We start from the raw sequence: 72,089 nt of genomic DNA on the forward strand, positions 1-72,089 counted from the left end.
TATTTTCTTAATAAAGACAAATATTTCTTTTAACACAATAGATAATCAAGCCTTCAAAAGAATATTCAATTATGCAAATAAAAATAAGTTATGGTGTAAAATTTTTTAACCAAATAATAATTATTTGGTAGAATTAATTGTTTATAAATATTTAAATTATGTTATATCTTTTAATATAAAAAAATTTCAAAATCGAAGTTTTTAAGATATGTCTCTTAATCTAAAATAATGTGTTAAATACTTTATTTAAGACTATTACGTTTAGAAATACGAAGATTAATGATAAAATATTCATATTTTAAGAAATGCAGTTAAAATCATTGGTTTCTTATAGTTAAATTTGCATCAACAGTTCTTTTTAAAAGGAAATCAAAAAAATCCTACAATTTATAGTACATTATATCTGCCCTTGGTTGGCCTATTTTAAATACTAAAAATAAAATGTTAAAATATATTCATACAATAGAGTTTATATTAAGTAGTAGGGTCATTCCATATCAAATCAATCACTTTACAACCCGACCATTTTAGATTTTGCTGAAATTTAGTATATAAGTTTATGAAGTGTTGTAATTGACGGATCCAAAATATTAGCCCCTTAACTCTACTAGAACTGGAGATATAAGGTCTTAAAGTAGCTCTGCGAGGTCATTTTTCGAAAAAATGATTTTTTAAAATGGGGATAACTTTAATATTAAATGTAGTATATTTATCTATCATGGCTCATTTTATAGCCCTAAGTAAACTCATCCACATATTTTAAATGGAATTAATTTAAATTGCGGTCAAAAATTTGTAATTAATTTTTTTTAAATGTTAGTATAAATTTTTTTTTCCAATTTTCAGATATTTTGTAAAGAGTATCAAGAACTGTTCTAAAAATTTTCAAAGTGGTAAAAAAAAATTAAGTAGAAAAAATTCAAAAATAAAAAAACCCGCAAGATGGCGTTAATAATTTTATAGAGTTAATGTGTCATAAGTAAGATTTCGTATATATTTCACTGTTTTATTTTCACTTGTTATTTTATTATCATTTTTCTCTATTGGGTTTCGCGATAAAGCATCTGCAATTATATTACTTGCGCCATTCTTATACATTATTTCATAATCATATACTGATAATTTATAAGCCCAACGTAACAATCTTTGGTTTGTTAAAGCGTTTAAATCTCTAAGTCAATCTTCCAAATCGCATTTTAGCACAAATCTGTTTTGTCAGTCAAAATTTACTAAAAATAAAATGTTAAAATATATTCATAAACACAATAGTGTTTATATTAAGTAGTACTCGTAATCTGTTTTGTCAGTCAATATTTTGCGTTGATAAAAATATTCCCGACTCCTTAGGACTATCCATATTATTATTTTGGATAAAAATATTCCTACCCCTCTCAAGCCCTACATTAGCCTACAGAGTCGAGAAGGAACGCTAAAATATATTATATACTTTCCAAGTCAAATAAAACTAAAAATTTTGTGCCGCGTCTGAACCCCAGGTCTGGACCAAACACCTTTTATTTGTGTTATATTTGAATGTTTATATATATTTTAAAAGGTTACGCTATTTGAATTATATATTTCTTACATTTTATATTATCTTATGGAGGTCAATGTAATTGCATATTAGTAACAGTTAAATGACATAATTATAAAAGACTATATATAGGAAACAATTTTATAATAAAGAATCTATTGTTTTGACTATAAAAAATGGCGACGAAATAGAAAAAAAAATCTAAGTCGCGCGGTTTTGGTCAGGTTTAATAATATATAGAATTATAAAAAAATTTTCTGTTTATAAAAAAAAAAATTATATTTAGAAATTATGGATAAAATTATTCTCCAGGACTTTAAAAGGAGGATTGTTCTATTGAGGATTACTTGATTATATCAAATATATACTAATGTGAAAAATATTCCTCAAACTGACGCCACTTTAAAAAAATTATTTATAGCATATGGAGGAATAAACATTATAACTGATATCAAAAAATTACTCTATCCTAGGAATATAGAGGAGGTAGGATGGATTGACATATATAAAATAGCAAAACAACTATATAAATATGAAAGAACTATTTTGACATCAAGAATTGATTTCATTAGATTAAGTCGTGGGGCTACTGAATCCGTAATGAGCTATTTAAAAAATTTAAAGGTAGCCCGAAGATGCGAATTTGAAGACAATGTAGAACTGAGAATTCGAGATCAATTAATCGCCGGACTAAAGATGTCACAACTGGATAAAGAACTACGATTAAGATATCCGGATACTAAGACGAAGACCAACCGTTAAGCTTAAACAAAGTGGTAGAATTGGCTTTAGCGATGGAACGAGCCGACTTAGAAATAAATAATACTGCTAAAATGGTATATAAAATCAAAGAGCCGAATAAACATGATAATGATAATCAGATAAATCAACATGATAAAAATAATCGGCAGTATAAGTATAATAATAATGATAAACGGCACTATCAAAATGATAATAAAGCATATGTAAAAAGACAACTAGTGCCCGGGTATAATAACTACCATACAAATAATAATAGTAATTGGAGAAAACCATGCTATTTCTGTAATCGGTTTCATGCTATTAGAAATTGTCCCGCCTACGGAAAATTGTGAAGCAAATGTAGGAAACCAAACCACTTCGCCGTATGTTGTAAAACTAAAGAAAAGATTTACGGAACAAATTACAATAATAAAGAAGACGATTCGGATGTCTCAATAAGAAAAATATACAAATATGGGCAACATCCAACAATTGAGGTATTAATAAACAACCAAAAAATTAAAATGGAATATGATACTGGCTCGGCAGTAACCATTATTAATGAAATAATATGGAATAAAATCGGAAAGCCAAAACTTAGAAGGGCTAAAGCACCAACTACATATGGAAATAATAGTTATGGGTGAAGCTGATGTAAAAGTACAATTGAATAATAACATAAAATGGCTTCCATTATTAGTCACACAAACAAATGATGCAGCTCTATTTGGATTTCCATGGATTATCGAATTTGACTTAGCGTTACCAAAAAATGTAAAAATCAATATGATCAACAATAGATATAAATACAATGATAATGGGAAAGTAAATATTGACAAACTATATAAGGAATTTGCTACGGTGTTTGATAATAAATTAGGATTAATAAAAAATGTCGAACCAGTAAAACTACAATTGGAAGAAAATACAAAACCAATTGCACTGCCAGCTAGAAGAGTACCGTTGCCTTTAAAAGTAGAAAAAATGAACCGAAACGTTTGGAAGAAAATAATATAATCAAGAAAATAGATCCATCAACAACAAGAGTAACCTGGAGTACTCCAATGGTAGTGGTACGTAAAACTTCAGGCGAACTACGATTATGTGGAGATTTTAAAATAATGTTAAATAAATTTCTACATATTTACAAATGAGTATTGACGATGAATCGCAAGAATTATTAACAATGGTAACACCAAATGGATACTACCGCTATTTACGATTACCTTTTGGTATAGCTACAGCACCAATAATATTTCAACGATATATGGACGATTTACTGGCTGATTGTAAAGATACAGCAGTTTATTTAGATGATGTTATAATCACAGGAAAAAATGATACTGAACATATCGAGAATATAAAACAAGTCCTTAAATAATTACAAAATGCGGGATTTAAAGTCAAAACAAGCAAAATAAATTTTATGAAGGAAAAAGTATCACATTTAGGATACATAATAGATGAAAATAGAATACACCCAGATAAAAGTAAATAATAGCAATAAAAAAATATCTAACTCCAAAATATAGACATGAAAATCATTTTTAGGTATATTAAACTCTCATACACGGTTCATATCAAACTTACATTATCGCCGAATTCCAACTAATAAAAATGTTAAGTGGAATTGGACTAAAAAAGAGGATACATTATTTGAAATAGCAAAAGGAATTGTAAGAGAACACAATACTATACAATTTTATAAACCGGAACTTGACTTAATACTAGAAACAGATGCATCAAACCAAGGATTTAAAGCTGTACTCTTGCAAAAATATGATAATGGTAACGAATACCCAATAGCTTACACCTCGAGAACTTTACAAGATGCTCAAAAGAATTATTCAACAATCGACTAGAAGCCAAAGCCATAGTAAACGGCGTAGAAAAATTTCATAACTATTTGTATGGACGAAAATTTAAAATTCGAACGGACCATAAACCTTTAATAAAAATATATGGGGATAACAGAGATTTAAACGCTTTAACAAACCAAAGATTGTTACGTTGGGCTTATAAATTATCAGTATATGATTATGAAATAATGTATAAGAATGGCGCAAGTAATATAATTGCAGATGCTTTATCGCGAAACCCAATAGAGAAAAATGATAATAAAATAACAAGTGAAAATAAAACAGTGAAATATATACGAAATCTTACTTATGACACATTAACTCTATCAGGAAAAGAACTTAGAGATGAAACTGCTAAAGATCCAATTTTAAGAAGAGTAAAAATATTATTAAATGGTACAAATATACAAAATCAAGCACCAGAATTACAAGCTTTTAGAACAAGAATAGATGAAATAGAAAATGATGACGGTATCCTATTTTGGAATGGTCGCTTAATAATTTCATATTCACTACAAAAACGAGTTTTACAGATATTACATACAGGTCATCCCGGTATTACATCGATGAAATCCATTACGAGACATTATATATGGTGGAAAAAATTAGATAAAGATGTCGAAAAATTAGTCAACCGCTGTACTGGGTGTCAAAAACATCGCAGAGATATACCAGAAGTTGCCGTATACTTATGGAATCCGCCAGCACAACCCTGGGAAAGGGTACATTTAGATTTTGCCGGACCACTAGACGGATTTTATTGGCTGGTAGGAATCGAGGCATATTCAAAATGGATAGAGATCGATAGAATCAAAGATACCACAAGAGATTAGAAAAATGGCTTACACGATATGGTGTTCCACGTCAAATTGTCACTGAACACATAAAAACTACACCATACCATCCGAGAAGTAACGGATTAGTTGAAAGATGCATACAAACTATAAAAATCGGTATTTTGCTAATAGAGAACAAACAAATGATGGGGAAAAATGCCTTAATGAAGTATTAGTTACATATAGAAATTCCGAACATTCCTCAACGGGCCGAATACCTGCCAAACTATTTATGGGGAGAAGACTAAATACTTTATTAGACTGGGTGAAACCATCAATTACTGAAAAATTAGAAACCTCTGTAGTAAAACACGATCAGTTAAACAAAGGCATACATAGAGATTTTGGAGAAAACGAATTAGTTTGGATAAAAAATCCACTTGAAAGGATAGCATGAAGGAAAAATAATAAATCAACAAGCAAAATTCTCGTATAACATAGAAGAAAAAGATAAAATAGTATGAAAACACGCAGATCAACTACGAATAAGGGAAGAACCAGACGAAACCAAATCAATAATACCAATTGAACCAAGTCAAAAAGGAAGGCAACGAAAGCCAACAAAAAGATTAATAGATGAACTTGAACTTGGTAATAAAAAGATTGATAGATGATCTTAACTTGGTGGGAAAGAAGATATGTTATATTTGAATGTTTATATATATTTTAAAAGGTTACGCTATTTGAATTATATATTTCTTATATTTTATATTATCTTATGGAGGTCAATGTAATTGCATATTAGTGGTAGTTAAATGACATAATTATAAAAGACTATATATAGGAAACAATTTTATAATAAAGAGTCTATTGTTTTGACCATAAAAATTTGATACCTATATTATTATTTTGGTTAAAATATTCCTGCCCCTACTAAGCCCTACCCTACATTGTCTAATGATTAGACTGCAGAGTCGAGAGGGAACGATAAATCTTATATATCTTAAAATTTCCTAGGTTCAAAAAAAAGAACCCCGGGTCTGGACCCCGGGTTCGTGCTCAGAGCGGGCCTGAACACATAATTAAGTAGTAATTTTACGACCAAGCAAATTAACAACACTAAGCTAGCATCGTGAGGCTTAGTGTTAATTACCATTTGTTCCATCCTTCCTCTCCTCTGTTAACATGGCGGGGAGTCTACTTTTCCTTGTGATTTTTCAGCAATTCATTTAAATCAATTCCCTCATTACCTAATTTTTAAGGGTAATTCAACATACGTTAAAATTTGTAACAACGTTTTATATGGTATACGCCTAAATTCCTTAAGCGGTAAAGGTGAAAATGCTATATTGTAAGCCTCCTTAGACAATGATATTATTATGAGCTCTCTTGAAATATTTCCACTTAGCCAATAAACCATTTTCATTAAATTAGTGAAAACAAATCATTATTCAATTTTTTGAAATATTAATAATCAATCACCTTGATCCTTAATATTATATTTTATATGTATATAACGCAAGAGTCTTCCATTCTAAAATCGTTTGTATGCCTACTATAATATGGAGACTTCTTCGATTAAATAGTATTCCTATAGTTGAAAATCCTCTTTTCAAAAAAAAACCGGCTAATTAAAATTTTTTAGACAAAATAACATTCCTTAAACTTCAAGATTTCAAAAAAGGCTAAATCTTTCTGCAATCTATATACGAAATCTCGAGGCTTAGGTAATATTTTCGTTACTTTAGCTATTTTTTAAAAATGGGACTAAATAATTCAAGTCATCTCTCGTTAGGATAGTGATAAAAAGTTTGGGAACATTATAAAAGATTTGAAATTTGAACATTTCCATATTATAACTTGGGAAGTTAATTTTTTATTATTATTTATATAGGCTTAAAATATTTTTATTTTTAAAACCTTGGCATTTCAAATATTATCTCACTATATTATATTTCATGAAAACAATAAATATTACATTTAAGATGGCGTCGGCCTTGATTTTTTAAAAAGAAAAAATGATTTTTTGTATATAAATGTAAAAAAAAACAATATTTATATATAAAATCTCGTAAAAAAATTAAATAAAACGAATTACATTTTCTTTAAACGAATAGGTTAAATGGATATAAGGTATGGGTTGTTTTAAAGAAAGGAGCGCGCCATAACAATTTAAAGAAAGGAGCGCGCCATAACAATGAAGGATTGTTATTGGTCGGGAAGAATTAATTCACAATATGAATTCGGGCAACTAATTGCATTTGATAAAACATATTTACAAATAATCATTCTGATTGGTCATAAAACATTATATATTTCTTCAAATTTTTTTATTTGATAATGAAAAATATAAATATTAAAATAAATAAAATTTTTAAAAAAAATAAGGTATGAAAATAAACATGTAAGATTCGATTATATGTGATTGAATGAATGTTATGCAAAAGATTTATATAAAATTTATATCAATCAAAATCAAAGTTATAACAAATTGCAATAAAACAAAATTCATTATTATTTTACTTATCATTTATTTTCTACAAAAAAACAAATATAATAGTGTTTTTTTTTAAATTTTAAGTTTGATTTTATTTTTAATTCGAAAAATTTAGGGCCGCCCTTTTCTTTTGTCATACATTATATTTAAAAGGTGTATATAATAAAAAAATTGCGAATTTCACATTAAAAAAAACAATTATAAATGTATACTTGTTGATAATAATTATGGTTGGTAGTTAAATCTTAGAGGCAGTAAATAATTCTTCTCTTAGAGAGAAAAAAAAAGGTGTGTTAGCGTGAAAAAATAAAATCTCAACTTTGGTTTAGAAATTACTATAATAATCATTATCTTCTCCTTAGCAATTATAACAAATGATTTTTTTTTAAAAAGGAGTGGGAAAAAACATAATAATGTCATTATTCCCCGCAGAAAAAAAAGAGAAGGCGATTTTAAACATGTCAAAATTCAAGTAGATTTAAAATATAATATAAAAGGGTGATATCTTTTCGGTATATAAAAAAATCGAAATAATGAATGCGATAAATTAAAAAAAAATATATATTGTATTGTAGCAAATTTTTAATCGGAATAAGATTTGACGAACTTTTTTTTAATATAACTTTTGCAGGATAGCGGAGTGGATAGCTTTTTATCGTTAACCAAAATTTTTCGAATTCCATTGCTGCCATCTAACGAATGTTAAAATTATAATTATGGTGAATTCCATGACAAATCAACATGAGTCCCAACCTCCTCAGATTTTTGCTAGAAGTTTGCATATATTATAACTAAGAAAAAGAAAAAAAACTTCAGCCTCCAACGCCAGTGTCTGAAATACGTGCCTCTGATTAAAAAAAAATAGGGCATTTTGGGCAAAATGCATTGTATTATTCTTATTACAATGTTGTGCAGATTTTGCTGGAAAACTTTTAAAAATTTTTTGCAAGTTAAATAATTTTATTAAATAAATTAAAAAGTATGGATATGTTTTCCATCAAATCTGCACAAGACTGTATAATTAAATGATGATAGATTATTTTAATGTTGAATAGAAGAATAGCAAATATAATATAATAAAAAAAATTTAATCTGTTATTTTAACTATTCATAAGTCATTATTTTTCTGGATTCCGAAGCCTTTGTTTAGAACAAAGGTGCACAGCCCTAAATTAATATTAGTCTTCCAGTGAAATTTGAATAAATTATATTGTTGATGTAAAATACTGGTTTTAATCTGAAATTTTAATTTAATCAATATTTTAAGATAAACTAAAAATTGTTTATAAACTGTATGAATTAATCTTTATATATATATATATTAAGAAATAAAACCTTTATATCATAAACAATATTAAAATGATTTTTTAAAAGAGTTTCTTAAATCAAAGAGTAATTTCTGTAATAGTTATAAAATTATTTTTAATTAAATTTTGCAACTAATTAAAACTTATATGAAAAATGAATCACGGACAGAAATGTCCTGAACAAAGACACTCCACAATACCCACGGACAAAAAGGGACATTATGTGGACTTGAAAGAAGTGTTTATAATTATATTATAATATTTTCTTAGCTAATATTAAAATCACAAACCTGACGAGGTCAAAATTTTAAGCCCAGACGGGAATTACATTTTATTTCCAAACCAGGCCTATATTCATTTATTTTGACCCAGCTCGGGCATAGTATTTTTAAAGTTTCCTTAATCTTTATTTAAAATAATTTTATCTGAAGATAAAATAAATGTTATAGATAAATAATTTGATATAATTTAAATTTATTTTTTTAAAAATGAGTCGAAATAATTGAGTCCCTGACCCGGGCTCGTAATCTTTTATCCCATACCTTGATTTTTTAATTTTTCTTTACTATTTACAGCTCGATCTGGGCTAGGTCAGGTTTTGGACCTGCACGCATAGAAGGTGATAGGCTAAGCTTGGCCAAATTTTCTATAGGACTATCGGACTAATTAGCCAGAGTCATAACCTTTTTAAATGGATATTAGGTGTTTTCAAAACGGCCCAGATACAGAGAGTAACAATGATACAATATTATTCTTGATATTTTACAATGAAAACGATATAATTATATTTAGGGGTGCACAGATAACACTCTTTTTGAATGTCGATCCGATACTGATTTTTTATACATATTTAATATCCTTTAATTTTTTTCAAATGTACCCATCCCATCTACCTTTTTCTATAGTGTACCATCTCTAGTTATAAGGTCTCGTTTATAGTAAGCGCGCTTTGCTCAAGGAACGCGATACCCATATCTGGGTATTTTTCAAAAGCAATCAAAATAACATAGGGGAGAGTGTAGCCAGGGAATCAGGAATTAGAAAAGACCATGAAATTTCACCTATTATTAACTTGCTTTAAAATATCTAGCGATAAGCGTTTATTATAAACGAGGGCTAAGTCATTTAAAATAGTGTTGTGTAGATTTGATGTAAAACATTTACCTTCAATTTTTACAATTTAAATAATTTTCTGTAATTGTTTTCTCTGTAATGGTTCTCTTCTCTGTATATTTTTATTATATTTTAATATATATATTTAAATTATATATGCTCCATATTATATAAAATAAATTTTGCATTAAAAAAAATTTTAATTAAAAATGCGTTAAAATATATCAAAATGTGCCTTAAAAATATCTAAAAACAACCGATGCCACATTTTTGTATCTAGATACTTTAACAATTCTTAAATTTTAATTGTGTTTTGACAAAAAATTTTATTTTCAAGTATACAAAAAGAATAATAGCATTAAATATTCATGTAGAATTATTTTGTTGTATAAAATAACATGTGTTTTGAAAACACCTTCTTTCACTGTAAAGTCTTTGAATAAAATTTTTTGTTTATTTTGAAGAGATACATATTATTAATTTATAATCTCGCTTAAAAAAAAATTAATTTTAAACAAAAGTATTTATAAATTTTATGTAGGAATTATGCATGAGTGAATAGCAGATTCCGAGCCCGATTTTTATTGATTAAAAACATTTCTTTTTTTTTTAAAAAAAATATTTAAAAAATAATATTTTGCAGAGCTAAAATCAGCATTTCGAATAGACAAATCCAAACGAACCGTTATAGCTTTCCGACCCGTAACCACCCTATAAGAAAATTTAGAAAAAGAAATGAATATTTTAAAATATTTATTTAATTATCCCTTTTTAGGTGTGGGAAAATTTTTGTTATAGTAAAATATTATATTTTTATCTATATAAATATAATATAATTTAAAATTTTCAAAAAAATTTTTAAGTGGTATATGGATATCACCTCCCCCAGCCATATCAAGAGGCATAGGAATTTTTTAAAAAAAAGGGGAAAATTGACATTAATTGCACCTCCATCTTATTAAATGGGTTTAAACATCAAAATTAAAAATTTTATAGCTTTTTAAATATAAAATCTTATATTTTTTTTTAATTTTAACATTAGTAAATTTAAAAATAATAAGTCATATATTATTTGATTAACTCCTGTTTCAAATATAAATATCAGAGACCTGCAGGCCCGACCTTAAGCCCGGGCAAACGGGCTGGGTTTTTTTTGAATCGATTTTCTCTCTTACCTTTTAGTCTGGTTAGTCGGAGCTATATAGCCCCTAAACAGCCAGCTGTTTATAATAAGTCGAACCAGTACAAACCCTTAGTCATTTTAAATCTTAATTATCACAAAATAAATTCTCAAATAGCTTAATAACATTATGTATTCCTGAAGTACATTAAATAATTATACAATAAATGCACAATATGTTCAACTTGTGCTATGAATGAAACACATGCAATTTTAATTTTAAATAATAATATTTTTATACCTATATAAGAAAATTATTCTTAGGCATTGAGAATGATTGATTTAAAAAATAAAAGGAAAACAATTACAGAAGTAATTCTTTTAAACTTATCTTAAGAATTTATTCTTAAATTTTCTTCATACTTCCCAATAATATAAGATAAATTAAATTATTCTAGGTAAATAAATATAAGAAAAGTTGAAAAAAATATAAAATTTAAGTTTAAAAATACCAATTTAATCATATTTGGGAAGCATCAAGTACATTTTATTCAATCAATATTCTCTGTATATTTTAAAAAATGCTCGTTATACAGTGAAAGAGGGTATTATTCAAAACGTACCTTTTTCTTGTAATTAATAATTAAAAAATAATAATTTTATTTGTTAAGTGGTACATTTTTTAAAATTAATATATAAAAAAATTTACTATCAAATTTTGGGTTAGTTAAAAATGGTTAACAAAAAAATTTTGTTAGTTTTTAAAAATTAAAGGCGCCTTTAATAAGTTCCATGTTGACAAATCCTTTTTATGGTTAATTAGTTGTAACGGGCTCATATGCAGCTGCCCCCCCCCCCGAAGCAAAAAAATTCAGGGGACAATTTACAATTTTATGAATATTAATTTAAATTTTATAACAATCATTCCTATCTCTTATTGCATATATATTCCAATTTACATTTATTTATCATATTCACAACATAAATAAATACTACACTATAAATTTATTCTACGAATTAATATCGAGTTCAAATTTTCCTTGGCGTTATATTTATCTAGATTTTTAAATTTTCAATCAAATAATTTGAAGCTTTATAATATAAAACTATAGTAAGATATTTTTTTAAAAAATGACATCGATTTAATCGAGACTGAGAATAGCTGAAAGCATTATATTGGTCAACCTCGTCTCACAGCGGGAGAAGCCCATTGTTCCAATATTAATATAGGGAAAGTAGAAGAATACTATATAACCCTATAGATACTTTTATAACTCAAATGAATACAAAGCTCTTGATTAATCAGACAGCACTCCAAATCTGCAAATATTACTTCAGAATCTTATTTCAAATCATCATCCCTACTAACCCCCCCCCCCCCCCCATAGCAAAATCCTGTGTATGAGCCTGAGTTGTTCTATCAATATATGCAATATAAACACTATCTATATTAACCCTAAAATTATCATAATTTTCTTTTGTGTAACTTTTTAAGATTTATATTTTATATTTTATCATATTTACCTTCTAAAAATGATTGGTTTAAATTTGAAATCCCTGTTTCCCAACCTCATAGGATTCTCCATCCTATGCTTATCATTCTAATTTAGAAATTCCATTAATATTAAACATTATTATAATAAAAAATCAATTGATTGCACCGAATAACATAAATAATTATGATTATTATTTGTTGGAGAAATGATTGAGGATGATCGATATTTTAAATCTCATAGGTAAAAAATAATTCTATTTGGAATTAATGGGAATGATTGATCATTAGAGCTATTAGTGTATATTAAATTCTTACATTAAACATAATTTACTAAAAATATGGATTTTTTTAAAAATAATTTAATTTTTGATAACTTGCAAAAAGAAAATTAAACAAATAGGATATTAAAATATGTAAACAATATTTTTTTACATTTTTATCCCCGTTTAAATTCGAAAAATCATTAAAAAATGTTATGTTGGTGGTTACCAGACAAACCCGAGTATGATAACTCCTTCCGATAACTAAATAACTTATGTGTCTGTTGTTATACGTGCCCATCTGTACCACTTGTAACTCGATTAAACTATAGCATTTCCCAGAAAAAAAGAAAGAAAGACCTTTAATAAATATTACTTTTGGGACGACCTAGATACCATCCCATCACCCTAACTACAAAATAAAAATCAGGCAAAAGGCTCATATTTTTTTAAAAAAGCTTATAATTTAGATCTTTCTTCATAAAAAATTATTTCGGGCTAAACATTTATGGGCCAGGTCAAAAAACCCTTTCAAGATTTTTTTTAATCCAATATAAATGCCAAACAACTATTTATAAAATTAAACATTACCTCGTAAAAAGGGATGATAGTAGGTGTCCAGATCACGAGATTCGGTATTGCGGCGTAAAGTCCTGTGCTTGGTTGCTATGTTGTTGCCATCAACGATCAATCTCTTGAGTGCGTAATAGATGGCGAAATTGTTTTCCCCCTTTGGCCCAGGCCTTTGAAAACGACGATCGCAAAAGCGAGGGGATTTATCCTCGGGCGCATCGCTGTCGTCATCGCCCCGAATCACGCGACAACCGCATTTGACGGAGCGATGCCGGGCCAACTTACGAGCAGTTTTAGAGAATAATTTAGCATTATTTTTAGCGTGTATGCATTTCTAGGTTGAATAGTTATCAAAAAATGTTACAGTAAAATTTCTTTCAAGTGTAAATTTAGTATTAAAATATTTTTTATAAATCGCAAATTATGAGAATAATATCTATCTATATGTGGAAAAGGCGGTAATTTTTTTGTACTGTAAAAGTAGATTCATTTATATTTGACTTAGGATTATACTCATAAATAGCCGTTTACTTTATGCCATGTCCAAAATTTTTCAGTTTAAAAATTCGAAGATTTCAAATTCTATTTAAATCGTATAAATTTTTGAAATTTTCTAGAATCATGTTTTTATTTTTATATTTAAAATAGCTTATTAATTTATTTTCATTTAAAGTTTCGAAGGCTTGCAAATTTAATTTTCTGATTTTTTGGACACAACATTAATCGATCGTGTTGTGTAAGGTAATATTTTCTTTATTAAATTCAATTCTTGGGGTCAATATAATTGTAAATACAAGCGTATCCGAAATAGCCATTTCCTTGCTATGGCTTCACAAATCTCTCTCATAACATCACATATCGATTTTTTTAAATATAAAATAAATTCACGATAAAATATCTGAATATTTGCTCTTGCAAGCGTACCCGTACTTGTAAATATTTTTGATGTGTATGTTATGTTATTGTTATGTATGATTGTTCGACCTTCAAAAATAGCTAAACCGAATAATGATATTATTCGTATCATTACTCCAATAACTTTTTATTATTCGTATAAGTCCGAACCGAATATAACAACCGCTATTAGATTCGAAAATGAAAATTTTAAATTATTAAAGACGAGCAATGCATTAAGCAATGTAAATCAGGTATTTTTATTATATCAATTTATAAATTTTTTTCATGCATATTGTTCAAAATTTGTGTTTCGTTTGGAGAGGAGGGGATAGTTCAAAGGTCAGTGTCGCCCTGGTTGACCCAGAAGGAAAAAAGATTTTTGAAGGTTTTGAAAATGTTTTTAACCCTGTGTCTAAAACATCAAATTAAAATTTTTAAACTTTCAAAATTTTATGGAAAAACATGGGAAACATTTTTTTAATGAAAAAAAATAAAAGTATGGCCAAAACATTTTTTAAAAAATTTCATAACTTTGACGTCTATCTTCTTTAAATTTGTGGATATTTAAAAGTTGTGGACACAACCTAAAGCTAGATCCATGTCAAATCGATCAAAAAACACGATTTTCGAGATAAACCCTTTTTTTAACGAAATTTTGCGCGAAAATTTAGCTATTATATTCATAAAGATTTCAGGGGGTAGAAACATAAAAAAAATGGCCTTTTTATGAGTGTCGGTTTTCATTTAATTAATTAAAAGATTAATAACTCTAAGCCTCTGAAAAATTTAGTATCAAAATAAAGCATTTTTAGCCCATTTTTTGTCAGGAACAATATTTATGACCCTCATACAGAAATTCGATTATAATAAAACAAATATTACTATCATCATACAATATGAATACAAAAAAATCAGAGACGAGTTTTTTGACACCATAAACCGCTAAAAGTTAGAAAGAAAAGAACACATATATTTTATTCTCTTTCCCTAAATATAGATGGGGAATGGCTTAGTTATAGCCGCTCTTGGCTAAGCTGTAGCTAATAAAATTCACTCATTTTTAAAAAAAATTATTCGCCAGAGCTATTTAAAATAGATACCGCCATTCTAGTTATTTTTGTTGGCTAAGATCTTAATGGTTATGATAATTTTTTTTAAATATTAAAATGATCTAAAAGGTTCCTATACATCATTATCAATGCCTGGTAGGTGGAGAGGCTTTAGGGTATGGGACATGCCTTGGACTGTGCTGATCTCTAACCTAAAAACATTGTATAGGTTCTTTTTGATAAATTCCTTTCTAATACAAATCAATAAAAATATTAATGCAATATTTTAAGTAATAGATATATGCACAGCGCAAAATGGGATGGCTCGGGCAAAATATTTAGCAGAATTTTAAATATAAACTTAAAAAGCTTTAAATATATTTTCGCATAATGGTGAGATAGCCTTTATAAAATCTTAACACGCCAATTAAAGCCAAAATGTATAAATTACATTGCCTAATCATTGGATTTTAAAAAAAAAATTTTTATAATCCATCTGGTAAACATTTTGATATCAATTTAACTTAATTTTTTAAACTTTTTGCAGTTTATTTTGTACCCGACTTAAAGAAAATTTAAGCCTAGCTTGAGAGCTGTGCAGGTCTCCACTTAAATACAGTATAAATAAAATTTTGCACCACAAACCAAAGCTCCGTCTAAAGATAAAGCGTATTGAAAATTCTAATTACGCCATCTACAGTATATAAAATATTGTTCGTTTTTTAAAATAATATTTATCGATTATCTCTAAAAAAATTGTATTATAGAATGGTAATAGTAATGTTTGTTAAATTTTTATTAAATATGAGGTTTCTAAATATTGTTCTGGATAGATGTCCTTAAAACTTTTTAAATACATTTTAATTTTTTAATGCCCATCCTTTTTTTTTATTTAAAATTATTTTTCCAGATTAAAAACTATATTTATTTCCATTCCCCCTTCCCTCCTTTTTTCCAAAAATCAGATGATTATTTTATTACTATGAAAATTATGATATTAGCCTCTTGTAAAAATATTAAATAGGGATTTTTTTTCTTTAAAAGATTAAAAGATATACATTCTTAAATTTAAATTTAATAAGAAAGAAAGATGATGCGCTAACATGTTTTCTACTTCCGGTGGAAAATTTGAAGTGGTAGAACGGTAAATATTATTTTATTTTAATCATATTTATTTACAGATTCTATGAACATTATATCTCAATATTGATAGTAATTATAACTTACACTAAAGAAATTAAGCTTAAAATCAGCCATCACCCACCTTTAAAGTAATTAAATTATACTGTAGTTCTCGGGTATAGGCTTTTTCTTTGTCCCACTCCTTTTAAATTAAAGCCTATAGAGGTTTAAGCAACATTTTTCGAAATGTTGTGCCTACAAGTACGTGCGGCTTGCCCACAAACGTGTGGAAAGCTCCTCATATTTTTACTTTTATACCCAAATTAAATTGTTCCAATTAGATGGAAATGAGGAAAACCTAGCGTAGCTCTGTTGTGTATTCAACGTAGGGCGATGCGCTATATATCACGTATCACGTAAATATTAATAAAATTTATTTAATATGTATTTTGTTAATATATATTATATCGCCCCAAAGTTCAAACCTGAACAAATATTCGTTTCGGTTCAGATCTATAAATATTATTAACCTATTTGGCTTATTTTAAAAAACGGCCAACTCAATACTTTAGCCAGATAAATATTACCAAAACCTCGAGATTTCAATAGAATGCCCAAACTTTTGTGCCATCTATGACCACAATCTTAAGGCTTGCGTAAAAGCTTTCTGAATAAAATATAGCCGTTTTTAAAAATTGACTCAAATCGAGCAATACTACCTATTAATATATAATTATTTAACCTCGGTAGGATTTTTTAAAAAATATTATATTTATTTTTAATATTAAGTTTTAAATATAAGGTCCGTGTTTGATTTTGTAGACTCTGATTTAAATCTTTTTTCCGACTCTCAGACTTTTCTATATGAAAGTCCTAATAATGATTTTGATGAGGTAATTTTATTAAAAAGCTATTATATTGATTAAATATACTTTATTGAAATGCTATTAATTTTATTACTTTTTAATGTCTAGACGCAAATTCGGTTTAGTCCCACCAGGGAATTAGAAGATAAAACAACTTTTCGATTAGATAGTCCTTCAATTATTAAATCCAAAATCCAACTTTACAGATACGCCAAAAAAACTAAAATGCAAACGTTGCGATGTACACTATAAGGTTAGTACTGCAACAAGTATAATAGGTTTCAATAATAGATATTACTATATTTTTAATTATAGTCAATTTTAAAAACCATATGAGAAAACTGCATCCCAACGTATTAGAAAGTGAAAATCAATGGTATCAGAAACCTTGTATGGTGCAAGAAAACTGACAAATATTGAAAATACCCATTTGAATAAACTAATTCTTAGATATTTTATAAAAAATAGCATTGCGTTTCATATATTCGATAGTGAATCCTTTGGAGATATATTTAATATGTTAACAATAACATTAAGATTTGGTGTCGACAGACATCTTAACACTTATCTTATATTTATAATTAGGCTAAAAAACTTATTATCTTAAACTTAACCACCGATATCTGGATGGGGTTAAATTCATTATCTTACCTCGCAATAACTTTTCATTACCTAGATAATAAATGTGCTATTAGTTTTTTATTAGACCTGAGCGAATTCGATCACCCACATTCTAGTGAGGATCTTAGTGAAATGTTAGGCTCTCTTAAAGAATTTGAAATAGAAGTTAAAATATAAACCGCAGCCCATGATAACGCCCCTAACATAATATTAGAGGCCGAATTTATGAAAGAACAATTTATTACAAAATATAATAAAAAAATTTAAAGCAATAGTGCTTAGCACATATAATTAATTTGATTGTGAGGGAAGTTCTGGATTCATTTCAATCAAAATTAGAAAAAATTGATAAACATATAAAAAAAGGTACATAGAAGCCCTAAACTTATGCAAAAATACATGCTTATAACTTGAATTCCAATAGACGTCGCAACAAGATGGAATAATAAATATTTAATGATATCCACTATTAACAAAGTAATATTAATTTATTGATTTCATAATTTGTTTTTTATTTCTAGAATAGAGGCCATAAGCATATTATATAAAAAAAATGTTTGGTTGAATTTGTTATACACAACGAAGATTTAAAATTCTTAAAGGAACTAGAGGCGATCTTACATCTCTTTTACAAGATCATTTGTAGATTAGCTCGGAATCTCTTACAACTATATAGGATTAGCTGTATATTGTACTTTGAAAGTATTTCCAAAACTTTAGGTGTAAGTGTACCATTAAGCGACTAGCGAGTTATATGTTGGACAAATTTAAAATATATGCAGATTTAAAATTTTTATTCTGCTTTTTATATTAATTTTAATAATTAATTTGAATTCATAAATTTATATATTATATTACACAAATCACATGAATAAATTCTCAAACTATGTATGTAGTTTCTTGGAACCCAGTATCAAAAAAAAATATATACCCTCTAATGTTAATCTATCGACATATTATGACCAATTAAAATCATTATAAAATAAATAAAATAATACTATATGTTGTAGATGGCCGACTTAGAAATAAATAATACTACTAAAATAGTTTACAAAATCAAATAGATGATCAAACATAATGATAATAATAAACGATTATATCAAAATGATAATAATAATCGGCAGTATAATGATAATCAGCAATATCAAAATAATAATAAAACATACCTAAAAAGAGAACCAGTGCAAGGTTATAATAACTACCACACAAATAATAATAATACAAAAAAACTAATCGTTTTCATGCTATTCGGAATTGTCCACAGCATACGGAAAAAAATAAATGTAAGAAATTAAACCACTTTGCCGTGTGTTGTAAAACTAAAGGAAGTGTTTATAACGACGATTCCGATTTCTCAATAAGAAATGTCTACAAATATGGACAGCACCCAACAATTACAGTATTAATAAACAACCACGAAATTAAAATGGAATATGATACAGGTTCAGTAGTAACCATCATTAATGCAACAATATGGAAAGGGAGGAATTTGTTGGTGTGTCAGATGATTTGTGTTGTAATAAAGGATTCTTTTGTTTATATAATTTTGATTGTAATTTATTTCAAAAGCAGAAGACTATAGGAAATAAAAAGAATTATGATAATAAAGCACATTTTTTAACACTATTGATAAGACAGGAATATTTGGTTTGGAAGAAAATCAATCTCAACCTATATCAGTCTCTATTTTAAATGAATTAAGGCTGTTTCATAGTGGAGACGGATCTGTTTTTGACGTCAAAACATCTGATTTGAAGGCTTTCTAGAAGGATTTCATAGTGAATTTTTTTAACCTTTCGACTTAAAACAAATTAGGCATTATTTTATTTTTTTATAATGAACAAATATTCATTAGTCAAATTATATATTTTATATGATATATTATTCAAGAAAGATAAAAATAATGTTAATTCAAAAAGAAGAAAGAAGGGAGCATATTTTACTTTGCTCCCAAAATTACTTCAAAATGATGTTAAGTTTTATAATTATATGCGTATGAAAAAAGTGAGTATATTTTTATATATAGTATTTTCATAATTAGAATATAAATAATAGGAAACGTTTTATTACATCTTGAATCTCATAAAATTCAAAATTACCAAAAAAAAAACTAATTTTATTAAAACTCTAATTACCCCAGATGAAAAGTTGATGATAACTCTGAGGTAAATATTCATAGTTTTTTATAATTCTTTTATATCTTATTATATATATAAATTTGTTGAAATTAGCTTATCATACATATATTTAAATAAATTTAAATTTTATAAATAATATTGAAATCTAACCCTTTTTTATACTAATATAAGTTGAAACACTTATTAATTATTATTTTTATCAGACACATTTTATCTTATTGCCAATTTTTATGCTAAATTCTTACTGCATTTATTCTAGATATCTTGCAACTGGAGACTCATATGTCTCAATGTCTTATAATAATAAATTAGGAATATCTACAATTAAACAAATAATTGGGGAAACAATGATAGCCTTATGGGATATTTTCAACCCATTCATATGAAGGTCCCTACATTGGAGATGAGAAAGTTGCTAAAGGCTTTGAGGAAATGTGGAACTTCCCAAACTGTATAGGTGATAATTTTATTTAACTCAAACCAAAGATAATATTTTTTAATTTTATTATTTCTTACTATATTAAAATTTTAATATTTTATTAGGGGCCATTGATGGCAAACACTGCAAGACAAAGAGGCCACCACATTCTGGAACCCAATTTTATAATTACAAGCATGAATTCTCATTGATTTTTCAAGCTTTTGTTGATCATATGGGCAAATTTATGGTTATAGATGTTGGAAGTTATGGGAGTCAAAGTGATGGTGGTGCTTTTGCCAACTCACTTCTATCTCAAAGAATTGAAAGAGGTAAACTCCCGATTCCACCTCCGAAGCTGTTGCCAAATTCTAATATATTGGTTCCACATGTTATTTTAGGGGATGGGGCATATTCTCTTAAAAGATATTTGATGAAACCTTATATTAGAAATAATGATGATAATAATAAAATATTTAACTACCGCCTATCGCGGGCAAGGCGAGTAGTTGAATGTAGTTTTGGGGTTTTAACCTCTAAATGGAGGATTTTATTAAATGATAGTCTACCTCTATTTGAAAACATCATTAAAGCATGTTGTATTTTGCACAACATAATTTTAATTAAAGAAAATATAAATGTAACAAATTATGATCCTATTGGTTCAAATCATCCTATATGGAACCAACAGAGTATTAAAAATACTACTGATCAAAATAAAAATATAAGAAATTTATTTTGTACTTATTTTAATAATATTGATATTTTGCCTTGGCAATATAATATTTTATATTAATATTTATTTATTCAAAAATTTGTTATAAAATTTATATGTATTAAATTCCTCTATACTTTATTGGTATATATTTTCATTTAATAAAAATATATTATTAGTCATCCAAGAACTTGTTCATAAAATCAATATTTGGTACCAATTAACCATGTTTTTGATTAAAAAATTCTTAAAAAAAAATTTATACATATAAATAAATATTGTCTGCTATTGTATTCAAATTAAATACTTGGTGAATGGGTAATAAGATTTATTAGAGATTGATACTTAGGTCTGTATTAATATATTTTTTGTAATGTGACATTTTTTAAAAAGTAGCTTGTATAAGAAAGAAAAGGATCCTAAGTGTAAATATCTTATCTACTCTGCCTGTACAAATATATAATTTGACACCCATAATTAAATTATTTAACTAATATACATAAAAATCTTAGAAAACTAATTTTTGTAATTATTTATTTATTTTTATCTAACTCAAGACATAAATAATATAGTAAAAAATTTATTCAATATTCAATAAAATTATTGAAACACATATTTAGAAATATATAATTTATAATAATAAAAAATAAATATATTATTTTTTTAATTGGCTTTTAAATAAATATATCATTTGCAAAATATTCATTTTCACTTTATCTATCTGATCATTTGGTATCAATGATAATTCTTCATCTATTAATTTTGTGAAGGCTGATACCTCCTTCTTATTTTCTTCAATATTAATTATTTTTTCAAAAAGGATATCTTTAAAAAATTTTTCCTTTTTTTATTTAAAGTTATATCTATATTTTCATCTATCTCTTGATTGCCATCTAATGTAGTGTCACATAGAGGAATTGAATTTGTAGATAAATTGGATATTTGATTTCTTGGTGTTAAACTTCGGTTTAAAAATGATAATACTTAATAAAAAGGCTATAAGGATTTGTATGGTGATCCTGCAGAACCACTAGGACTCTCCAATGAATTTTTGCATTCTTTATTATAATAATAATCTCGTAAATTATTCCATTTAATTTTGAGATCATCATCTAAAAATATATAATAGAGGTAAAATTTTTAGCACAATTAATGAAAATGCTAAATTTTATTAAAAAATTAAGTTGATTATCATTGTAAAAACCAAATTTAAGAAAAAATATTAAGCATCTATATGAGATATTAAATTATTTTTTACCAAGGTCTAGAAAATAGAAGAAGAGACAAATGGAATTGTAAATAAAATGCTATTATAATTAATTCAAAAAATTCTATATGACTTTTCTCATTTATTAAAATTAATAATTAGAATTAATATCAATACATTATATTATATAAGGTATAACTGTTAGCTTATAATGAAAGTGCTAAATTTAATCTAAAAATTAAGTTGCTCTATAAATGATTATTTGATTATCATTGTAAAAACCAAATTTTAGAAAAAATATTAAGCATCTAAATGAGATAATATAAATTAAATTATTTTTAGCAAGGTCAAGAAAATAGAAGAGACAAATGGAATTGTAAATAAAATGCTTTTATAATTAACTCCAAAATTTTTTTATGAATATTCTCACTTATTTAAATTAAAAATTAGAATTACACTTATTTAAATTAAAAATTAGAATAATTTCGATTATTATAAATAAGACTAAGAGCACTAGAAATATACTTTTTTCACCAAGCTGCAAGCCAAGATCACTCCAAAATTGGGCTTTCTTTTTTGAATCCTTATAATCATTCTCCATTTTATCATAAATATATTTACAATCTCTTACACTTTCTATGAAATTTATTGTATTAATTTTCATTTTTAGATATTATATGACGTTTTGAACGTTCTTTAAATATTAAAGCCGGATACGTTTTGAAGACGGAACGTATCGGAACGGACGCACTATGAAAATTTATATCATTTTTAATGAGTTTGACTTTAGACGGAACGGATATAAAAACGGATCTGTCTCCACTATGAATGCAGCCTTACCTTTTATAATATAATGTATTGATATTAATTCCAATTATTAATTTAAATAAATGAGAAAAGTCATATAGAATTTTTTGAATTAATTATAATAGCATTTTATTTACAATTCCATTTGTCTCTTCTTCTATTTTCTAGACCTTGGTAAAAATAATTTAATTTATATTATCTCATATAGATGTTTAATATTTTTTCTTAAATTTGTTTTTTACAATGATAATCAACTTAATTTTTTAATTAAATTTAGCATTTTCATTAATTGTGCTAAAAATTTTACCTCTATTATATATTTTTAGATGATGATCTCAAAACTAAATGGAATAATCTACGAGATTATTATAATAAAGAATACAAAAAATCATTGGAGTCCTAGTGGTTCTGCAGGACCACCATACAAATCCTTATGGCCTTTTTATAAAGCATTATCATTTTTAAACCGAAGTTTAACACCAAGAAATCAAATATCCAATTTATCTACAAATTCAATTCCTCTATGTGACATTACATTAGATGACAATCAAGAGATAGATGAAAATATAGATATAACTTTAAATAAAAAAAAGAAAATTTTTTTTAAAGAAATCCTTTTTGAAAAAATAATTAATATTGAAGAAAATTAGAAGGAGGTATCAGCCTTCACAAAATTAATAGATGAAGAATTATCATCGATACCAAATGATCAGATGGATAAAGTGAAAATGAATATTTTGCAAATGATATATTTAAAAGCCAATTAAAAAAATAATATATTAATTTTTATTATTATAAATTATATATTTCTAAATATGTGTTTCAATAATTTTATTGAATATTGAATAAATTTTTTACTATATTATTTATGTCTTGAGTTAGATAAAAATAAATAAATAATTAATTTTCAAAAATTAGTGTTCTAAGATTTTTATGTATATTAGTTAAATAATTTAATTATGGGAGCCAAATTATATATCTGTACAGGCAGAGTAGATAAGATATTTACACTTAGGATCCTTTTCTTTCTTATACAAGCTACTTTTTAAAAAATGTCACATTACAAAAAATATATTAATATAGACCTAAGTATCAATCTCTAATAAATCTTATTACCCATTCACCAAGTATTTAATTTGAATACAATAGCAGACAATATTTATTTATATGTATAAATTTTTTTTAAGAATTTTTTAATCAAAAACATGGTTAATTGGTACCAAATATTGATTTTATGAACAAGTTCTTGGATGACTAATAATATATTTTTTAAATGAAAATATATACCAATAAAGTATAGAGGAATTTAATACATATAAATTTTATAACAAATTTTTGAATAAATAAATATTAATATAAAATATTATATTGCCAAGGCAAAATATCAATATTATTAAAATAAGTACAAAATAAATTTCTTATATTTTTATTTTGATCAGTAGTATTTTTAATACTCTGTTGGTTCCATATAGGATGATTTGAACCAACAGGATCATAATTTGTTACATTTATATTTTCTTTAATTAAAATTATGTTGTGCAAAATACAACATGCTTTAATGATGTTTTCAAATACATGTAAGAGGTTAAAACCGCAACTACATTCAACTACTCGCCTTGCCCGGGATAGGCGGTAGTTAAATATTTTATTATTATCATCATTATTTCTAATATAAGGTTTCATCAAATATCCTTTAAGAGAATATGCCCCATCCCCTAAAATAACATGTGGAACCAATATATTAGAATTTGGCAACAGCTTCGGAGGTGGAATCGGGAGTTCACCTCTTTCAATTCTTTGAGATAGAAGTGAGTTGGCAAAAACACCACCATCACTTTGACTCCCATAACTTCCAACATCTATAACCATAAATTTGCCCATATGATCAACAAAAGCTTGAAGAATCAATGAGAATTCATGCTTATAATTATAAAATTGGGTTCCAGAATGTGGTGGCCTCTTTGTCTTGCAGTGTTTGCCATCAATGGCCCCTAAAATATTAAAATTTTAATATAGTAAGAAATAATAAAATTAAAAAATATTATCTTTGGTTTGAGTTAAATAAAATTATCACCTATACAGTTTGGGAAGTTCCACATTTCCTCAAAGCCTTTAGCAACTTTCTTAAACATCTCCAATGTAGGGACCTTCATATGAATGGGTTGAAAATATCCCATAAGGCTATCATTGTTTCCCCAATTATATGTTTAATTGTAGATATTCCTAATTTATTATTATAAGACATTGAGACATATGAGTCCCCAGTTGCAAGATATCTAGAATAAATGCAGTAAGAATTTAGCATAAAAATTGGCAATAAGATAAAATGTATCTGATAAAAATAATAATTAATAAGTGTTTCAACTTATATTAGTATAAATAAGGGTTATATTTCAATATTATTTATAAAATTTAAATTTATTTAAATATATATGATAAGCTAATTTCAACAAATTTATATATATAATAGGATATAAAAGAATTATACAAAAACTATGAATATTTACCTCAGAGTTATCATCAACTTTTCATCTGGGGTAATTAGAGTTTAAATAAAATTAGTTTTTTTTTGGTAATTTTGAATTTTATGAGATTCAAGATGTAATAAAACGTTTCCTATTATTTATATTCTAATTATGAAAATACTATATATAAAAATATACTCACTTTTTTCATACACATATAATTATAAAACTTAACATCATTTTGAAGTAATTTTGGGAGCAAAGTAAAATATGCTCCTTCCTTTCTTCTTTTTGAATTAACATTATTTTTATCTTTCTTGAATAATATATCATATAAAATATATAATTTGACTAATGAATATTTGTTCATTATAAAAAAATAAAATAAGGTCTAATTTGTTTTAAGTCGAAACGTTAAAAAAATTCACTATGAAAGCCTTCTAGAAAGCCGTCAAATCAGATGTTTTGAAGTCAAAAACGGATCCGTCTCCACTATGAATGCAGCCTTATTCGTTTTTATAGAATATTCATTATCGTTATTATATCATGCAATTTTATATTAGGCTTATAATGTTTAAAGAAAAATAAAATAACTCCAAATTTAGTAAATTTAATATATAAAGCTAATTCTCTTTACTTTATGTTAACTTTAAAAATAACCCTATAAATAGTAGTTTTGTGTTGTGAATTTTAATTTAAAATATTTTTTTTATTATAGTACTGTGTGACTTTTCCCCGTTATATTTTCTAATAAAAATGAACTAAAGATTTTCCAGGATTTTAAGAGGTATTATTATAGTATTCTTCAAATAAAACCAATTTTGGCAAATAGATGATATGGGCAATATTGTTAAACTGCTCGATTTAGGCCGATTTTTAAGAACGGCTAACTCAATATTCTATTCACATAATTATTACACAATCCTTAAGATTGTGTTCATAGATGGCACTAAAATTTGGACATTTTATTAACGAAATCTCAGGTTTAGGTAATATTTTTCTGGCTAAAATATTAAGTTGGCCGTTTTTTAAAATTGCTCAAATCGAGCCGTTTAACCCTTCACTACAAAGGTTTATCTTATGGTTTTTATAATATTGGTAATAAAAAACCTGAAGATATTTTGACCTGGTTTTTATAGTAGTTTAATATTTTGTTATAAGGAATATATCTACCAAATTTAAAGATAATTGATTTGATATTTTTTTGAGAGAGGGCAAGCGGGGGGGGGGGGGGTTAAAAAAATTTTCAAACTATGGGCGGGCGGGCGGGTTTAGAAATTTAAACAATGGGCGGAGGGTTAACGAAATTTAAAATTTTTGTTCAAAAACAAACTAAAGAAAAATCATAATTAATTAAATGATCAATAACAATATTTCTTTTTTTATTGTACCAATCGTTTTTTTAAGTGAAGAACACTTTACTAGTTTTTCGACATCTTTATCTAATTTTTCCCACCATATATAATGTCTCGTAATGGATTTCATTGTTGCAATACCCGGATGTCCCGTATGCAATATATGCAAAACTCTTTTTTGAAGTGAGTACGGAATGATTAATCTGCCATTCCAAAATAAAATACCGTCATCATTTTCTATTTCATCTATTCCTGTTCTAATAGCTTGAAATTCTGATGCTTGATTTTGTATATTTGTACCATTTCTTTTCTTGATAGAGTTCATAAGTAATTTCTTATATATTTCACTGTTTTATTTTCACTTGTTATTCTACATTTTTCTCTATTGGGTTTCGCGATAAAGCATCTGCAATTATATTATTAGAGCCATTCTTGTACATTATATTATAATCATATGCAGATAATTTATAAGCCCAACGTAATAATCATTGGTTTGTTAATGAGCTTAAATCTCTTACTATATATCTTTATTAAAGGTTTATGATCTGTTCAAGTTTTAAATTTTCGTCCATACAAATAGTTATGAGATTTTTCTACGCCGTTTATTATTGCTTTTGCTTCTTTGTCTATTGTAGAATAATTCTTTTCAGCGTCATGTAAAGTTCTTGAGGTGTGAGCTAGGAAATTCGTTACCATTATCATATTTTTGCATGAATACAGCTCCAAATCCTTGGTTAGATGCATCTGTTTCTAATATTAACTCGAGGTCTGGTTTATAAAAATGTATAGTAATTTGTTCTGTTACTATTTCGGATAGCATGAAACAATTACGATTACGAAGCACGGTATTTTATTTTGGAATGGCAGATTAATCTTCGTAATCGCTTCAAAAAAGAGTTTTACATATATTACATACAGGACATCCGGATCTCACTTGAGAAAGAGATAATACTTCAGAAGAATATCCTACTTTGGTGGAAACGACAAGAGATTTACCAAAGCTATCAAGATTAGCAAGAAAAATATTGGCAATTCCTGCAACTAGTGCTTCTTCTGAATGAGGATTTAGCATTGCTGGAAGGTTTTTAGAACAAAGAAGAACGTGTTTGAATCCAGAAAATGTCGATTCATTATTTTTTTTGCATTATAATTACATATAATATCAATTTTATATTTATTTCATAAATATTCTATTTGATCAAATAAATTGTTCATAATTTAAATTGAATATTTTTTTTATGCTTAAATTAATTTCCTAAATAATAAACTTTTTGTAGAGGTGTAATGCTCAAATATTTTTATTAGATGCTTAAAAAATTGAAAGAATGGCCATTATTAAATTTGATAAATGGACTTGGGTTAAAATTTTTTATAAATAATGGGCGGGCGGGTAAGGAATTTTAGACAAATGGGCGGGTTAAATTTGTTTTAAAACGTTGGGTGGCCGGACTTTTGGTCCAAAAACCCGCCCAATGCAGACCTCTATCCCGTACCACCGTTGTACTTACGAAATTTTTTTTATTAATTAATATATTATTGTATACAACAAACTAATATATAAAATTGAAAAAAAAAATGTTATTTTTAAATTTTCCATTGTTATATTGTGACCCAAAATTTCAAAATTTTATACTATTTTTTCTTTTTTGTGGAGCAAAATACTATAAAACAAGCATATTAAAAATTTAATTTAATATCATCAAGTTCTGGAAGTATTTTCTATTTGATATTTATAACATTTTATATAGGTGAAGTAGATTGTGAGTCAAGTAATGATTATTTATATGACAGCGATCACAATTCGGAAACAGAGGAGGATAATATAGATAGTGATGAGTGTGAAGATAACTATTAATATTGTTACAGTAAAATCTGCTAGCCTTTAATAAGTTATATAAAAATATTAAGGTAAGGATGGCAAAACCAAATGGTATAAGGAATACCTCCCTCAAAAAAGATCAAGATCCCATAATTTCTTGAAAAAGCAAAATCACCACTAGAAAGTTTTAAATTTTTATCTCAGCTATTATTACAGATTTTTAATATACACAAATCAAAAGATTGAGGCCCTTCAAAAAGATTGTCTATTTATCATACTAAGATGGACGATAGTGAATTTAATGCCCTGATTTGGTTTGATAATAAAAGCTGGTGTTTATAATTCCAATCATCAAAATATAAGAGATTTATGAAATAAAGATGAATTTGGTGCAAATATACTTAGATATACAATGAATATAAATAGATTCAAATTTCTATTGAAAGTTCTAAGATTAGATTATATGAATATGGTGAAAGCAAATGATAAAGCCACACATATTAGAGAAATTTTTAATATTTGTAATGATAATTGCAATAATTTTTACACTGTTGGACAATATGCTATGAAACGCTTCCTGCATTTAAAGGCAAATGTTCATTCAGCCAATATATGCCAAATAAACCATTGAAATATGGTCTTAAAATCTAGGCTCTAGTGGATTCTAGGACTCTTTACACATTAAAAACGGAATTATATACCAGCAATCAGCCAGAAGGACCTTACAAATTGTCAAATAAGCCATTTGATATAGTTGAAAGACTTATTCAACCAATTTCAAGGACTAATAGAAATATTAAAACACAATTGGTTTACAAGCTATGAATTAGCCAATCATATAAATACAAATTCCTTAACCATAGTAGAAACTTAAAAAAAGCGGCTAGCTGCTTTCATTTTTCATAAAAAAATAAATTCAAGTTTATTTGCATTTATAGAAAATACACCTGTAGTTTCATACATATCAAAAAAGTATAAGAATGTAGTGTCTACACAACATTATGATAACAAAATTGATGCATTAACTGGTGAGTTGAAAAACCAGAAATTATAACGTTTTATAATTTAACAAAAACTGGAGTTGATATAGTTGATCAACTTTGCTTCATATATTTTATATCCAGAAAATCCAATAGATGACCATTGACTACTTTTTATACTATGGTAAATATATCAAACTGATAAATTATAAAGCTAATATATAAAAAGATACAAATTTATAAAATTATTAGAAATGGAACTCTCCATATATGATCAGCAGATAAGGGAAACCTCGTATATGTAGATTATTACGTAACAACATTGGGGATGTTCTCAATATAACTGAAAAACATATTCCATCAAATAAAAAGGTAAGATGTCATGATTGTCCAAGAGTGAAGGATAAAGAAACATCATTTATTTTTAAATTGTTCAAAATTCATTTGGAAAGATCATGCACATATTTTGTCGTGAATATTATTATAAAAATTTACATATTTTTTGATGATTAATATTTTTTTTGATACTTAATATTTTTTTTATAAAATTATGTAATTATCATTTCAACATTGATTTTATAATATAATAAAATTTGCATTTTCTAAATTTTTTTGGTGATAATACTAAAATTAAAAGGTCTCAAAAAAAAAAAATTTATTTCAGCAACTTTAGGAAAATTTGCTTAACTTTTTTTAGAAGTAACTATTAATCTAAGATTTTTTATTTATTATCTCCAATAATTTTTTAATATATATTCAAAATTTTAGATTTCAAATTGTAATATGTTCAGAAATGGCTATTTTTAAATATCCGACACCTTTAAACCAATTAAAATTTGGCGTCAAATAGACTCCACCTTTGAGTTAAGGGAGTTTTTTTCCACCTTTGTAGTGAAGGGTTAACAACACTAATAGGTTAATAATATTTATAGATCTGAACTGAAATGAATATTTGTTCGGGTATAAATAATAGCTCAGGTTTGGACTTTAGAGTGCTATAAGATATTAGGATTAGATTATGACCAGTTTGGATATATATTAACATAATACTTATTAAATAAATAAATTTTATTAATATCTTTTAATCTTCTAGAGAAAAAAATCCCTATTTAATATTTTTACAATATGGGAGGCTGAGTGAAATTTTTATCAATAAAAGACGCCGTTTATTATTTAAAATATTAAATTTCCATAGTAATAAAATAATAATCTAATTTTTGGGAAAAGGGAGGGAAGGGGGAATGGAAATAAATAGTATTTAATCTGGAAAAATAATTTCAAATAAAAAAAAAGTATGGGAAAAAATTAGATATTAATAAAAAAATTGATATATAGCAATAAAAATTATTTTTTAGTCATATTCAGAAAGCGATCAACGCTTCTATCGAAATCAATAGGAAAAATTACTAAATCGGAGTAAACTTTTGCAAGCTGGATATAATATTTTTTAATTGGGCGCGACACGTTAAAATTTTACGAAAGGTCTGCCCAAGTCTGTTAAGTTTTCGACCATCACTATTTTTATCAGAAACCTGCAGACCCAGCCCGGACCGTATTTTAATTTATTTAAATATACCCAGGCTGGGCCTGAATTTTTTTTTAATACTCAGGCCGTATTTTCATAACTTAATATTTTAAATCGGCACTATTAGCTAAATATATTAAGAATAAATATAATAGCCTTAAGATTGTGGCAATAAATGGCACAAAATTTAAATTCCCGAACCAAAGTGGTTAAATTTTTTAAAATATTTTCGTGGAGTGAATAATGATAGCAAGCCGATTCAAAATAAATTTTAGCTATTGAAGATGTTTGAAATGAGTTTTGCGACTCGAGCTTGAGATCACAGTCGTAAAAACTCGACTATTTAACAACATTACGTGATTCCAATGATTCTTAACAATAATGTCACTTAAACGAGAACATTAAAGTTAAATGTCCCAACCAGATGGCAAAGTATAATTATGCTCGAAAGCATATCTGAAGCTAATAAAAATCTAAAAGATAATATTTTGAAAAGAATTGGAAAGCATCATCTTAAAATTTCAAACTATGAATTAGGGTAGAAGAACAATTAATTTTTCTCTCGAAATTAAAGAAATAGTAAAATTTCTATCTTCATAAAATGGACTTACATTGAATTTGGCATCACTTTTCAGAAGTAAATAGAAAGGCTTTTTATAGTATAATTATTTCATTTAAGGAAAATATGTTAAATAAATTTGCCATACAAATGCCTGTGATCTTCAAAAATAATATTTTAATTTACTAAATTTACTTTTTATTTTAAAAATTATACAGGTGTTAGCTTCTCTTTTGGACCTAAAATTTAAAAAATTAAAATTGTGACAAAATATCTAATAGTGCAAAATTGCACATCATTGGAATTTATATTAAACATTTAAACTTAGTTTAAAGATTTTAGATTATTAAATAAAGAGATTTGACAAAGTGAACAAATCTAACAACGAGTTCAAATTATGATTAAACTTTTTTTTTATTATTTACAAGTGTGTAATTTTTAATCGCTATTTAACTACATGAAAATCGACATTCACGGTAAAGCCCATTTTTCATATTTCCATTCCTGATATCTTTAAAAGTATGATAGGTTCAGATTTAGCCCAAATACAAGCTTTACAAACTAATGTTGTTAAACAACCTGATTTGGGTCGATTTTTAAAAAGGCCCAATCAAGATTTTATCCAAAATAATATTATAAGCCTCGAGATTTGGCAAATATAGGTTCAAACCTTTCTGCCATCTATAAGTAAAATTTCCAGGCTTACTATTATTTTAACTAAGATCTTAATCGGGCCGTTTTTAAAAATCAACCCAAATCGGGTAGTTTAACAACATAAACACGAACCTTGGTTTGTATACAAAATTTCGTAAAAATTGAAAGAGTTTGATCAAATCACGTTCGACTTTTCACGGAATAACCCAGTTCTAGTTGTATAAAATATCAGAGACCTGCAGGCCCAGCCAGGCCTGTGTTAAATTTTTTTAAATTTACCCGGGCAGGGCCGGGCCTGAAATTTTTTTTAAAAAAATATGCTAGACCAGGCCGTATATTTTAAAACAAAATATTTGGAATCGCCATTAGCTGTAAAAATCAAAAATAAATAAAATATATTTTAAAAAATTAAAGGCCAGGCCTAAAATTTTTTTTAAAAAACAAACTTGGACCGAACCAAAAAAATTTTTGAAAAAAAAACTGAGCCGGGCTGAAAAATTCTTTAAAAAAAATCTGGGCCAGGCCGTACAAATAGTACCTCTGCAGGTCACTGTAAAATATATTTTGACCCAGCTAAAATAAATATTAAATACCTTCACCCTATAATTTGCTTTTATAAATTTGTTTTATTTTTAATATTTGTAAATTTTATAATTTCCTATTTCAAGATAATAGAGTATTTAGATTAGATAACTTATCTAGCAAAATATGATGAATGATTAAGAACTGATGCATTGAAAGCTCACTTTGTTGGTCAGTAACTACTGATACTTTCAATTTTAACAGATACCCCAAGATAATAACCAACCATAAATAAATTTTTACAAGAAAAAAAATTCTACAAATTTCTAAAAAAGATAAGAGTGTTTAAAAGAAAATATTAGGTAATCAAGCACTTTATTGAATGGCTAATATTTTATTATAAAACAGATGTTAATGATGTGTAAAGGCATTTTTGTGACTTAAATTAAAAAATCAAAAAATAATTTTGTGGAAATGGGAGGAGGGGGAGGGCAAAAACCCTGTAATATTTATTTTTCAAATAAGCTTATTTTGAGATTATATTTCCTTTAATTATTATTAGATGTTGACAAAAAACGTCATCTAAAAACTTATTTATCTTAAAATTTAAGTAGGACAATAAAAATGTGGTGTTTTATTTAATATTCTATAAATCATATTTTACATCTTAAGATGCCCGCTTAGCCTGATACAATAAATATAATCAAAAGATTTTTTAAATACTACTATATTTGATACCCATATAAATTTCTATTCTTACCCCTCCCCCCATTCCCATTATCATACTCATATATTGTAACATAAAATATAACACTTATTTTCCTTGTATAAATGATTGCCTGTGTATGTTTTCTTAAATAACTTACATCTAACTATTACTAACCATGATCGACAATCTCAGTTGAACTGCAAAGACTTAACAATTTTATTATTAGCTAATTTAATTTATCCTTATAAATTTTCTTTTTAATTTAATATTCAACCAAATAATTATATGAATAATACCTAGAAGGTTGTCTTAATAAGTGTTTAAAATATCAAGGTTTAATATAAATAAATGATATAACAATTTATAAATTAGAGTTATGAGTTATCTCTCATCTTACCATTCATTTCTTCCCCATCTCACCTTTTGACATTAAAATAATATTCACATGTGCTTGTGCTACAAACTAGAAAAAGTTTCTGCTGCTTATGTATGGGCTATTGGGTGAATGCGGAAAGACACATAATACAAATTCTATTTTTATGTTCCTCTAAGATCTATTTTAGGGATGTCCATGTCAAATAAGTTATCATTAGACAGAGGAGATTGCAATAGATTTGCTTTAGAAAATTGTATTATGAATAATCCAAGCCAGGCTTAGATAATTTAATCAAATATAAATGTATAAATTATCACCAGGTTATTTTAAATTTTTAACATAATTGGTAGAAGAATAATTAGTTCAAAAATTCTAAAAAAATAATTTTTGATAGAAGCTAAAATTCTGAAAAAAATTAAATTAAATTTGCTTAAGATTTTTTTTTTATATAATCTAGATGTCCTAATTTAATTATTTGTTTATTTATAGGTTACATTTTTTTCTTATCTTTGCAAATATTTAAGAGCTTAACAAATAATTTGCTAAACAATATATAGTATTTTAATAAAATGAGCTCAATAATCAAGAAATTATAACCAACTAATTAATATTACCTTTTTGTCAAATCTTAGTAAGATACAGGTTGAATAATGATGAGATTTGGAAGATTTCAATATTATTTTATCCTCCTTTTTCTTCTTATTAGAGGAATGTCTTTTGTCAAAATGATGATAATAAAATGGTAAAATATGACGACAACAAGGCTTTAGCACTTTGAATCCAATCATCTTAGAATAATTAGATTGTTTATCTAAAATAGTCTTATCTCTTTCCTTAGCTTCGAGACTTAATTTTAGCAAAGCTTTAATCAGTGAATCCATATCTATATTGTTATATGAAAATTTTGGTAATTTTTCCCCATTTTTTGGTGGAAGTTTTGATATCTCATTGATTACAATACTATCTTTCCTTGATGGTAATAATGGTGAAAGGCATGAAGGAGGTAGTGGTGAAACATTAGTGAGGTCTGAAAATGTATCATCCATATCTGAATCACTAGTCTCAAAACAAGAAATAGTTGTGCATGAACATTGACTACAACAGGAATATGATGTAGAAGAAAATTGAATAGATTCCGAATCAGATTGATCAGAATTAACTGTTGATAAACTAGATTCTTCATCATGAGAGAAAAAATCTGATGTTCCTTGATTAATTTGTTGTGTATTTTCATCTAAAACGAGATAGATTTTAATGTATAAATTTATAATTAAACCTCTCCCCATATCTACTTTTACTTCCAGCAAAATTTCTTTATTTTGTGATTTTGAAAGTGAGTTATTGGAATGCATTAATTCAATATACTAAAACAGCAAATCATTTTTTAACCTAAATATATGTGCCTTGATTGTTATAAATATATAAAAAATTTATAAATAGGGTATAAATGCATTTTTATGATGATTGCGTTGTTTTGTATTAAAAATAACATAAAAAGTAATTCAAGGATAATATATCACGTGAAATATTTAACCAATAATATCGCGTATTTAATGATTCTCAAGGAACTTTTTTTTATATATCATTGTTCACAATAAGTTATTAAGCATTTAAAAATTAATTCAAATTATAGTATAAGGGGTAAAATTACTAGCATCATTATAGTTTCTATTTAATTATTGTTAGTAATGTGTAGTATTTATTTTTTAATTCAAACCTTTTACATACTAAGTGATATATTTTTGTTTTGCCCTAATTGGAATTAATTTAATTAATATGGGTGTAAAAGCAAAAATATGAGAAGCCCTCCCCACTGTAGAAAAATAATGATAGAATAACAAGCGAAAATAAAACAGTGATGTATATAAGAAATCTTACTTATGACACGTTAACTCTACCAAGAAAAGAACTTAGAGATGAAACCGCAAAGAATCCAATTTTAAGAAGAGTAAAAATATTAATAAATGGTACAAATATACAAAATCAAGAACCGGAATTACAAGCTTTTAGAACAAGAATAGATAAAATAGAAAATGACGACGGTATTTTGATTTGGAATAGCAGATTAATCATTCCGTACTCACTTCAAAAAAGAGTTTTACATATATTGCATACGGGACATCCTGATATTATATCAATGAAATCCATTATAAGACATATATGGTGGGAACAACTAGATAAAGATGTCGAAAAACCAGTGGCGTCACTAGGGGGGAGCAGGGGCTCGAGCACCCTGAAAAATTTGAATAGCCCCCTGAAGCAGAAATTTTTTTTTTAATGGCTCCTTAATATCCTCTTGAACTAAATATAATTTTAATTACCCACTGAACGATTTCTTTTATAATTCTATTTAGTAATATATAGATTTAATTTTATTATTTAAAAATTAATAATATCTAAATTTTTATCAAATAAATACTATTTAATTATTAGATTAGATTAAAACATGCAAATTATATTTTCATTGTCAGTTTTCAATCAAATTCATCAATATCACTCTATAAATATTAATTTAGTTAATAGTTGAAGCTTAATTGACTTTTATTATTTAAATTATTATTTAATTAAATAAATATTAATTAAAAATTAACAAATTTAATATTGAAATTACGAGTTCAAAATCACTAATAAATAGTGTTGTAAACGAACGAAGTTTGTTTTTTTGAAAAAAATGATGAACGGCGTTCCTTTTATTTTTGACGAACTTTGAACGTGAACGCGTTCCTTTTTTATGACGAACGCTCGAATTTAACGTTCGTTAATTTTAAAAATACTTTTTATTTTTATTTATTTGAAAATTTAATATTAATCCGAATTTTTTAAAAAAAGTATTATTTATATTTTTTAATTGGCTGTATTTCCTTTTCACTCTCAATTTTTTTAACACGCCATTATTATAGTTTATTAATTTGAATATTATTGTTTATATTTTAATTTAATAGATTAGTTTAAGCATGGATATTATTATTTAATCCTCATCATCTGATTCTGAAAATACAAAATCAAATGAATTAACATTACCATGGCCAAATATGATAAATGTTTTACAAGTAACATCCTATGAAGGAACTAATTCAATGCTTACCTAGTGTAAAATGTGCCCAAAAAGTATTATATCAGTGTCAAAATCTTCAGGTTCCAATTTAATACGATATTTGATTGTAATATTAATTATTTTATTTTATATAATATAATATAACTAAGTAAAATCATTAAATTTGAATAAAATGCATTTGGAATAATAGATTTTGTATTAAAAAATATTATTTTTAGAAATGTCTTATTTTGTTTAATTATTTATATGCAAGTATATTTTGTATGCATTATATATTAAATGACAAAATATGAAATTCAGAATAATTGTTCAGAGTTAACAAATTTAAAAAAATATAATATATTAATATAAAACCCGGCCGATGGCCTGGCAAAAGTAGCGACGCCCCTGATTTGGGATATTTGACCCCAACAATAACGATAGTTATTTTAAAATTAAAATTAATTAGTGGCCTCAAATATGGTCAACCATTGATAAACGCCGTATTAAATGGGATTAATAAAAGGTATTAAACCTATCACTCTCAATTAATTACATATATTTTATTTTTTTTAAAGATTGAACATATGAAGATCAATATGTTCTTCCTGCAATTATACATCCAGTATTCAAGCTTCAACGACCATGGATAAAACTTCCACAGAACGAACCTATTAAAAATAATCTTATAGCTTTATTGAAAAAAATGTTTTGAAAACCCTAGAAAACTGTTAATTTCCAGATATCATTTTTTTGTCGAGGAACTAGAGAAGGGATTGGAGGAGGATAACTTATCTCAATTTTTTGAAGCAAATAACAAAACAATAAATGTTTCTAATTAATTCTCCACGTTAAAAGATTGATTTATTAAGTATAATACCGCAATCCCCTCATCTGCCCCTGTAGAGCGCGTTTTTAGTATAGCTAATACCGTATTAACTGATAATAAAGTAAATTTTTAATATTAATAAATAATTTTTAATTATTTTAGAGTTAGAAAAACCAATATGAAACACCTTAAAAAACTATGAAATCTTATCCTATGAAAAATACCAGTCCTGAAGCAAAACATTATAAGTTAAGTAGTGATTGAATGCACATTTGGCATAACTACTGATAAGTTTGCCATTAATTATAAATCTATAAAGTGCTCAGTTGAAAATGCCTGTAAAATATATTATTGATTATGAAAAATTCAAGAGGAATAAGATATTTATTTAAAGACTATTTTAATTATTGAATTTATGTATAAATTTAACATTTGATATCATTATATATTAAACTAGCTGATAGCCCATCAAGATTAATGGGGAATAATTTTCTCCTTTATTCAATGATGGATAATTAGAAATTTTCCTATTTAATGGGATCTTAAGAAATTTATATTTATTAAGATCAGGGGTTATTTTAAAATTTTTCTAAAATTGCAAATAAATGAATAAAAATTTAGTTCAAATGATTTTTTATTGTGCACATAAATTAAAATTACTAATGATGGGCTAAATATAATTAGCACTGCCTAACCTACTATTGACTCTTAACCAAGTTCAAGAATCTATGAGTCATAAGTATGGATTCTTCCTTTTATCTGACTATTTAAATTTATAATTTTTATAGGTAAATTTTAACTATATAGATGAATAACAATAAAAAATACAAATTCTCTTTCACCTAATAATCCTATCCTTTCAATAAAAGAGGTAACCTTATTTTCAGAGTTGTACAAAAGATCTTCTTTGAAGATTTTTGAGCGAGATCTAGCTCAAAAATTTGAGCAAGATCTTTGAAGATTGTAAAATTTGAAGATCTTTTATTTTTTAAAAATTTTGTATAACGATCTTCAAAGATCTTCATGATATTTATTTTTTTACCCCTTTATTAAAAGCCCAGATGTTTTTCAATTTTCATCAAGGCAGGAGGAGAGGTATAAAACATAAAAGAAATATTATATTATTAAAATTGAAAAACATCTGGGCTTTTAATAAAGGGGTAAAAAAATAAATATCATGAAGATCTTTGAAGATCGTTGATCGCAGCGATCAAGATCGTTACACAAAATTTTTAAAAAATAAAAGATCTTCAAATTTTACGGATCTTTTTATTTTGAGCAAATGTATGATTCTTATTTACAGGTCGATGCAAATAATTTAAATTTTATTAGACAAAATCAGCCAAAATTACGAGTAGATGAATATTCTGGATTAATGGACTACTTGGAAACAAGGTCAAACAATATAATTCCCGGTAAAGCAGTAATATTACCATCATCTTTTCAAGGTTCTCAAAGAAATATGCGAGAACGCTATCACGATGCAATAGCCATTGTGCTCAAATTTGGCAAACCTGATTTGTTTATTACTTTTACATGCAATCCTAATTGGCGTGAAATTAAGGAAAATCTATTCCCCGGGCAAAGTCCTACAGATAGACCAGATTTAATAGCCCGTGTTTTTAAATTGAAATTAAATGAATTATTGATCGATATAAATAAAAAAAATTTATTTGGTAAATCTATGGCTTTTATACAATCGAGTTCCAAAAAAGAGGTTTGCCTCATCCCCATATACTTATTATTTTAAACGATGATAGCAAAATTGAAACATCTCAAGCTATAGATAAATTTGTTTGTGCTGAAATTCCAGATAAAATTCTCGAACCTAAACTTTTTCAGATTGTTATACATTTTATGATACATGGTCCTTGTGGGATATTTAACCCCAAATAGCCTTGCATGGAAAATGGCATATGTACCAAAAAATTTCCTAAGGATTTTCAAATGGAAACAAGACCAAATATTGATGGGTATCCATATTATAAAAGGCGAGATAATGGTATTACAATTCTTTCCGGTAAACCTACGAATAATCATTATGTTATTCCATATAATCGATATCTAATGTTAAAATTCAATGCTCATATTAACGTGGAAATTTGTACATCTATTAAATCGGTAAAATATATCTTTAAGTATATTTATAAGGGCTATGACTGTACTAATGTTGACATTAATGTTGCTTCAAATATAAATATTCATGACGAAATTAAATCACATTTAAATGCGCGATATGTGAGTGCATGGGATTATTAGAAAATTATATGCATGACCGCTTGCACGCTGTTATTCGCTTAGGAATTCATTTACCTTTACAACAGCCAGTATATTTCACTGCTGGACATGAAAGAGATGCTTTATTGAGATCAGAAAATAAACATACTACTTTAACGGCATGGTTTGATTTAAATAAGACAGATCTAAATGCTAGACAATATCTTTATGGGGAAATACCTTATCATTATGTGTTTACAAATTACCATTGGAAACTAAGAAAAAAACGATTAAATGTAATTTCGAGAATGTATTCCGTTCATCCTAATTCTGGTGAACGATTCTTCCTTCGATTATAATTACTTCATGTTTGCGGGGCCACAAGTTTTGATTATTTAAAAACTATTAATGGAATTTTAATGAGTACTTTTAAAGAGGCAGCTATTAAAAGAAATTTGTTATCAGATGATAAAGAGTGGGAATCATGCTTAGAAGAGGGATCAATATATCAAATGCCGTCACAACTTCGGAGTACTTTTGCCTTTATCTGCATTTTTTGTCAGCCTGAAAATTCTGCATATCTATGGAATAGGTTCAGATTTATGATGATTGAAGATTATTTGCGTCAATATTCAGAAGTAATTGCAATAAACATGGCTTTAATGGACATTGAAAACGTTTTTCTTGATCATGGTTTATGCTGTCAAAGTTTTGATCTTCCTTCACCTACAAAAATCCCCCCAAAACAACATTATGATGCCCATGTTGAAGCTGCCTTCAATCGAGCGTATATATAAATTAAACCGATTACAAAAATATGCTTTTGATTTAATTATACAAGCGATTAAATTAGAAAATATTCCAGAAAGATATTTCTTCGTGGATGGCCCTGGAGGTTCAGGTAAAACGTATCTTTACAATACCTTAATGTGTTATATAAGAGCAAAAAATCAAATTGTATTGCCTTTTGCAACCACCGGCATATCCTCTATTCTTTTAAAGGGGGAAGAACCATCCATAGCGGATTTAAATTACCTGTGCCTATCTTTGAAACTTCTACATCCCATATGAATTTACATAGTTCGCTAGCTCTAGATATTAAAAATAGCAAATTGATTATTATTGATGAGGCCACAATGATGACTAAACACGCTTTGCGATGCATTGACCGATTACTTAAAGACATTATGAAAAATTCCCACCCATTTGGCGGAAAAGTTATTTTATTAGGTGGTGATTTTAGACAGACTTTATCAATAGTGTCTAAAGGCTCCAAAGTCGATATTATAGAATCCTGTATAAAAGGTTCAGATTTATGGAGTCATTTTAAAATAATACATTTGATTTTATAATTTCAATTTACACGTTTTATTTCAGGTTATTTACGGCAAACTACGAGCAAGGAAATTACAACATCATCTTCAAAAACGAAACCACATTGAGCAAAGAAAAGAGAACTTCTTCACCATCGCTAAACCATCTTCACCAACAACAGTAAATTCTATTTTATAATTTCAATTTACACGTTTTATTTCAGGTTATTTACGGCAAACTACGAGCAAGGAAATTACAACATCATCTTCAAAAACGAAACCACATTGAGCAAAGAAAAGAGAACTTCTTCACCATCGCTAAACCATCTTCCTCACCAACAACAGTAAATTCTACTTTATAATTTCAATTTACACGTTTTATTTCAAGATATTTACGGCAAACTACGAGCCATGGCAAAACATTAACAAATAAAAGTCAATATACGGTGATATACCCGACTAATGCTTAAAATTCTTACATCTCTCTCAATTTTGAAAATATTTTAAATCTCCTTTTTTAGGTAAAATTTTCTATATTATAAAATTTATTATATTATATTTTTTATATGGCTACAAATGCATATGTGTTGTAACCCGATAATCATCAACTCTTGAAGTATAAATATTTATTATCTTTGTCTCTTTTATTCTATTTCTTCCTTCTTTTTTTCATTTCTTTGCTCCCCTAAGATCCATCTCCTACCTTCACGCTGTGGGGAGTGAACAGCAATTCTGACTAACAGGAGCTCTGGTAAATAATGTTAGTATTTAGGGTGCTAATAAGAGATATTGTTTCATTTTTGTAATTTTAAATATAAATTTCTAAATCACATCTCAAATTATAATTCCCCGTCATTCTTAACGGGTGATCACTGTGATGCTAATATGAGATATTTTTTCATTTTTATTCATTTTTGTAATTTTTTTTTTATTCTAATATTTTATTACTTTCATATTTATCAAATAAAAAGAATAAACAAATATTCATAAATATATATAATAAAAAATATATTAAAAAATATATTAAAAATGAGTGTAAATTTTAAAAATATCGATGGCTCTAAAAAGAGCTTATAGTAAAAATGTACCTAAAAAACATGTATAATTATGTTTAAAAATTTCTAATTGTATTTTTTGTTTTAGGAAGATTGACTCGCGTTTTTCGTTTGTTATGTTAAAAATTTTACGTGCTAAATTTTTTAAAAAAGAATATGTTGATTGGGAGAAATTACCATTAGTTGAGATGACTATGGGTTGGAAAATAAAATTATTTAATATTGAGTATTTATTGATTTTTATATTTTCGCCATTAGTAAAAGGATTTGAATTAATTGATGAGGGAAAGGAAGAGACACAGGTAGCGTCCCAAATTAGGGATTTCCCATTGGACCATGGGATGCAGGTTAAACCGTCAGGTCTGAGACCATCTTGTAGAAAGAGGTTTGTTGGTTCTAGAATGTTAGGAATTTTAGCTTTATTTAGAGCGTTATGGATGATTTTATTTATTGCTTTATGCCGGAGGTGGCGACCTTGGCTACGGGAGCAGTTTAGGCCGTGTCTTGCATTTGGTTGTACGGGTAGGTTGCAAAGGTGGCAAGTGTGTGAATGTGTTAGCGAGCATCCTAGTCTAAATCCTATGGTAACTCTCAGTTGGTCATTGATTAAGAGATTATCAAGGGTTAGGCTTGGAAGTGCCTCGAGCCATTCATATCCGCCATATTTATCGTTTAATTGAAGAAGTTGAATATCGCTGATATCGGAGGGGTTAAGACTATTTTGAAGTTTCTTAATAAGTGGTTCCAAGATTGATTTATTAGAAATTTCGGTTGGGAATGTTTGACCGTGTGGGGTTAGTAGATTCCATTTTTCGATTGCTACTGTTAAGAGATCGTCATTGGGGGTTATAAAAGATGAGATCGCGGAATTGAGCGAAAGGCGATTAGAGATAAAAAGAGATTGGGAGAGTAATTCTAAGGGGATCAGGTCGATACCGCCTAGTTTAGCGGGTAATTGAGCAAGGTGCCAATCAAAGTCTGATAATGGAAGATTAAAATATAAATTTCGAAATCACTCATAAAATAGGAAAATTTCTGATTCATCCATCATCAAATAAAGGTAAAATATATTATTCATCAATCATTGAATAAAAAAGACAATTCATCACTCTTAGTCTTAATGGGTTGGAATTGGCCTGAAGGAGGAGGGGGAGGGGTAAAAAGAATTATCGTAAAAGAACGAATAAAATTCTCATCCCCGTCATTTTTGATGGGTTATCAACTAGTTATATATAATTGGCTATAAATATTAGGTAAAATGCCACTTTTACAGACGTATTTGACAGTTATATAATATATTACAGTTAATGTTTTAATAAATTTTACTAATAAATGCTTTTATAATAAATATAAGTATGCTGTAAACTTTACTACAAAAAAGAAACGCGTTACTGTTACTCGTTACATCTGAAAAAAAGAACGCGTTACCGTTACTCGTTACCGTTACTCGTTACCGTTACTCGTTACCTTTCCAAAAAAGGAACGCGCGTTTCTGACTTTTCAAAAAAGTAACGGGCTACTCGTTACTTATAAAAATTATATATATACAAAAATAATATTTATTTTTTTCCGACAATATATAATAAAATAAAACTATACAAAAAGAATATATAAGATAGTTTTATAAAAAAAAATTTCATATACAGTGTTGTGATGATTTAATGAAACATATTGACGATTAAATTTAAACCCATTCATATAAAATTATAATATTTGCAAAAATAATTAAAATATAGACAAAGCATTATTGAAATTTCTTTTATTATTCCTTTTGTTATTTTAATTATTTTTGCAAATATTATAATTTTATATGAATGGGTTTGAATTTAATCGTCAATATGTTTCATTAAATCATCACAACACTGTATATAATTATAATATAAATAAAATTATACAAAAATAAATTATAAGATAACATCTTTATGTATCAATTTTTTATTTATTTTTAGCAACAATTGATTTTAAAATTTTAATCAGACAAACAAGAGCGCTTAGTACTCAACACAGCTGGTTAAATAATGGCATGTTATATATAGTATTTTAAAATAAATAAAATCTATAATGAAATTCTCTGTAAATATTATTATTGGATAAATCCTGGTTACGCCACTATTCCATTTATTTAAACAAAGTTTTTAAATTATTCTTTAAATTTATTAACAATTATAGTCAAACCAATAGCAATACTAAAACAAGAAATAGAAGATATTGTTTAAAAAACTCAATATAATACTTTGAACCAAAACCAATATTTTGTTAATCTTGGGTTTTTAATGTTGGTTCACAGCCTAATACTGTAGTATAATTTAATTGCTTATATTTAAGGCTGTGCCGATCCACATATTTACACCGATCCGATCCGATATTGCTTCAAAACCGATCCGATACTGATACCGATTTGATATTTATATTGATTTTTCACCACCCCCCTTTGAACCAAATAAATCAAATTATGCATTTAATTTAATTTCTTTATTTATACAATTAAAACTATAATTAAAAAAACATATATTTGATAATATATCCATTTTATGTTGGTATGAATTATAAAATTGTAATATTTAATATATAAAATTATAATATATTAAATTTTTTTAACAAATATGAGAGCCTCTAGATTTTCTGGCAATAAGCTTCTACGATATGGACTATCTATCTCACCTGCCATACTAAAGGCAGACTCATATGATTCCGCAGGTAACGCATTTTGCAAAATTATCTTTGTCTTTTGTAAAATATTTCCAGAATTCAGATACCATTATTAAAAAAAATTCTTTTATTTAAAGTATAAATAATAAAATTGGCGTTATTATTTAAAAAGATATAAAATAAAAAACTTCGGGTGTTCCTTTCTATTTTTATAAAAAAAAACTTTTAAAATACTATCAATCTATTTTAAAAAAGAAATAAGATATTATAATAATGTAAAATAAATATACATAACATAAAATAACAAAAAAAAGAAAAGTAAAAAGATCGGATAAGGTTTTTCAGGTATCGGCCCGATCCGATATTTTGGAAAACGCTAAATATAGGTGCCGATTCGATATTTAATATCGGCACAGCCTACTTATATTTTAATTCCATGATTAAGCCTTTCAAAATTTTATGAAAGAATATTATTCTATTATTAAAGTAATGTTTAAAATAATGATAGAAAGAATATTATTCTATTATTAAAGTAATGTTTAAAATAATGATATATTAATTCATCTTTTTACCTATGCTTTTTTAAGTTTGAACTGCTGGATATTGAGGTTGAATTATTTGTTGGGTTATAATTTATATTAACAAAGTGTAGACTTATAAGGTACCATTAATTTTCTTTAATGGTTTAAAATATATCAAATTGGGGCCAAGCAAGGGTTAAATCATCTTCATCTGAAGAAGTAAGTACTATGGACATAATATTCTTAAAATAAATTATAAGAATAATAATATCATTATTAACTTTTACTTTGAATTTTGATTGAATATTAATTTCGACAGTTAACAACGAGAATTTTAAATAAAAATGAAAGAATATGAATTAAAACTCAGCTTAAATTATTAAGAATTAAAAAATAAATAAAACTAATTTTATAATACAATAAAAAATATTTTTCTTTTTGTTGATATTTTTTAAGAAAAAATATAAAGTAACGGTTACTCAAAAAAAAGAAATGCGTTACCGTTACTCGTTACCTCAAGAAGAAGGTAACGAATAGCGTTCCTTTTCTTCAAAAAAAGTAACGTCGTTAGTAACGACGTTACTTTTTTGACGTTACTTCACAGTACTAAATATAAGTAATAATTTGTATTCAAATATTTAAGGCCATCTATTTATTTAGAAATATTAGTAAAAATTTAACATCTTATTATTTATCCCACAATAGATGTAATAAATTAGATAACTTTTCTTCTCTTTTTTATGTGTTTTTAGGAAAGCTATTTATTTCTTATTCGAAAAACAGTTTTGAGTTTAATTTTTAATACGAGTATATTTTTGATATTTAAGATATAATATACCAACTAGAGGTGTGCGACAATAATATAAAAAATCTTAATTGCTTTTACCATATCACTCTGGTTCTTATTTTATAGTTACAAAAGGTTTTATTTCTAATATACATCCCTGCCGTGTAAATAACTTAAGGCTTCTATATATTTTATTTCTAATATGGAATCCCTGCCGTGTAAATAACTTAAGGCTTCAATATATTTGCATAATATCTTCTAAAGATTTTTAGTGTTTTTGTTTTATCAATTTATCTAACATAATAAATTCTTATATGAGTTAACATCGTTAGTGTCATGGCTATGACTACAAATTAACCAGCATCTATCATTTGTATAGCTATGTAATTTAAGATTATTACTACAGCTGCTGAGAGCATATGATTGCATATTTTAAATCAATAATGGTCAACTGTGTAGTCGTTAATATATCATTAAAAATGGAAGATAATCTTTTATAAATTTAATATCTCACAATAATTTTCTCGATTACTTATCTAGCTTCCATCATGTCATCTAAGAGGAAGCTCTAACCACAATATAGTTTTATGATTTGAATTGGCCGTTTATATTCCCTTCTTTAAGAATTATTGATTTGGTAGCCATTAAATTTTTCCTTATTAGTCCATTCTATAAAACATTGTTTAGAATGTTAACAGAGAGTTCTATTAGTTTGACGACCTTTTGTCAATATAAGTTGCTTAGAATCATATTATATTATGTGGTTTTTAAAAACCAATATCAATTGAGGATTATGTATGAATTAATTAACCTTTTTTATCACATGTAATTCTTTAGACGCAAATTATTTTTATATCAGCAATCGAAAATATTTTATACTGTAATAAATAGATTTTGTATTAAAAAATATTATTTTTAGAAATGTTTTGTATTGTTTTGATTATTTATATGCTAGATTATTTTGTATGCAAAATATAATAAATGACAAAATATGGAATTAAGAATAAATGTTTAAAGTTAGCAAATTTTAAAAAAGTACAAAATATAAAACCCAACCGCAAAACCCCCCATAAAAATTTTTTTAGTTGAGTCCCCTGAGATTGTAAAGGCTAGAGACGCCCCTGTTGACAAGCTATATAAAGAATTTGCTACTGTGTTTGATAATAAATTAGAATTAATAAAAATTGTCGAACCAGTAAAACTACTATTGGAAGAAAATACAAACCAATTGCATAACCAGCTAGAAGAGTACCTTTGCCTTTAAAAGTAGAAATTGAAAATGAACTGAAACGTTTGGAAGAAAATAACATAATAAAGAAAATAGATCCTTTAACAACAAGAGTAACCTGTACGCCAATGTAGTGGTACGTAAAACCTTAGGTGAACTACGATTATGTGGTGATTTCTAAGTAACATTAAATAAATTTTTACTTAAGGACTATCATATTCTACCAATGTTGAAGAATTTATCGCAAAGACCGATAATGAAAATAATTATACAACATTAGATCTCAAAGACGCATATCTACAAATGAGTATTTACGAAAAATCGCAAGAATTATTAACAATGGTAACACCAATGACATATAATATGTCATTGGGTAACATCAAATGGATACTACCGCTATTTACGATTAACTTTTGGTATAGCGACAGCACCAATAATATCTTAACGTTATGTGGACAATTTACTGGCTGATTGTAAAAATACAACAGTTTATTTAGATGATGTTATAATCATAGGAAAAAATTATGCAGAACATATAGAGAATATAAACAAGTCCTCAAAAAATTACAAAATCAGGGATTAAAAGTCAAAACAAGCAAAATAAATTTTATGAAAGAAAAAGTATCATATTTAGGATACATAATAGAACAAAATGTATCACACCTAGATAAAATGAAAATAATAGCAATACAAAAATATCCAACTCCATATTGGACTAAAAAAGATGAAGCATTATTTGAAAAGCAAAAGGAATAGTAACAATACAAAATACTATGCAATTTTATAAACCGGACCTCGAGTTATTATTATAAACAGTTGAATCTAACCAAGGATTTGGAGCTGTACTCATGCAAAAATATAATAAAGAAAACAAATTTCCAATAGCTTACACCTCGAGAACTTTACAAGACGCTGAAAAGAATTATTCTACAATAGACAAAGAAGCTAAAGCAATAATCTAGGCCAATGTCTGGCCCATATTATATATTAAAATTTCTAAGCTTCTAAGACCTAAATAATTTTGAAAAATATTTCCCAAGTCCAGCCCAAAATAGTTTTGAAAATTTTTTCTCAACCCTGGTCCAACCCATAATAATTTAAAAAACTTTTACCTAAGCCCGGCCCATAATAATTTATAAAGATTTTCCCAAGCCAGTTCCAAGCCCATATTAATTTTGAGGAATATTTTTCAAGACCAGGACAACTCATAATAATTTTGAAAAATTTTTCCCAAGTCCGGAGACAGTTAAATTTATAATTAATTTATTATCAAATAAAGGGGAAATTTTTGATTCACCAGTAATTCTACGTAAAAAACACATGGATACGTAATAAGGGAGATTGGAACACTGGGCACACCTATTAATAGAGAATCATGACAAAATCAGGTCTTTCCTAATATTTTTATAAGAAATAACATATCTTACCACGTTTTATTAGAGATAACCCCAAAAAATTATGTTATGAGAAAAATATGAATTAAAATTACGTTCACTGCAACAACTGTAGATTTTAGGTTTAAAGATATGTTGAAAGCCATTAGTGTTCATATAAGCTACTCACATAAATTGAGAAGCAACAGGGTCATAGCTATGAATAATTTCCTGCAATTCTAAAAGATGACGTTCTAAAAAAAGAACCTGATTATGCCTGTTATGATGTCACGAATGACGTAGCGAGGACACGGGAAATTATAATATAGATATATGTATATATGACTAACTTTATTTTGTAAGGTTGGTAGATTTTTTTGGGTTTTGCGGTCGCTGGAATGTTTATTTTGTTGATTAACCTGCCACTAAAACAAAATTTGTACAATCACCAAGAGTGATTAAGACAGTCTGTTTTCTTAAATAAAAACAAAAGAAAAAATTAATAAATGAAAATGCATTTAACCTACATATAGAAATGGTGCAAATACCATCAGTAGCTTTTAGTATATATATACATATATAGATGCTTTATTTTGTATTTTTCCAACTTATTATCTATTCTTTTTTTTCCTTTTCTCTTACTGCACTTCCAGTGGCGTATCCAGAATTTTTTTTTTTTTGGGGGGGGGGGAGAATTTTTGGGAGGGTTTCTCCCCCAAACCCCCTTTTCATTGCCTTCGCCCGGGTCTTATGTTTTAGCTAGTCTATTAAATTATTCATAATTTAATAATAATTATATTTCTATTTTTAACTATTATTTACTAATTCGTGCATATGGATATTACAAGCCGATTTTTTATTATTTTAAGTTAGGTATAATATATTTAATAAAGTTTATTTAAATGTAACGTTGAAATAAAATTTAATGTCATTTTTTTTATAAAATTTGCTTTAAAAATTAGTCTCAGCTTAAATAGTTTTTTTTTTCTCTTAAGCTTTCACCTTTTCTGGTGGTAAGCTCCTTCAACATCTCTCTCCACATTATGTTATTCATACAATCTCTTTAATCTAATTTATACTTCTTTATATTGGTTCTAACTTTATGGCCCCATTGAAATTTTGGCCTTCCTCTTTTATGTTTTCCCATCACTTCCAAACTCTCAACCTTATTTCCTATATAGTTCTAGGGCTTCTCATTGTGTGCCCATACCACCTAAGTCTGTTTGCCATTAACTTAGTCTTAATGGGCACTAATATTAAACTACTAAGTATTCTTGTACTGCACACTTTATCCTTTCTTGTTACCCCAGCAATCATCCTCAGCATTGTCATCTTCATAGTTTGTAGACTTCTCTCGTCTGATATTTTGGTTGGCCATGTTCCCGAACTATATAGAATAGTGGGTTGTACTATGGAACTGTAAATTTTTCCCTTTAATTTGTGTGGAATTCTTTTGTCAAATAGCACTCCAGATAAAGAACTCCACTTTAACCACCCTTGATTAATTTTACTCTTTATCTCTTTTTCTATTGTGCCGTTTGTTTGTATAGTTGAGCCCAAATATTTGCAGCTTTCAATTGCCGATATCTGCCCATTCATTTATATCAATACTCACTGTTTCATCTCCTCCTATCACCATATACTCCGTCTTTTCTCTATTTACTTTTAGTCCGTGCTTTTCTAGGATATTTATCCAACCCACTAATCTTTCTTTCATTTCATCCTTGGATTCGGCAAGTATCACAATATCCTCTGCTCATATCATATTCCACGGGATTGTTTGAGGTATAGACTGTGCTAATACATCTATTACTGTAATGAAGAGAAATAGGCTGAGAGCCGACCCTTGATGAACTCCTTCGGCTATTGTGAACAGGGTTGCCATGTCTCCCCCCATCAGCGGGAGACTCCCGCTAATTTTTAGTTTACACGCAGACATAGCAATTTTTAAATTTCTCTTGTAAATTTCTCTTGCAATTTTATTTTTAGTATTTTAACGTTTTTAATATATAAATAATCATTTTGAGAGACATTAATTGATTATTTTTATATTTTAAAAATAAATTTTAAATATTTATTCGAAAAACATGTCTAGTTTGTAAATTTTTTCTATCCTTTTTTATTTTTATCCAATAATAAATCTTTCATTCATATAAGTCAGTACAGGGGAGTATATCAACATCGATTGCAATACAAAAATATTCTCAAAAATAATAAATAATACAGATGCAACTACATTTGCGGAAATTATATATATCTATCATGTATTTCAACATTCACAGAGATATATCAACACAATGTGGGTCGAATCTTTTTCTCATGATATTTAACGACTTCAATATAAGTGCAAACCTTACTTGTGGCAGAATAAAAATGAGCAAGGCTATCACAAGTGTTTTAGTACCTGAATCCTAGAGGTCAATTCTAGACGATTTGAAAGATGGGCATCCATATGCAATTCTAACAGATGCATCTAATAAGGGAAATATTAAAACATTTCCCTCGGTCCTTCACCATTTCAATGAAATGTTTTAACGAATTTAGTTCATCAACTAAAAGAGATAATGAATTAAAAGAGTTAATGAAGTGGTCTGACTTGGAATGGTGTGAGTTGTTGCGATATATACCTATCAGGTGGTTGTCATTAATACCTGCTATCGATAGAATTGTATAATTTTACAAACCCTTAAAAAAATACTTCTTAAATAGAGATTTTAAAAGCTGTCCTAAAATTTTAAAAAAATTTTAAGCATATTTGGGATTCGTTTCACATGTAAAAAATCTACTTGATGCAATTAATATTCAGTTGCAATCAGAATATTCTTTATTAAAAAAGATTCACAAAATCATGATACAGCTCTGTTCATCTCTATAGTTAAACATTGATAAATTTTATGGCGCTATTACTAAAAATATTATATTAAAATGTTCAAATAATACTCTAATTAATACATTTTTAAATGAAGCAGATATTTTTATTAAGACAATTTTAGAATATTTACAATCAAAATTTGATTTTAAAAACTCTATTTACAAATGTATAATGACCTTGGAACAGAAACCATAAATTAATGGTTTTTATAATTTAATAAATATATTAAAAATACAGAAAGGCAATGATGTCTTGTTTTAGGAGATTGTAATTCTCTCTATTTTTTAAGATTCGCCAAAATACTTAAAGTTCGATGGTTAAAAGCAGAGGAGAAATGGGTAGAATTTTTTCGTAATAACGATAAATCCCCATGCTTGGAAAAAAATATGCGACTATGTCTTCTCCTTACCTCATTCTAATGCCTCATCCGAGCGCATTTTTAGCCTGATGAGGACTGCCTGGAAAAAGGAGAGAAATCGGATTGCTTTAACAACATTAGAGGCCGAGCTAATGGCTAAACAAATATATAATTGTTATATTTGAATGTTTATATATATATATATTAAAAGGTTACGCTATTTGAATTATATATTATTATAACTTTCTTACATTTATATGGAGGTCAATGTAATTGCATATTAGTAGTAGTTAAATGACATAATTATAAAAGACTATCTATAGGAAACAATTTTATAATAAAGAATCTATTGTTTTGACTATAAAAAATGGCGACGAGGTAAAAAAAAAAATCTAAGTCGCGGGGTTTTCGGTCTTCGGTCAAGATTAATAATATATAGAATTATAAATTTTTTTTCTGTTTATAAAAAAAAATATATATATATATTTAAAAATTATGGATAAAATTATTCTCCAGGACTTTAAAAAGGAAGATTTCTATCGAGGACTAAGTTGATTATATCAAATATATGCTAAATGTGAAAAATATTCCTCAAACTGACACCACTTTAAAAAAAATTATTTATAGCTTATGGAGGAATAAACATTACAACTGATATCAAAAAATTACTCTATCCTATGAATATAGAGGAGGTAGGGTGGATTGACTTATATAAAATAGCAAAACAACTATATAAAGATGAAAGAACTATTTTGGCATCAAGAATTGATTTCATTAGATTAAGTCGCGGGGCTACTGAATCCGTAATGAGCTATTTAAAAAATATAAAGGAGCTAGCCTGAAGATGCGAATTTGAAGACAATGTAGAACTGAGAATTCGAAATCAATTAATCGCCGGACTAAAGATGTCACAACTGGATAAAGAACTACGATTAAGATATCCAGATACTAAAGACGAAGACCAACCGTTAAGCTTAAACAAAGTGGTAGAATTGGCTTTAGCGATAGAACGAGCTGACTTAGAAATAAATAATACTGCTAAAATGGTATATAAAATCAAAGACCCGAATAAACATGATAATAATAATCGGATAAATCAACATGATAAAAATAGGCAGTATAATAATAATGATAATGATAAACGGCACTATCAAAAGGATAATAAAGCATATGTAAAAGAGAACTAGTGCCCGGGTATAATAACTACCATACAAATAATAATAGTAATTGGAGATCATGCTATTTCTGTAATCGGTTTCATGCTATTAGAAATTGTCCCGCCTACGGAAAATTGTGCAGAAAATGTAGGAAACCAAACCACTTCGCCGTATGTTGTAAAGCTAAAGAAAAGATTTACGGAACAAATTACAATAATAAAGAAGACGATTCGGATGTCTCAATAAGAAAAATATACAAATATGGGCAACATCCAACAAATGAGGTATTGATAAACAACCAAAAAATTAAAATGGAATATGATACTGGCTCGGCAGTAACCATTATTAATGAAATAATATGGAATAAAATCGGAAAGCCAAAACTTAGAAGGGCTAAAGCACCAACTACATATGGAAATAATAGAATAATTATAGGTGAAGCTGATGTAAAAGTACAATTAAATAATAACATAAAATGGCTTCCATTATTAGTCACACAAACAAATAATGCAGCTCTATTTGGATTTCCATGGATTATCGAATTTGTCTTATCGTTACCAAAAAATGTAAAAATCAATATGATCAACAATAGATATAAATACAATGATAATTGTAACGTAAATATTGACAAACTATATAAAGAATTTGCTACGGTGTTTGATAATAAATTAAGATTAATAAAAAAATGTCGAACCAGTAAAACTACAATTGGAAGAAAATATAAAACCAATTGCACTGCCCGCTAGAAGAGTACCGTTGTCTTTAAAAGTAGAAATTGAAAATGAACTGAAACGTTTGGAAGAAAATAATATAATCAAGAAAATAGATCCACCAACAACAAGAGTAACCTGGAGTACTCCAATGGTAGTGGTACGTAAAACTTCAGGTGAACTACGATTATGTGGAGATTTCAAAGTAACGTTAAATAAATTTCTACTAAAAGACTATCACATTCTACCAATGTTTGAAGAATTAATAGCAAAAATAGCGAATGGAAAACACAATACTATACAATTTTATAAACCGGATCTTGAGTTAATACTAGAAACAGATGCATCAAACCAAGGATGATAATGGTAACGAATACCCTATAGCTTACACCTCGAGAACTTTACAAGATGCTGAAAGGAATTATTCGACAATCGACAAAGAAGCCAAAGCCATAGTAAACGGCGTAGAAAAATTTCATAACTATTTGTATGGACGAAAATTTAAAATACGAACAGACCATAAACCTTTAATAAAAATATATGGGGATAACAGAGATTTAAACGCTTTAACAAACCAAAGATTGTTACGTTGGGCTTATAAATTATCAGTATATGATTATGAAATAATGTATAAGAATGGCGCAAGTAATATAATTGTAGATGCTTTATCGCGAAACCCAATAGAGAAAAATGATAATAAAATAACAAGTGAAAATAAAACAGTGAAATATATACGAAATCTTACTTATGACACATTAACTCTATCAGGAAAAGAACTTAGAGATGAAACTGCTAAAGATCCAATTTTAAGAAGAGTAAAAATATTATTAAATGGTACAAATATACAAAATCAAGCACCAGAATTACAAGCTTTTAGAACAAGAATAGATGAAATAGAAAATGATGACGGTATCCTATTTTGGAATGGTCGCTTAATAATTCCATATTCACTACAAAAACGAGTTTTACAGATATTACATACAGGTCATCCCGGTATTACATCGATGAAATCCATTACGAGACATTATATATGGTGGAAAAAATTAGATAAAGATGTCGAAAAATTAGTCAACCGCTGTATTGGGTGTCAAAAACATCGCAGAGATATACCAGAAGTTGCCGTATACTTATGGAATCCGCCAGCACAACCCTGGGAAAGGGTACATTTAGATTTTGCCGGACCACTAGACGGATTTTATTGGCTGGTAGGAATCGAGGCATATTCAAAATGGATAGAGATCGATAGAATCAAAGATACCACAAGAGATTAGAAAAATGGCTTACACGATATGGTGTTCCACGTCAAATTGTCACTGAACACATAAAAACTACACCATACCATCCGAGAAGTAACGGATTAGTTGAAAGATGCATACAAACTATAAAAATCGGTATTTTGCTAATAGAGAACAAACAAATGATGGGGGAAAATGCCTTAATGAGGTATTAGTTACATATAGAAATTCTGAACACTCAACGGGCCGAATACCTGCCAAACTATTTATGGAGAGAAGACTAAATACTTTATTAGACTGGGTGTAACCATCAATTTTGGAAAAAACGAATTAGTTTGAATAAAAAATCCACTTGAAAAAGGATGGCATGAAGGAAAAATAATAAATCAACAAGCAAAATTCTCGTATAACGTAGAAGAAAAAGATAAAATAGTACGAAAACACGCAGATCAACTACGAATAAGGGAAGAACCAGACGAAACCAAATCAATAATACCAATTGAACTAAGTCAAAAAGGAAGGCAACCGCGTTATCCAACAAGGGAACGAAAGCCAACAAAAAGATTAATAGATGAACTTGAACTTGGTAATAAAAAGATTGATAGACGATCTTAACTTGGTGGGAAAGAAGATATGTTATATTTGAATGTTTATATATATATTAAAAGGTTACGCTATTTGAATTATATATTATTATAACTTTCTTACATTTAATATTATCATATGGAGGTCAATGTAATTGCATATTAGTAGTAGTTAAATGACTTAATTATAAAAGACTATATATAGGAAACAATTTTATAATAAAAAATCTATTGTTTTGACTAAAAAAAAATATGTCATGCCAGGAATTTTGTAAATATCTCAATAACGACGGTAAACATTTAGTTCTATTATTTAAATCTCAAATAAAATATAATTAAGTTTTAGCAATGGCGCTATAAAATTTATTGTCAATTATTATGTGTAAAGATGAACACATCTTCAGCATAATTTTGTAAAGATTCTTCTGATTGTTACTACACATTAACAGCATGTAGTAGACTTCCTACATGTGAAATCATTCCTAAATATACCTCTGCCATTCATTATTGAAAAAAATTTTCTAAATGTTAGGACAGCTTTTATAATCTTTATTTAAGAAATATTTTTTTAAAGATGTATAAAATTTTAAAATTCTATCCATGGCGGGTATTAGGAACATATAGCAACCAACATTGTGCTGACTCAATTCTGTAAATACACTCTGTTTTTACCAAATTCACTGAGGCATTATCAGATCAGAAAGCTGACATGCAATTTATTGATAATCTCGAATCTGCTATATACCATTATATAGTTAGCTATGTCTTTGAATTTTTTACTATTTGAGGGGAAAAAATTTAATAGTTTTATTGAAACGAACCTTAATTTTGTTGAAATAGCGGAGGAAAGGGGAGATATTTTAATATTTATTTTATTAGATGCATCTGTTAGAATTGCATATGTATGCCCATCTTTCAAATCGTCAGGAATTGACCTCCTGGATTTAGGTCCTAAAACATTGATGATAGCAAGTATAGTTTTCATTTATATTAGAGTCGTTAAATATTATGGGAAAAAGATTCTACCAACATTGTGATGATAAGTATCTCAGTGAATGTTGTACTATAAGATAAGTTATTACAATTGCCGCAACTGTAGTTGCATCTGTATTATTTCTTATTTTTAGAGTACCTTATTATGTATTTAAACCTAATAAGTGATAATTAAGCGCCTATCCCTATAATGTTATGCACACACACACGGTAGATTTCGAATTGCGGTCGTTTTGCGTGACAATTACATAAAATATATTTTTAATTGTAAAATTAAAATCGTTTTTTTTATAAAATTTTATCTTGTTAGTTACATTCTTTTATATTTAAAAAAGATCGTTGGTTTTTTATTAATATATTTTAATTAATCAAGATGTTATTTTATTTTGAAATATAGTTACCGACTTTGTATTTATATAAACTAATTATAAAAAATAATAGGCGGATAATTAAGTCAATTCAAAAGCCCGCAAAATTTTTTTTAGCAATTTTTATATTTCTACCGCAATTTTCATATTTCTCCCGCATAATACCAAATTTCTCCCGCAATTTGAAAATTTTGACCTCGCAACCCTGATTGCGAAGCCTGTTGAAGTACCTGTTGTGCTACGGACCATTGTTGTATGGCCCATATACATATCCTGTATTATTCTTATATATTTTTCGGGAACCTTTTTGTGTCGTAGCGCCCACCAGATAACTTTTCTTGGGATTCTATCGAAGGCCTTTTCTAGATCGAGAAAGACCATGTGTAGCTTTTCGTTCTTTTCCCTGTATTTTTCACTCATTTGCCTAATTGCGTGGATAGCATCAGTTGTTGATCTTCCAGGCATAAAGCCAAACTGAGTCTCTCCTATTTCGATTATGTCTCTTGATCTTTTTTCTACTATTTTTTCGTATAGTTTTAGACAGTGTGACATTAGTTTTATGCCCCTGTAATTTTGACAATTGTGTGGATCCCTTTTATTTTTGAAGATAGGGACTAGATAGTTCTGCCTCCATTTTTGGGGAACCTCTTTATTTCCAAGTATTTTATTGTACAGATTTGTGAGGAGATGTATTCCATCATCTCCTAGTGCTTTAAGGCTTTCTATTTGAAAATCGTCTGGACCCCTAGCTTTGTTGTTTTTCATATGCTTGAGGCAGTGATTATTTCTTGTTCTGTTATAGGTTGTACAAGGTTTTGACATGGGGAGTGTTCGTCTAGATGTAGTATGTGGGGATTAAAGTTGATAAGCTCCTAAAAATATTCTTTCCATCTTTCCATCTATTCATTATTTTATTTTCTTTTATTATCAATTTCCCATCTTTATTCTTGATTAATGTCGGAGCTCCGTTTATATCCCTAGAATTCTTTTCTCGCTGTTTGGCTAATCTGTAAATTTTATTTTGCCCTTCTTTGGTATGTAGTTAGCTAATCTCTTGGATTTTTTGTATCTTGTCTTGTCATCTGGGTTTTTGGATTTGTACCATATTTTATAAAGGGCTTTTTTCTCCTGTATAGTGGTTTGTACCTCTTCATTCCACCACCATAGTTCTTTTTATGATTTGTTGCCTCCCCTTGTCAAGCCTAGTGTCAATTTGGCAGTGTCTATTAATCTGGATGAAAGGTCTGTCCACATTTTTTCACTGACTTGTGAGGAATCTATTGTTTCAATGTTTGCATTGATTGCAAAGACATCTGTCATTGTTTTTAATTTGCCCCATTTAATGCATGGTTCCAGTTTTATCTTGTTTTGAGTGGATTTATTTGAGATGTGTAAATCCATGACTAGTAGCTTGTATTGCGCGGCTATATCTTCTCCTGGGATGACTTTGCAGTCTATTACATCTTTTAATCTTCTGCGAGAGATTAGCATGTAATCTATCTGTGTTTTCCTTGTACCACTTTCATATGTTATTAGATGACTTTCTTTTTTCCTATAGTAGATTTTGGTTAAGGCAAGGTCGACGTCTTGTGCAAATTTCAAAACATGCTCTCCTTCATCATTTCTTTCTCCATATCCAAAACCACCATGATGCCTTTTGTAGCTATCTCTTGCTTTCCCCACATGCGCATTACCACCAATTATGACTAGGTCATCCTTAGGGATTTCCATTACAGCTTCATCAAGGATAGCTCTAAAGTAATCGTTCTCTTCTTCCTTGCAACCAGTTTGAGGAGCATATACTGAAAGGATATGTAGTATTGATTGACCAATGCAGAGTTTTATCTTCATTAGACTATCAGAGATCCTGTTGACTTCTACTACTGAGGAGGTTAGATCTTGACTGAGGATGATGCCGACACAGTTCCTTTTGCTAACAATTCCATTATAGTGCAATTTATACCCATCTCCAATCATCAAAGTCTTCTGCCCCTTCCATTTCGTCTCTTGTATGCACGCTATATCAACTTTTCTCTGGTTCAACATTGATACCAATTCTCTCGTCTTACCTTTAAGCGTCCCAATATTCAAACTTGCTAATCTTGTCTTCTTTGCTTTGACCTTTACTTTACTTTTCACAGGATGGAGGTCTACACCCTGCGCATCGCTTGGAGGGAACGCCCTAGCGTTCATAATAATATTTCCATTTGTTACCTTAATTTTGTTTATCGGGCAGGTATCCTTAGCACCCGGCTGTCCAGGCCTGTCAGGGACCTGGGTGTCATCTCTAAGCTCGGAAATCCATCTTACCAATGTCTTTACATATCAGTCATCGAAGAAAAACTTGAAAGTTTTTATGCTCCTTACCAGGATTGAACCTGCGTCCTTCTTCATCCTTCTGTTTCTAAGCATACATCTAACCCATTAGGCCACCCTGGCAATTCTCAGACAATATTAGTAGAATTTTATCGAAAATACTAATAGTAGTGTGTATAAAATATTGACTAGAAAATAATTTAAAAAACAAGTTTTTTTCATAGGCGTCGCTAGCCTTTACAACCTCAGGGGGCTCAACTAAAAATTTTTTATGGGGCTTCGCCCCCCCCCCCCCCCCCCCATGTCCACATATTAGCGGGCCTTCGGCTTTTTTTAAATTGGTTAACTCTGAACAATTATTCTGAATTTTAATTTTTTCATTTATTATATTATGCATACAAAAGAAACTGGCATATAAATAATTAAAACAATACAAGACATCTCTAAAAATAAAATTTTTTAATGCAAAATCTATTTATTACAGTATAAAATATTTTTGATTGCTGATATAAAAAAAATTTGCGTCTAAAGAATTACAAGTAGTGAATATTGCCTACAAGCCCAGTCCTACCCATAATAATTTTGTAAATTTTTTCCTGCCTCGGAGATAGTTAAATTTTTAATATCATCACATGAACGGGAAATATCTGATTTACCAATTAGTCTAATATGGAAAAAAATGTAAATTCCGCATTAAGGGAAACTGGGAAGGCCTGGGCAACCACTTATTAGAGAATCATGACAAATAAAATAAAAATAACCGACTCTTATACTTTTTTGTAATATGATCAATTAAAATTATATCTAAAAAATATGTTGTTTATTATATAAGGTTATTGTTGTTTTTCAGATAAATTTAATGTATGTCTTGCATTTCTGAAATTATTTTTCAAAGAATTTGATAAGGGATATATATTTTATGTTAAGTAAAAAAAAATGTTGTCTATTTAAATTACAAAAATGCCATTAAACACTAATGAAACTTATATGCAAATTATTTATATATTTTTTAAGATATTTTTTTTTTATTGACATATAAATTTAGGATAATTTTTTTAAAAAATAATGAGGAATATTTATTATGTATTTAAATTTATTGTACTTGTTTGGAATCAATTATTACCATGCTTTTATATTAATGTATATACAAGTTATTTATTATTTTTATATACACTAATAAAAATATATTTCTTCCAGGCTTATTTTTTATTAAAATTAACCTCATATCTTTAAAAATTTTTTATGACTATATATAGACTAAGGTAACCCGGCCGAAGACCGGGCAAAAGCGGGCCGAAAGCCCCATCCAAATGGTATCTGGGGGCGAAGCCCCCAGTAATTTTTTATTTCCCCCCCCCCCTTTAGGAAAATCCTGGCTACGCCTATGAAACTAATAAAACTCTCTGTTACCATCACATATTTAGAATTGACTAATAAGGCAAAATTCATAGGCCTAAACCAAATTAACGTTAAATACAAGTAACAATGTTTATTAATGGATTTTGTATTGTAGAAGACTTAAGGCTTAAAACGATATATTATATTTAATATTAAATTAATGTTTTGAAAAGTTATACAATTTTTTTTTTTTTAATATTAAATTGATGTTAATTTTGTTATACTTAAATGATCATGATTACTTTTACCTTTTGTTTTCTTGAACTTAGTTGAAAATAAAATCATCATTCTTCCTTAATTATTCAATACAATCGTCCACATTTATTTTATTCAATTATATTATTTATTCTTGTTCATTATGTGGAGGTTAGGTTGCGGAGATTATTGTAGATGAAGCTACAAAAAAATATAAACTATTCGAAACATTGGAAGAGATGGCTCAGTTTTGTTAAACGACTCATCCGAGTCGGCTTAACTACGACTCAAAACTCAAGTCGAGTTTTTAGCCATTAGTCGACTCATTTTTACGACTCGAGTTCCGAACTTGAGTCATGAACTCAAGTCGCGATTCGAGTTCTGAACTTGAGTTTTGATCTTGAGTTATGAACTTGAGTTTTGATCTTGAGTCATGAACTCGAGTTATGAACTTGAGTCGTGAATTAGTCATAAACTTGAGTCGTGAACTAGTCATAAACTTGAGTCGTGAACTCAACAGGTTATCTTAAATTTTATGAAACTCGATTACTTATATTAGTATTGTTAATTGGTTAGTTGTGTAATACCCAGACCTGGCGCTTGGCTCTAAAATTAGACTAAATCTGCTATGAGCACGAGACCCATGTATCTTAAGTTATTTCTTATTGAACTTATTAGTTAAATATATGGTTATTACAGATAAATCGATAGATAATTAAAAGACCTATTGAATAAACAACAATTCAAGCGCCACTTTTCTATGAGTGAAGCTATTTCTACGTAAACGGAAATTTTAATAACATGAATAGAAAAATAATTCCTAAAATTTTATTTTGAAATAAAGAGGTTAGCATAAACTCCTTCCTATTCCTATATTTATGAACTATTATTTTCCTGATTTTATTATATTTAAAATCATAAAAAATATATTTTTATTTTTATAAAAATATTAAATAATAAAATAAATGAAACAATGAATTTGTTGATCCAAAAATTTTATTTATTTATTCGATTTTTTCATTGTAATTATAAAATTTAAGTCATACATTTGATTTATAAAGATTTAAATAAATAAAATAAAAATAATTTCAAAGCGGAGTTGAAAAAATAAAATAAATAAAACAATGAATTAGATGCAAAAAAAATTTGAAAAATCCCCCACTCCTTAATTAGATGCCAGATAGGCGATTTGGTTTTTTATTTTATTATAAAATTAATTTCTTTTTTTTATTTAAGATTTTTTGAAATATTAAATAATTTTTTATAAAAAAATGTATAATATTGCCTACAAATTTTTAAAGGAGATAAAAATGGAAGTTAAATTTAGGGGGGGGGGCTAAATATTTAGATGAAAAGTAGTTTTATTTCATCAAATCGAAAAATAAATAACATTAAAAAAAATAACATCAAAAAATATAAAAAAAGAATAATGAAATGAGCCTCCCAAAAGGAACAGTAACCTAACCAGATATTTAGTATAAAATTATTTTATTTTTATAAAAAAAAAATTTATGGACGAGGCAGATATGGAACAAGAGCAAGACAATTCTTTTACCTCTATAAAAGATTACTTTATAGACACTAATAATTCTAAGCGTAAAAGTTTGTATTGTGATAAAATTTACAGTCTCCATACGGTTACAAGTATAATATATTTCTAAAATATATTTTTGATAAAATATGATAAAATAATAGGAAAATAAGCAATAGGTGATGATATGTAGGTTCTATTTTCAATTTCATAAAACTTATAATTAACTGTAATAAATTTGAAAATGTTTATATACATTGTTTAACCCTTCAATACTCCGGTGGGGTATATGCAGGGTTGGGCAGTATCGCGGATATTTTTATCTTTTTAAAAATTTTGGAAAATATCTTGTATCCAGTATCTAAGATATATATTATTTAAAAGTATTTGTATCTTAACCAACTTTGTATTCAAAAAGATACAGATACTTTAAAAAAAATTTATATTGGTTAATTTAAATAGTATTAAAATTTAAAATGATAGTGTTTTAAGATTTAAATGAAAAATTTAATCAAAATTTAGATATTTTAAGATAATTTTTGATATATGACGTTGGTCGTCATATAGCAATTTGCTAACAATTAGAACTACCAAATTTGAATCGTTTTATATCTGTCTATTTTAAAATTATGGAAGAAGAAAATAGAATAATATGTTTATCTTCGTCTTCAGATGAATCTTCAACCGAAAATTATAACAATAAATGTAAACTAAGCATACTTAATGGCAAATTTTTTGAAGTACTTCAAGATGATCATAAGAAATTCATCGTGACTTTGGTATTGACGAAAAAGTTATAGCAACTGTTACAGATAACGGCTCTACCTTTAAGAAAGCTTTCAAGGAGTTTGGATATTCTATGGAAGCTGTAGATAATGACTTTGACATCAATGATGATGAATGTATAGAATTCGAAATCATTGAAAGTATTATTTAATACTTCTTTAAAATTTATTATAATATTGTAAATTTAGCAAAAAATTTTATTCAAATAAAATTATTTATTTGTTTTAAGGGTCTAGCCTCAATAACATTGCCTCAACACATTCGTTGTTTGTGCCATACGATAAGTCTAATTGCCACAACAGATGTCGAGAGAGCTATTAAGGATTCTCCTAACATTTCTAAAATTCATCATCCTGCAATGCATAAATGTACTAAGCTATGGAATGCAAATAATAGGCCTAAAACTTCAGAACTTATCAAAGCAGTTTTAGGAAAACAATTAGTTACACCTTGTTGCACTAGATGGAATAGTTTGTATGATAGTCTTCATAGTTTATTAAAATTTAAAGGCGAACTTCCTAAATTATGTCAAAAATTAGAATTTCCTAAATTAAGAGATATTGAAATTCAATATTTAGAAGAATATTGCAATATAATGGCCCTATTGGCTATAGCGATTGACAAAATACAGAGTGAAATCAACTGCTATTATGGAGAATCAGATCCAATTTTAAATGTCGTTAAAAAAAAATTAGAAATTTAATTCAAACCAATCTACAATTTTGCAAACCATTAGCTGTTGCCATAGAAAATTATTTAAATAAAAGATTTAAAAATATATATGATTTTGATAACAATTTTAAAAGTGCATTTTTGGCAACTATTTCTCATCCCTATTTTAAAAATCGTTGGATTGATGGTGAAAAAGAAAAAAAATACCTTCAGGATTTGTTATTACATGAAGTTTTAATTGTTTTTAAAAATAATATTGAAATTAATACTTCAACAAAATCTTCAATTGATGAAGATGATGATTACTTTTGCCTTAAAAGTACCACATCCAATTCTAATAATTCGATAAATGATATTGAAATAGAGGTCCTGAATTATATGAAAGATGACAGGCTGAGTATAAATATGTTAAATTGTTATAAATATATAAAAGAAATATTTATTAAATATAACACAATATTACCCTCCTCAGCCCCCGTTGAAAGATTATTTAGCTTTGCTAATATGGTTAATAGACCAATCGTCAAAGATTGAACGATAAATCATTTGAAAAATTAATAATATTAAAAAATAATGATGATTTATGATGCTGATTTATTATTATTTACTAATTATATAATTATTAAATGAAATATCGCATTATCTTTTATAATAAATTTGTTATTTTCTACAATTTATTTTAAATAGTTTTTTTGTAAATTTATATTATAGATAAGAAAATAAAGCTTTATACATTTTGATTTTGACTATTTAAAGTTTTTTAAAAAAGTATCTTGTATCTTAGATACTTTTTTTTAAAAAAAATACAAGTATCTTGTATCTTATATCTTATTGAAATTTTTCTAAAGTATCTAGTATCTTGTATCTTAAATACAAAATTTTATAAAGTATCTGTATCTGTATCCGAATACAATTTTCTCAAAATTTGCCCAACCCTGGGTATATGAAACCCCAGGCATGCTAGAAATGATATTGCATAAAAACAGTTAAATATTATTATCTGAATTTTTCAGTAGCTTCATCAAATATATCTTAGAATCTATATTCCAAATTTCATATATTTCGGTTGAGTAGTTTTTAAGATATAAGCATTTTGTGGCTGATTGGGGTTTGTGAGACCCCACCAGAGTAAATTTGTATGTTCTATATTTTTTTATATTTGAATGTATTAGTGTAATTTTTTTTTTACATTGAAGAATAAAGATCCAAGTTATGAATTATTATGATTATATGATATATAAGTTAATTTTTTCATTTAATATTTTAAATTTAAAAAAAGATAGCTTTTTTTAGGAAATTTTGGGACAAATTATATTACTCCTCATCATTTTTAATTTAAACTTAAGAAATAAAAATAAATAACTATTTTATCAGGTTTAAGGTTAGTTCTATCTTATATCCAAATATTAAATCTAAATAATGAATATAACTGGAGATATATGCATTTGAAATTGGGGTTTATTAAACCCCACCCGAGTATTAACTTGATTTTTTTCACCGGAGTATTGAAGGGTTAATAGGTTAATATAAAATAAATTACCAAATATATAAATCCTATATTAAAAATTTTTAATATTTTTTAGCCAACCTTAAAAATCATATAAAAATATCGCACCCTAAATTCATTATCCATACTAAAGAAATATTGCCCAAGAATTTATCGGGCATAAGAAAACTTCAACCAGAATAAAACAAAAGATTAAATAAACTAATACTCAGATGTATTATTAAAAATATAGCATTTAACATATTCGACTCAATTGAATTCCGGGATATATTTGCTTTTATATTTAAAAATGAAAAAATTTGGACACGACAAACAGCGAAAGTATATTTACACTCGATGTATGAAACATCCAAATTAAAACTAATAACTAAATTAAAAAATGTACAAAGTAAAATTTCGTTTTCAACCGATATTTATACAGGAATCAATAGTATGTCTTACTGTTCTATTACTGTACACTATATTACAAATAATTGGAAAATTAAAAACTATCTTTTAGATTTAATCGAACTTCCTCATCCGCATAGTGGGCAAATCTCTCGAAACATTTGAAATTCAAAAAAATGTTATAGCATTAACTCACGACAATGCTAGGAATATTATTAATGCAGCTGCTATAATGAGTAATCATTATAAGGAAAAATATAATATGCCCTCTATAGTAATAGTTGCCTGGCGCATGTTATAAATTTAATTGTTAAAGAAGGGCTTAGTATTTTTGATCCCAAATTAGAAAAAATACACAAAGAGGTGAAATCACTTCACCTTTTGCCCAAGCTAATGCAAAAATATCTCGAAATTTCTGGAGGAACAAGATTACCACTCGACGTGGTAACTAGGTGGAATTCTAAGTATCTCATGATTTCTACAATAAATAAAGTAATTTGACCATAATCTTAAATGTTATTTATATAATATATTTTATTTTAAAGAATTTAGAGGCTATTAAACAATTAGGGGAAGAATGTCTTCCCAAAGATGAATTTTATCTTAATATCAATGAGGAAAGATATTTAAAGGAAATTGAAACCTTCCTTAAACCATTTTTCAAGATTACTTGTGAAGTTTCTTCGGAAAATACAACTATTGGGACGGCGGCTTTATTCGTCGCTTCGATAGGGAATTTCTTAGATGAAACATTTAATTCACATGCTAATGATGATATCAAAAAGGCAGCTAAATTAATGCTGACCAAATGTAAAGCCTACGAAGGCTTATTTGGTACCCTTACAAATTACATATCTAGCTTCCTAGATCCCAAAACAAAACAAAAATATATGCCAAAATCTATCTTAAATAATAAATATGACGAAAAATTTAAACAAATACACAATGCTTATTCCTGGCCAGCATATCAAGCAACGGTATATGAATTTACAGATCACATTGATTCACAACCCTACTCAGTTATTATGCATAATAAGCTGCGAAAGTAAATATAAACACTTAGAAATTTAATTAACCTTGTATTTTTATATTTAATTTCATGCCATCGATAATCCAGACCCCATGAGAGATGAGATCGTGGAATATCTTAAGGAACCCGTTGCGCCAGCATCGACAAATATCTTGGATTGGTGGGCAAAGAACGCCACCATATATCCCACTTTGGCGTTAATGGCTAGGGACTATTTAGTTCAACAATCTACAAGTGTAGCAAGTGAGAGGACCTTCAGTAAAGCTGTTGATTGTATGACTAAAAAAAGGAATAGAATGGCTTCAGAAACCCTCAAAGAATGCCTGTGCCTGAGTTGTTGGGACGTAGATCTATTGGAATAATGTAAATATTATTACATACTTTGTTGTGATTGTGTTTAGACCATATTAACATATATAATTAGTCCGAATAATGTTTTTGTAAATTTTAAACAAGACTTTTACTTGCCCTCTCTTAAAAAATTGGTAAAATTTAATGATTTTTTAATTCTTTCAATATATCTTTATATTTATTTTGAAGCTTTCCTGAAGAAAAAGATTTGGCAAATGAAGATTGAACTGACGATATTTTTTTATATTAAAATATTTTTTTATATCTAAATACTTTTATTTATTCGATTTTTTTATTGTAATTATAAAATTTAACTCATAAGATTTATAAAGATTTAAATAAATAAAATAAAAATATTAGTTATAATTTTTTTTAATAGACAGGCCCTGGTTCGAACTAGTTACTGTTTTGAAGAAATTAATAAATTACTAAAATTCTTAAAATGTATATAAATTTTAGTGAATAAGGCATACGCGATATACCGAAGGTCAGGAGACAATTTTTTGAGAAGAAAAATATTTCGGGGTTCATAAATTCTTGGTTTTTAATAAAAATATATCAATTAAACATCTTAATCCTCAGAATTTGTCTCTTAATTACCTCAATTTAAATCAGGAAGAGCTTAGGCAAAATTATATGAGATAATTTCCATATATAACGTTTTTTTCAAACGGTTTTGGGAAATGTTACTAGAAACCTCTTTATTTCCAAACAGGATTAATTTTAGGAATTGATTTTTTCCATTCATGTTATCAAAATTTCCGTTAAAAAGAATTTAAAAATCTTAAAACTTAATTTGGTAATCTAGCAGATATTTTTCTCTTAATATTGTACAAAGTTAAAAATAAAATGTTAAGATCCAGACTAACCTTGAGTCGTGAACTAGTAATAAACTTGAGTCGTGAACTCGAGTTATGGTGAACTCGAGTTATGAATTTGAATCGTGAACTCAACAGGTTATCTTAAATTTTATGAAACTTGATTACTTATATAGTGTTGTTAATTAGTTGGTTGGCTCTAAAAATCTGCTATGAGCACGAACCCCGATCACAGATCCGTGGTTCAGGCCCATATATTTTAATTTAAGTTATTCTTATTGAACTTATTATAGTATATAAATATATTGTTATTAAAGATAAATCGATTGATAATTAAAATACCTATTGAATAGGCAAAAAGTCAAGCGCCACTTCTCGATGAGTGAAGTTATTTCTACGTAGGTCAGGAATAATTTTATCAAAATCAAATATTGATATGATAATGGATGGGTATCAAATAAATATAGTTTTAACTACCTTTATATGGTGTATATTAATTTGACCGGGAATAAAAAATAAATATGGTTACTCATATTTGTTCGTGAAAATTTTTTTTTAGCATTGCACTTAATGGGCATGTCTGGATCTTAACATTTTATTTTTAACTTTGTACAATATTAAGAGAAAAATATCTGCTAGATTACCAAATTAAGTTTTAAGATTTTTAAATTCTTTTTAACGGAAATTTTGATAACATGAATGGAAAAAATCAATTCCTAAAATTAATCCTGCTTGGAAATAGTGAGGTTTCTAGTAACATTTCTCCTAAATTTAACTTACATTTCCATCTCCTTTAAAAATTTGTAGGCAATATTATACATTTTTTTATAAAAAATTATTTAATATTTCAAAAAATCTTAAATAAAAAAAAAGAAATTAATTTTATAATAAAATAAAAAACCAAATCGCCTATCTGGCACCTAATTAAGGAGTGGGGGATTTTTTAAATTTTCTTTGCATCTAATTCATTGTTTTATTTATTTTATTTTTTCAACTCCGCTTTGAAATTATTTTTATTTCATTTATTTAAATCTTTATAAATCATATGTATGACTTAAATTTTATAATTACAATGAAAAAATCGAATAAATAAAAAAAATTTTTGGATCAACAAATTCATTGTTTCATTTATTTTATTATTTAATATTTTTATAAAAATAAAAATATATTTTTTGTGATTTTAAATATAATAAAATCAGGAAAATAATAGTTCATAAATATAGGAATAGGAAGGAGTTTATGCTACGAGCAACCTATTTCAAAATATAATTTTAGGAATTATTTTTTCTATTCATGTTATTAAAATTTCCGTTTACGTAGAAATAGCTTCACTCATAAAAAAGTGGCGCTTGAATTGTTGCATATTCAATAGGTCTTTTAAATATCTATCGATTTATCTGTAATAACCATATATTTAACTAATAAGTTCAATAAGAAATAACTTAAGATACATGGGCCTCGTGCTCATAGCAGATTTAGTCTAATTTTACAACCAAGCGCCAGGTCTGGGTATTACACAACCAACCAATTAATAATACTAATATAAGTAATCGAGTTTCATAAAATTTAAGATAAACTGTTGAGTTCACGACTCAAACTAGTTCACGACTCAAGTTCATAACTCGAGTTCATGACTCAAAATCAAAACTCAAGTTCATGACTCAAGATCAAAACTCAAGTTCATGACTCAAGATAAAAACTCAAGTTCATGACTCAAGTTCAGAACTCGAGTCGACACTTGAGTTCACGACTCAAGTTCGGAACTCGAGTCATAAAAATGAGTCGACTAATCGACTCAAAATTCGACTTGAGTTTTGAGTCTAGTTATTGCGACTTCGACTCGGAGTCGTAGTCGGGTGAACTCGACTTTTTAACAACATATCATGGATAACATTGATAATTTATCATATCAACAAATGAAAGATTTAATTCAAAAGAAAGTTGAAAAGAACAAAATTACGCGTATTTTTGAATTGTTCAATGCTAAGTCTGACAGACTTGAATCTTCGAGAGAATATCTTGACAGACTTAAGGGTTGTGGTGCTGGGCTCAATTAATAGCTATTCAGTTTATTATTAATTGTCGAAATGAAAAACTAAAATAAGATTGATTGAAGAAAACACAACAGAACTTAATATCATTGAGGACATTGTTGTCAAATGTCAATCTATGGAAATAAATAATAATAAAATCTTTGTAGAAAAAGATTAATGGAGAAGAAATGATGGCGCAGATTGGCAAGGTTGTTCGTCGTGGAAAGATAACAAGCAGGTTTTTAAGGCAAACAACAACAACTGCAAAAAACAAGATATAATACAAACACCTTACAATCTTAGACCAAGAAATAAGATTAACTTTATTAATGATTTTATGATTGACATACAACTTAATAATCTAAATTTTTCTTTTATGATAGATACTGGTTCTCCAGTGACATCCTTGCCCATCAAAGATTTTGAAAAGCTGACCAATTATGAAGATGTTGAGTTGAAAAGTTGTTCGAGAAAATTATTCTCATATGAAGGATCACTGATCACAGTCATCGGTCAAGTAAGTGATTGTAAGGTTAAATATTTTAATACGATTAAATATTTAGATTTTTATGTTTTGGAAGGGGAAGGACCACCTTTATGTGGTCAAGACTGGATCAAAGAATTTGACATAATTAAGTTCAACTCTGATAGTACCACTATTAATAAACTAGATATAGGTGATAGGATAAATTTTTTAAGTTTTGACAATCCTTGCAATAATAATGATAAATTTTATAAAGATAAAATCGTTATTCAGTCGATATTTACTGAAAAAGGGTGTGTTAAAGCGAGTTTTGATAAGATTAATTAAAAGTTTTAATTGTATTTTTAATAGCAATATTGGCAAAGTTAAAAATTTACAAATAGATATTTTGTTAAAGGATGATTTTAAACCAAGATTTTTGAAGGCTAGGAGAGTGCCTTTTGAATTAGGGGAAGAATTAGAGGTCACATTAGAACAATGGCGTCAACAGGGTATAATAACCCCTGTGAGATTTTCTCAATGGGCCACTCCTTTAGTTTTGGTTAAAAAGAAAGATAATGCGTTGAGAGTTTGTGCTGATTTTAGAGTAACCGTAAATCCACAATTAGAAAGGTTTGAATATCCTCTTCCAAGGATAAGTGACATAATTGCTAAAGTAGGAATTGGAAAAATATTCTCGAAAATAGATTTTTCCTCGGCATATTTGCAAATTTCTGTTTCTAAAGAAACTTCCGAATTATAGACCGTTTCAACCCACAAGGGTCTTTTTCAATTTAACAGGTTACCTTTTGGTCTAACAGTATCAAATGCTTATTTTCAAAAGACCATGGACGAAATTTTTTCTGACATTAACGGCGTTATTTATTATTTAGATGATTTGCTAATTTTTGGTAAGGATAAAGAAGATCATTTTAACAAGAAAAGTGTTTATAAGAATGTTGGAATATGGTTTGATTGGAAATATTAAAAAAAGTGAATTTAGTAAAGATAGTATTAGATAGTATTAGATATTTAGGTTACTTAATAAGTGACAAAGGGATACAGCTAATCAAAGAAAAGATTTATCCGATAAGTACCATGACTGAACCTAATAATAAGAATGAATTACATTCTTGGCTGGGTCTTATGAATTATTATTCGAGATTTATAAGAGGTTTTTCGAAATTAGCAACTAATTTATATGAATTGCTTAAAAAGGGTAAAAATGTTCACTGGGGAG

General features: G+C 27.3%; 1 protein-coding gene across 1 annotated transcript; it reads right to left on the bottom strand.

Moving 5' to 3' along the window:
- Positions 1-6,814: 6,814 nt before the first annotated feature.
- LOC135931512 (uncharacterized) lies at positions 6,815-35,566 on the bottom strand. Its single transcript, XM_065468683.1, has 4 exons — positions 35,356-35,566; positions 34,694-35,313; positions 13,294-13,609; positions 6,815-8,099 (listed from the first exon to the last, which is right to left on the bottom strand). The coding sequence occupies exons 1-4, from the start codon at positions 35,429-35,431 to the stop codon at positions 7,990-7,992; spliced, it is 1,122 nt and encodes a 373-aa protein (XP_065324755.1). The 5' UTR covers positions 35,432-35,566; the 3' UTR covers positions 6,815-7,989.
- Between the last annotated feature and the right edge of the window lie 36,523 nt (positions 35,567-72,089).

This window comes from Gordionus sp. m RMFG-2023, chromosome 1 (assembly GCF_954871325.1).
Source record: "Gordionus sp. m RMFG-2023 chromosome 1, tfGorSpeb1-WG-v2, whole genome shotgun sequence".
Lineage (NCBI taxonomy): Eukaryota > Metazoa > Nematomorpha > Gordioida > Chordodea > Parachordodidae > Gordionus > Gordionus sp. m RMFG-2023.

Excerpts from the sequence above, each read along its gene's own strand:
- LOC135931512 (XM_065468683.1), bottom strand. The coding sequence starts at position 35,431 with ATGCATTCCAATAACTCACTTTCAAAATCACAAAATAAAGAAATTTTG. Across the intron at positions 35,314-35,355 it reads AAAAGTAGATATGGGGAGAG|ATGAAAATACACAACAAATT; the intron begins GTTTAATTATAA and ends ATCTCGTTTTAG. Across the intron at positions 8,100-13,293 it reads CTATCATCCCTTTTTACGAG|ATGGCAGCAATGGAATTCGA; the intron begins GTAATGTTTAAT and ends AACATTCGTTAG.